This window comes from Lolium rigidum, chromosome 1 (assembly GCF_022539505.1).
Source record: "Lolium rigidum isolate FL_2022 chromosome 1, APGP_CSIRO_Lrig_0.1, whole genome shotgun sequence".
Taxonomy (NCBI): domain Eukaryota; kingdom Viridiplantae; phylum Streptophyta; class Magnoliopsida; order Poales; family Poaceae; genus Lolium; species Lolium rigidum.
Window position 1 is genome coordinate 160,062,958 of NC_061508.1, and position 72,089 is coordinate 160,135,046.

Below are 72,089 nucleotides of genomic sequence, written 5' to 3' on the forward strand. Positions count from 1 at the left end.
GCGAGGCATGAACCCACTATCGAGCATAAGTACTCCCTCTTGGAGTTAAAAGTAAAAACTTGGCCAGAGCCTCTACTAGAAACGGAGAGCATGCAAGATCATAAACAACACATGTATAATAACTTGATAATTAACATGACATAGTATTCTCTATCCATCGGATCCCGACAAACACAACATATAGAATTACGGATAGATGATCTTGATCATGTTAGGCAGCTCACAAGATCCAACAATGAAGCACAATGAGGAGAAGACAACCATCTAGCTACTGCTATGGACCCATAGTCCAGGGGTGAGACTACTCACTCATCACTCCGGAGGCGACCATGGCGGCGTAGAGTCCTCCGGGAGATGATTCCCCTCTCCGGCGAGGGTGCGGAGGCGATCTCCTGGATCCCCCGAGATGGGATCGGCGGCGGCGGCGTCTCGGTAAGGTTTTCCGTATCGTGGCTCTCGGTGCGGGGGTTTCGTCACGGAGGCTATTTGTAGGCGGAAGGGTAGGTCAAGAGGCGGCACGGGGGCCCCACACCACGGGGCCGCGCGGCCAGGGGGGGCCGCGCCGCCTATAGTGTGGCCCCTCCGTGGCCCCTCTTCGTCTCTCCTTCGGACTTCGGAAGCTTCGTGAGAAAATAGGCCCCTGGGCTTTGATTTCGTCCAATTCCGAGAATATTTCGTTACTAGGATTTCTGAAACCAAAAACAGCGGAAAACAGCAAGTGGCACTTCGGCATCTTGTTAATAGGTTAGTTCCAGAAAATGCACGAATATGACATAAAGTGTGCATAAAACATGTAGGTATCATCAATAATATGGCATAGAACATAAGAAATTATCGATACGTCGGAGACGTATCACGTGTATTTCACACGTTCGTTGGGCAACCCCAAGAGGAAGGTATGACGCGCACAGCAGGAAGTTTTCCCTCAGAAAGAAACCAAGGTTTATCGAACCAGGAGGAGCCAAGAAGCACGTTGAAGGTTGATGGCGGCGGGATGTAGTGCGGCGCAACACCAGAGATTCCGGCGCCAACGTGGAACCTGCACAACACAACCAAAGTACTTTGCCCCAACGAAACAGATGAGGTTGTCAATCTCACCGGCTTGTTGTAACAAAGGATTAACCGAATTGTGTGGAAGATGATTGTTTGCGGAGAAAACGAGTAAAAACAAGTATTACGAGCAGATTTGTATTTCGAGTATTAAAAGAATGGACCGGGGTCCACAGTTCACTAGAGGTGTCTCTCCCATAAGATAAAAGCATGTTGGGTGAACAAATTACAGTCGGGCAATTGACAAATAGAGAGGGCATAACAATGCACATACATGGCATGATAAGTATAGTGAGATTTAATTGGGCATTACGACAAAGTACATAGACCGCCATCCAATTGCATCTATGCCTAAAAAGTCCACCTTCGGGTTATCGTCGAACCCCTTCCGGTATTAAGTTGCAAAGCAACGGACAATTGCATTAAGTATGATGCGTAATGTAATCAACAACTACATCCTCGGACATAGCGCCAATGTTTTATCCCTAGTGGCAACAGACACAGCACAACCTTAGAACTTTCGTCACACTGTCCCGAGTGTCAATGCGGGCATGAACCCACTATCGAGCATAAATACTCCCTCTTGGAGTTAAAAGCAAAAACTTGGCCGAGCCTCTACTAGTAACGGAGAGCATGCAAGATCATAAACAACACATATGTAATAACTTGATAATTAACATAACATGGTATTCTCTATCCATCGGATCCCGACAAACACAACATAGAGTATTACGGATAGATGATCTTGATCATGTTAGGCAGCTCACAAGATCCAACAATGAAGCACAATGAGGAGAAGACAACCATCTAGCTACTTGCTATGGACCCATAGTCCAGGGGTGAACTACTCACTCATCACTCCGGAGGCGACCATGGCGGTGTAGAGTCCTCCGGGAGATGAATCCCCTCTCGGCGAGGGTGCCGGAGGAGATCTCCGAGAATCCCCCGAGATGGGATCGGCGGCGGCGTCTCGGTAAGGTTTTCCGTATCGTGGTTTTTCGCATCGGGGGTTTCGCGACGGAGGCTTTAAGTAGGCGGAAGGGCGAGTCGGGGGCGGACGAGGGGCCCACACCACAGGGCGGCGTGGGCCCCCTTGGCCGCGCCGCCTTGTGGTTTGGCCACCTCGTGGCCCCACTTCGTATGCTCTTCGGTCTTCGGAAGGTTCGTGGCGAAATAGGCCCTGGGTCTTCGTTTCGTCCAATTCCGAGAATATTTCGTTACTAGGATTTACGAAACCAAAAACAGCGAGAAAACGAGAGCTGGCACTTCGGCATCTTGTTAATAGGTTAGTTCCAGAAAATGCACGAATATGACATAAAGTGTGCATAAAACATGTAGGTATCATCAATAATATGACATAGAACATAAGAAATTATCGATACGTCGGAGACGTATCACCGATCATCGCGGCATCTGCATCCGTGATTACTGCCTTTGGCTTCTGTTGACACATCGCTTTGAGGAAAGTCTTTAGAAGCCAAACATATGTTTGTTCATTCTCGCTTGAAAGGATGGCACACCCAAAAACCGTTGTCCTACGGTGGCTGTTCAAGCCCACAAAAGGAACAAATGGCATCTTATATTTATTCATCTTGTATGTGCTATCAAAGACCAGCACATCTCCGTAGTCCTGGTAATCCCTACGTGACTGGGAATCACACCAGAACATGTGCTTCAGACGGCCTTCGTCATCAACGTTATATTAATAGAAAAATTCAAGGTCCCTCTTTTTCCTCTTTGCCATAATGCGGATGGCTGTGGTAGCGTCACCGTCGAAAAGCAGCCTCATCCTCTCCCTAGAGCACATGTTGTACAAATCCTTTCTTGTGAATCCAACACCGGCAAATGAACCGGAGCCCTGCAATGAATTTTCTCATAATGAGGTGCTTCCGACCCCCATGGATCCCGGTGATAATATCTCGGATCTCTGCGCGTCGTTGATCGTCCTATGGGACCGAAGAAACGGAGTCTGACATGGTTCAGCTGGGTCATGGTTATGTTTGTCTCGAAAATCTTCAACAACCCAGAAACCAGTTCTTCCATCAAACTTCACCACCAAACGTGCCTTGTAGCCGCAGCGAGACTCAGGTCTACGCCTATATACGCGGCCTTCCGTGGTCAGTTACTTTTTGGGACGTCTGCCTTCTCTAGAACACACAAAACGTCTTAGCCGAATTACTCCATCATCAAACCGCTTAACCTGGTCCAGCCGGACGCTGAACCCATAATCTTTAGCATATCTGTTGTAGAAAGAAAATGCTGCTGCTTCAGAAATAAAAGTCATCTCTTTTATCATCCAGTATAAATCCCGATTATTATCAGGATATTCATTGCCATTGCTACCTTTCTGTGTTTTCTTAGGCTGACTAGCGCTTGGTATCGCCTGCAAGTATAAAACGTAGGCATTAATTAAAACTATAAATTTATGTGTTCCAGCTATATGAGACTGATAAAAAAGAGATAGCAACCTGGCTCATGTCAACAGAATCCTCAGGAACTGATGCACCTTCCACATCATCAGTATGGCCCGTGTCCAAGTCAGATTCACCGTAATAGTCGTACTCAAGCTGCGTGTCAAATTGTGTCTGAAATTTATTAATGCATCGCGGAATTTAGTAACCGTAAATTTTACATTTGCCATCATTTCATGCATCATTTTATGTCATTTTATGAGTCACTACACATACCTCACTAGTATTTTCACTAGTATTTAGACTATCTGTGTGTTCACCATGGTTCTCATCATTTTGATCGTCTGTGTGTTCACCATGGTTGTCATCATTACCAAATTCATCGTACGCAATCTGCATAAATTATGACAGGAGGAACCATATATTATTTGATGATGCTGGACTACTGGTAATCGAAATTAAAAATAGTGCACCAAGAATATATAGTAATGTGGCTCACATCAAACTCGTCTTCGCTCCAGCCGGCTTCGTGCTGCAAATTTTCCTCCATTTCAGAGTCATCGGAATTATAGCCGACGTACTCGTTTTGTTCCTCAATCATACCATATATAGAGTTCTCCATATTCTGTAGTATTGGACCATAATTAGAATTGAAAAAACGGCAGAATTGCGTCCTGTTACTATGCTAGAAGATGAAGTCATGGGTACCTCTAATTTTAAACCCTAGCAGGGAAGACTCCGAGCCGGTGGCGCGCCTTTCCAAGGTCGTCGATCTGCGGGGGGCGGCGTCGAGATGCGAAACAACCACCGGCGGCGACGAACGTGCCGGCAACAACCGCCGACGGCCAGGCCGGCAACAACTGCTTGCGTTTTACCTAGCGACGGCGTGGAACAGCTCGATCAGATCTCCAGGGCCGATGAAAATGATGCATGCAGTGGAAGCTAATCACGGTGATTAGCTTAGCACGTGGGACCCACCCACGTGGGTCATCCGTATAGATACGCCTAGGCCCTGTATGCCCATACGAGTCTTGTACTGGGCTTGGATATGGGTTTCGGCGGGCAGCAAAAAAAACGGGATCACCGTAGCCCTTCGGCGATGAGTCGCGAGTTTGCACAGGATGCACACCGAAGCACACCTCTTTACTTTTCTCCTTGTGCTTTCCCATCTCCTCATTCTTTTCTCCTTTCTTTACTTGAGGATCATGCCTTCTCTGCAAGCACACAACCGAACCACAATTCAGCCTACACCGTAGCATCCGATCCTAGTTGGACCTGTGGGGAAGCAAGTTAAGGCATATGGTTGGCCATGCCCTTAGAGTAGAGGCGCAAGAGCTGTATTGAACACCGACATCTCCACATGCCAACACTGAAATGAACAAAGCCAGCGTATACAGCCCATCGTCTACCTCGCCGGCCCCGTACCATACATACCCCACCACCCCCGCAGAAACAACTCCATCGTTGCACACAGCGTGGCGGGAAAATATCTAGTGATACCACACCTTAAATGATACCATGATACCACACTTCAAAATTTGAATTGGAAGCGTCAAAAAAATCGAAAATAAATTTGTGCCTGTTCACAAGATGTGTGTTTACATTCTACAGAATTTTCAGATCCAAATTCAAAATACACAAACAGAAACAAAAAAGACAAATACTATGTGAATAATGCCATTTTGTGCTTTTGTCTTTATGTGACACTATTCATGTTGGATTTCTCTTTTTTGTTTCTCTAAGGGTGTTTCGAATTTGGTTATACAAATTACAGGACATGCAAACACACATCTTGTGAACATGTAAAATTTTATTTCCAAATTTTTTGACACTTAAAATTCAAATTTTGATGAATGGTATCATGGTATCAAATAAGGTGTGGTATCACTAGATACGTTCTCACAGCGTGGCATATCCGCGAGAGAAAGGCAAACCTGAAGAGTTTTACATTTCTCTGCTGAGAGCGAGCGGCAGAAAAGCATGAGGCGATGGCAAATCTCTCTTCGCATCGCCTTGCTCGGCCAAAAAGAGGCCGGAGAGGAAAACTGCGCGGGCTTTAGTCGACCTCGCGTCATGTGCGTTATCCGGTGAAAAGCCCGCCCCTGAGAGCCACTCCATCGTGACTTTGCAAACGAGCTTTTGCATCTGCATCCCATCGCCAAAGCAGACAGAAAAGAAGAGTATACATGAATGGCCTAACTCACCGTATTGCTTTTGGTAAAAGCTGGCGGAAAGAAAATGTGGCAAAAGAGATGCCGGCCGGCGAAGGTGAACCCATTTCTCCCCATTCTATTTAGCTGACACGCCAGCCATTGCGGACAGTTGGCCCCATTTTGTTATAAAGAGAAGACTAGGCAAGTTCAAGTGTTTTTTTGCGAATAGAACCCCGGCAGAGAAACATCAAACATTACAAAGCATCCTAACAAAAATGAAAATTACAAGGAAATCTTTGAGAGGCCCTCCATCTTTAACCTCCAGCGATGGCGTGCCGCCGCTGCCGCTCCTATCGTAGTCGGTTTGACGTTTTTGTTGCGGATGTGAAGTAGCTGAACTGGTGAAGAAAACCATCCGCCCCGGAGACAAAGAAGCCGGAATAACCGCCTACGAAGCTCCACGGAGATCCCCGAACCAGAAGAAGTTCTCGAGAACCACACCACTCCCACAAGCTTCCCGCCGTCGCCGTCGAGATGGGGTTGAAGCCGGGGATACTTTACTGGAGAAGACGCCACCGTCACCACCTGAGCGCGGCCACACCAAACCTTAACCCTAAGACCGAAAAAAGCTTAGCCCACCCGTCGACGGGGACCGAGATCCACCCTGCCTCCATGGTTCGAATGCCACATAAGTTGGGGTAGGTCGGCAGCACCGAGAGGAGGTTGCGGGAACCCTAATCGCCTCCTCGATCGCTTCTCTGGAGACGTGCCGGTTCATGTACGTTCCAATATGGTCATGATTGAGCAATTTCAATAACGTACAGACAGCTTAGCCGAGTTTAAGTCAGGAGCCATTTGTTATGCACTCCCTCTATTTAAAAATTACTAATCGACTCAGCTTTATCTACATATGTATCGTGTTTTAGCGTGTGGATACATCGGTATCTTGATGAAACTGAGCAAATTATTTAAACGGAGGGCGCACTCTGTGAAGTTTTGTGCTTGGGAATAACTTGGCGGTGAGAAAGAGCTCTTTTCAAAGAATCACATCGATGCAGAGATAGATTATAACTCTTTTTTCAGATGAAGAAATTGTTTATACTAGATGTCGTCCCGGTGGTTCCCGTCAGATTACCGGTAAAGGAAATCCTTCTCCCGCAAAGCAATTGAAAACAGCTCCGTGCCATGCCAATCAAACTACCCGAATTATTATTGTTAAACAAAGTACAGCCACACACGACGAAATAAAGGCAGCAGAAAGAAATGAAATCAAAGGCCGACGTGGCCGCTTGCCGCTTAACTGTGCATATATACACAGCGGGATCGCATCGTGGGCTCAGCCAGCCAGTCATCGACCGGCGTCGAAAACCAAGCCAAGTTGCTACCAAGCTAGCTAAGCAATGGAGGATCACTTCGGCCGGAAGATATCCAGGGAGGAGGAGGCGGCCGTGAAGCCGACCAAGAGCTTCCGGTACGAGGACTACAGCACCAGGCGGGTGTTCCTGCGCAGCTACCCGCTCCAGTGGGAGTCGCCGGCCCCCGGCGGCGACGGTAAGCCGGGGCAGGTCTACGCCACCGCCGATGAGGTGGGCGAGGACCGGTGCGATAGGAGGTGGGTGGTGGCGGTGGTGGAGTGGGGGAGGACAAGCTGCTGCTGCTCAGGAGGGCCAAGAAGAGGCTAGCGCTCTACCTGCTCGGCTGCCACTACGGCAGCGGCCGCCCTGCGCTCAAGTACAAGTCCGGCGGCTCCTGCACCACCGCCATGCTCAAATCCATGTGATCGCTCGCCGCCATGGCGGGCAGTTAGCCCCTCTCTCCATGCTGCTTGCTGCTCTGTTCCTCTGTTTTGTGAACGGATGATCGCTGATCGAACTGATGAAAGTACTCCTTGTATCTATGTGTGTTACTACTACGTACTAGGGGCCCTACTACGTACATCTAATAATGATTTGTATAGGTGATCAAAGTTTCATGTATATATCGTCTTGTGGAGTCTTTCTTATATGATACTTGACCAGATTTTGGACGAATTATTGATCCCACAAATTGTTGGTGAAAAAGACGCTTCCATTATACACCCTCGATTGCATTGAAAGGCTTACCAGATTTTGCACAAATTATTGTTGGCCCTAAAAATTATTGGAGAAAAACAATATATGCAGTATATATAGGACCTCTCTAAGAGCCAGTGGACCGGAGCCAGTGGACCACGAAACAAGATTGCACTCGGTTGATCTTCTTCTTTCGGTCTTTTTCTTCCCCTCCGAGACCCCCCATAGCCACCACCAGCTTGACCGCCATCTTCCCAGCTAGCGGCCAGCGTGCTTCTACGACGCCTCGCCCACACGTCTTCTCCGACGCCGATACCCGCACCCCTCAAGCTAAGTTATTCGCTCACCTCCACCTGCTCCACCACGTCAGTGTTCTAGCTCGCTCCATTTCTTGTCGACGTGGCCAGCCGTATCATCGATGTCACCGTCGCTGCAACTAGTCTCCTCTCGCTCCCCCTCACACAATTTGTCACAGGAGGGATCGACCGAGCACTAATTTGGTTTTCAGTTACACTCTGTCTATAAAAGGATGTCAGAGATTTGATGTATCTGCATACTAAAGAGCTAGATACATCTAAATTCAAATACATTTTTAATAGTTTTTTATAGACAGAGGTACTAGTATATATGTTTGGAGTATATCTTTTGGTAAGGAGGAAAAGAGTTTGTGTTACACCTTACACACTTACACACGACCGAAAGGTCAAACAAAGCCCAACAAAATCTACTCCCCCGATGCCTCGGTGTCTCTGTTGCTGCTCCCAGACCTGCTGCAGGCTCGCCGCCGGCGCCGGGCCATCGTCGCCGCCCCTCCCCCCCTCCTCGCCTTTTCTGTGTTGCTGCGCCCAGACCTGCAACCGCCCGCAGACGTGCTCGCCACCGGCCATAGTTGCCGCCCCCCTCCCCTGCGCCAGTCCATCGACCCGGCCTCTGATGTGCGAACCGCCGCGCCGTCCTCTCCTCCTCCGCTGATCCGCGTCGCCTCCCGCCGTGCATCCGTGCAGTCCGCCCCCTCTTCTGACTGCCAGCTGCGCGCATGCGCCACCACGCTTGTGCCCCGTCTCCGCGCCGGAACCTGAACGCAGCACGCCAGGTCGCCAGCAGCTGCTCTCCGCAGCTCCCCCATTCCAGTCCTGCTGCTTGCCAACGGCCGACCAAACCCCAAAGTAATTTCGAATCTACATCCATTTCATTTATCCTTCTGTAAATGAAATCTGCAATTAATCCTTTGTTATCAGTTTCATGGTATATTAGTAGAAGATGAAGGTATTTTATCCACCAGTGCTACCCAACCAATCAGCAACTCCACAATCTGAACGTTTTTTCACAAACTGAAACAGATGCTGGTAGGATCGTCGAAAGAGGAGCTTTAATCTGCAGAGTTTATTTAGGATGCAGACTAGGATCGCCTGATACAAAGTGTGAAGTTCACAAATTGCTAATAGGATCGCCAAAATAGTACTACCTGTTGATACCAAGCGGCAATTTAAGATACAAAGTGAATTTTACATTTTTATTTCATTGCCGGATAAGTGTGCCGTGACACACAAATGAAGAAAAATACATGCAGTTTTGTTAGCTTTACTGTGGCTCTCCTGGCAAAACCACCATCTAAAAACAGGTCGTGCTTGTTTTCGGGGGATATAATACTTTGGAAGGTAGTGCTATGTCCTTATCAAGCTTTGACTCAACCTTTCTCTCTCCCTCTCTCTATTGGCTGGTCCTACAGATTGAAGAAAGGACATTGGCCTTATTATCGGTACCAATAAGCCGCCATAATAGTTATCTTCTTATGATTGACCTACATAAAAGCTCTGAACTTCTAGCCAGTACAGTATTAGCATTGTCTTGTTATCTGGCTTTTGAAGGTGCACGATCGGAAGTTTGGCCTGCTTGAGCAAAATCCATGGCCTCCCAGCATGAGCAGTTGGTGCATATGAACCGAGGACAAGGGAACACAAGCTATGCTTGCAACTCTAGCCTGCAGGTATCTTTTCTCTCTCTTAATCGATTTACTATTGTTGTTTTTCTTTTGCCATGTTCCTCCGTAACTTACTCACCTAATTACTATGTTATTACTTTTTTTGGAAAATATAAACTATAAATAAGGGAAAAAACAAGAATCTGAAACCCGAGAAGGCATATACAATTTCCTGAAGCTAAGATTTAATGAATCTTCTGACGAATGATGAAACTCACTTGCAGAATGTTGAACAGAACAGGATGAGACTCATGATAGAAGAGACCATCTCTGATTTATGCAGCACCAGCAGCTTGTTTCCTAGAAACATGGTGGTTGCAGACCTGGGCTGTTCCTCTGGTCCAAATGCACTCGCTTTAGTGTCCGTAGCCGTTGATGCGATACACAATCAGTGTCTTCATTTCCAGCAGCCACAAGTAGAAGTTTGTGTTCTTCTTAATGATCTTCCTGACAATGACTTCAATGTGGTTGTGAAGAGCTTGGTCGCATTCCAGCAAAGCCACAAGTCAGTTGTTACTGGCGTTGTACCAGGATCATTTTATGGGAGGCTCTTCACCAGTGGATCCTTGCATCTTGTTTGTTCATCCAACAGCTTGCATTGGCTTTCGAAGGTATGAAATTTACACAGCTCGATGGCGCCATTGCATCACTTATCCATTTTTTAACAACAGATTATTTGCGTACGGGACTACAGGCTCCTGAAGAACTTAAGAGGAACCAAATCCCAGCGTATGATATAGATGAGAATGTTAGGAGAGAAAGACGGCCTTTGGTCATTGGAGCTTATGCACGGCAGTTCAGGAAAGATTTTACTCTTTTTCTTGAGATGAGAGCCAAAGAGTTGGCATCAGGAGGCCGGATGGTTGTTTCCCTCGCGGGGAGGCGTTCTGAAGAACTCGCCTCCAAATTCACTCATGCCTGGGAATCCGTGGCTCAGATTTTAAGTGAGATGGTCTCAAAGGTGAGTTTCTTTACTTTAACACTGACATATAGTCCTATATGACTGTGCACTTGACATCTGAAGCTTTTGATTCAATTAACAGGGAGTTATCAACAAAGAACAGTTTGATTCCTTTTACATACCAATATACGGACCTTCCGATGAAGAGTTGAGAGAGATCATTCAATTAGAAGGGTCATTTTCAATCAGAGAGATGCAGGTGCCTGAACCTTCAAGCAGTTCATACAACGTGCTGATCACCCCAAGCAGGATAGCCAATATGCTGAGAGCTGGATTCGAGCCTATAATTGTACAGCATTTTGGGTGGTCTGGAGAGATCATGGATGAATTCGTGAGGACTGCGGAACGGCGCTGGAGCGAAGAGGGCAGCTTGCAACAGGAGATGGCTAGAAACCCGCGAGTAATGTTGGTTGTGTCACTAAAAAAGGTGGTATGACATGGGTTGTTGCTGCATGCTTTTGGGAATGTTTATATGATGGTTATTTGCAGTTCGGTTATAATTTGTTGACAGTAGTGAGATATACTCCCCAACTCAGATCATTCAATGTGATATGCTGTTCAAAACGTTGTAACATGATATGCGGAAGTCAAGTCGCACTAACTTTGACTGAGTTTATTGAGAAAAATATTTATGTCTACAATACATTACGAATATATGCCATATGAAAATATACTTCATGATGAATCTACTAGTATTGATTTGATATTCTAAATGTTAATATATTTTTGTATAAACTTAGTCAAAGTTTACACCGTACTTGTTAAGTCTCTCAGAAACGATTCCTCCAGAAGTCCAGATCAAGCTTGGAGGTCTGCTGTAAGAGTCACCACTAATACAAGGTCCCGATATTCCCGCTCCCCCTCCTCTGGAAAAACCCTAGGCTCCCACCCCCCGCTCCCCCTCCTCCTCCGCCGCCAGAGGTCCCGCCGGGCAAAGCCCGGGCGGTGACGGCGGCGGTGGGGCCTCTCCCTCGCGCGGTGGCGGCTTCCTCTTCCGGCGGCGGCGGTGCGGGATGCGGCGGCGGCGCTCTGGCGGCGAGGTGCTGCAGGAGGCCGGCGACCGGCGCATCTCGGGTCGGCGGAGGTGCTGCTCTCCCCCGCGAGGGAGGCGTCCCCTGCGGCGGCGGCCGGGATCTCAGGGCCCGCCGTGGCTGCAGGCCGGCGCGTGGACGCCTGTAGGCGTCGGCTGCTGGGCACCATGGAGGTGTCGGCGGCCGGCCGGGCGGCGGCGGGCTGGAGCCTCACCCTCCAGTCCCCGTTCTTCGTGCGGTGAGACGGAGGTCAGCACCTCCCTCTCCGACGACGGCAGCGTCGCTTCTCGACGGTGGTGTGGCCAAAAGGCGGCTCCTTGCGGCGCTTCTTCGGCGGGCTTGGGTTTGGCGGCAGGACCGGGGAGAAATCCCTGCGTAAGCTGGCGACGGCGACGCCCGCGGGCGCCGTCACCTCGTTGGAGGCGTCGCCATGGTGTTGCTCGCTCTTACCCGCATCGAACATCGGGGGAAACCTTGATCCGGTCTTCGGATCGGGCGGCGGCGGCACGGCTGTGTCGTTTTCCTTCTTGGAGGCGTCGTCTAGATGGTTCGGGAGTCCTCGGTGCGCCATTTGGAGTCGGTGGTGGCCGCCGCTCAGAGCTTGGGCTTCCGGGGCGCTATGTACACCGTCGGCGGTTCTTCTTCGTGGTCGACGCCTCCCTCGATCTGGTTCAACCCCGCCGTTCACTCGCTGTTCCTGGGCACTTTTGGGTGGGCGGTGCGTTGGCTTGTGCCATCTTGAAGTTGGAGTTGGCTTCCCGGAGTTCCTTCTTCGGTCGTGACGCGGCCCAGTAGCTTAGTGTTTCGTCTCCTCTGGACGGTGCAAGGCGAGTTTGTCGTTCGGCTGGTGTGGGTTGTGGTGTAATCCGTGTGGCGTCGTGTTTGTATCGGGTTGCCTTTGTTGGCGTTGTCGGCCGTCTTGGCCTCTTCTTCTATGAAACTTGATGCACCTTCCAGGGTGTATCCTTGAAAAAAGAGTCACCACTAATTGTTGTGTTAAGCACGGTGGACATTGGTGGCTGCGTCTACTGACAAGCGTCAATTCTTTGTTCGAAATGGAGGCTATACCCTGCATCGATCGATGCTCAATAGAGAACTAAGAGAAGGTCATGGATTGGTCGTGTCTACCTGTCAGCGATGAACTGTAGTAAAACCATCCACTTTGTGTGAGAAAAAAAAAAGGTTCAAAGAGGCTTAGGGCATCTCCAGCGGAACGAAAGAGTCGACACGGACGCTGCACGGTCAGCTCGCGCGTCCGCCTGGCTGGTATCTGGGTCCACCGGGCAGTGACAAGCAAACAATTTTTTATTAATATTTGTTAGTTAAAAAGGACCATCTTTCGAGGGTAAAGATGGTTAGACGAGTTAACCTAAACTACGACAGTTGTACCTACTCGTTGTTGTGTGGCATACTATGGTCAGGTTACTCGTAGTCACATGGCCTACTAGCCGCCAACGCATGGCCTACTAGCCGCCAACGCATGGCCTACTAGCCGCCAGCATTCCCTAACGGCCCATGCAGGCGGCGAAGGTCTCCCAGCGGCTCATGGAGGTAGACGCGTCCTCCAGCCGGCGTGTGTGGGGCCCCGAACTAGCTGTGCGAAACGCCTGTTATGCATACACATTCATGATCCCATGATCAGTGTGTCGTGAAGGCATAACCGAACTGGTATCAAATACATTATCCATTACAGTACAGAATAAAAAGATTACAATGGTCACATGGCCAAGTACTTATATAAAGCCTCAATGGCAGGAGATCAACAACCACACAGCGGAAATTCTTCAGACGAAAACGTTTGCAAGGCCCAAGTCATGTCATAACCCTACAGGCAACTGACTTGAAAGATTTACCTAGCTCACATAAACGTCGTCAACTCCTTCTTCATCTGTCGAACTCCACCAAGTCTGGCCAAGTAAATAGCCAGTAACAAAGCCATGAGTATATTATGAATTGTACTCGCAAACCACATTAGAAAGAAGTAAATGATATGCATATTTGGTAGTAGCAAGGACATGCACTATTCTAGGGTTACAAGAAGTGAGAGATTGATTCTCTCGAGAGTATGGCATCTCTATATCTTTGTTGAAATCCTTTTTGAAAACAAGTTTTCATTTGAAGACTAATAGGTAAGGGTGACCCATTTTCCTTCCGGCCATCTTAGTATTACCAAAACAACACTGCCAACTTTCCTCCATACCCCCAGGTACAATTCCACCTGTCCCACTGGTTTCCATTTCCGACCCTATTTGGAAAACACTTTATAAAACAAAACTCTCTTTGATATTCAGCACTTCATTTTCCACGTCGATAACCGCGGACATGGCTATTCGAATAGATTTACACTCAGGTTGTACACTTTACCCACACGAATCCGATAAATCCACCGGGATCATCCCTGGTTCACCAAGCGTCCTCTAGCTCCTGGATCTCCCGGTCCACCCGCGGCTTCTCCCACCGCCTCGCCGCCACCGCCTCCTCGTTTGTTGTTTGGTGGACCTCCGCCGGGGCCGACATCTTGTATGACTGCCTCATGGCGAGTGCTTGGGAGCGCGCTTGCTCCTCCCCCGCCAGGGCCTGATGACAATCGGTGTCCCGCGGGAGGGTCTCGAACGATGCGACCAACGCCCGCTGCTCCTATGTCACGCCGACGGCCTCCTCTTCGCCGAAGTCGTCGAGGTCATCATCGTCATGGAGGTAGATGATGTCTATGGGCTAGGGCACACAGGGCGTCCTAAGACCCCACTACCCCCGAGTTGCGCCCTCGGCGAACATGGCATTGGACGCCTCGATTTTGGGAGTGGTCGCCGACAGAGGCTGGCTGTGGAGCGAGTCGAGGGAGGCCCGCTCGCCCTCCAAGGCGACGGCCACGCCCCCCCGCCGCCTCCCCCATGCTCCCCCGGTCGGGACCATAGAGCTCGTCCTCGCGGACGGACACGGCGGTCTCTTCTGCCTAGAAGCGTGTGGATATGCACTCTTTCTGGATCTTCTGGATTGCGAGCATGAGCCAAGACGGTTATGCGCCTCCAGGTGTTTTCATGGTCAGCCATGGCTTGTAGATAGGGATTACCATAGCCATCGCATCTGTGGCCATTATGTAGGCACGGTCGAGCGGGAACCGGCGTTTGGTTTCCGAGCGTGCCAAACGCTTGGTTCGAGCGGGAATCGACAACTCTCACATGTGAACCGGTAATCGCCAACGGAGAGACTCGACGGGATGAGCTTGACAGTCATTTTTTCTTGCGGCGAACCGTTGGGGACAGCCCAAACGCAAACGGCCACATGGACCTTTTCACACGTTTTCCGTGTCCATGGCCCGACCCAAACGGATGTAGGAATTCAATTTTAATGACTGAAATGCATCGAGCCCATTGGAGATACGTATGCATAGTAGAGCATGATGGGTCCTATATATAATAGAGCCATACAATAAGAAGCGAACCAAAACATTGGATCGGTTCAAAGCCTTGATAAAAGACACAAGGAAAGAAGCAGCCAATGATATGTAGGGCTCCTTTGATTTATAGTATAGAAAAAATATAAAAATAGAAAAAATATAGGATTAGGATGTCATGCTTATAGAGCGATGAAGTTTGTTTAATTGTAGCAAAATAAATTTTTCATAAGGTATGACTTAATGTTTTCTTTTTCTATAAGATTTGCACTATAAGATTTTTATAAGATCAATTCCTACAGGATATGTTCCTATGAATCAAACAATTTATGTAGAAAATTTTCCTATAAAATCCAAATCCTGCACTATTCCTGTATAATTTCTATGAATTAAAGGAGCCGGTATACTCTAGAAGAAACATAAAGGGAAATGTGTATTTTCCACCTCTACATTTACTGTGAGAAGTAGTTCAACACAACTATACATCTTTCTTGAAATAGGCATTCGCCCCACTTTATAAAATAAAAGCAACCACACCAGACAACCATTCGAAAAAATTAAAATGGTGGAGCAACAACATTGACATGACAGGAAGAGTAAAACGATACAAGGGAAGATCACAACGGAGAGACGACATGTAGAACCGCAACCGACACGCCCTCCGACGTTGTCCCACTGCGCTACAAGCGCCACAGGTCGTTGAGTATCAAGGCAACACCTTCAAGAAGGGGTGCGACCCCAACATGCCGCAGCTGCCCGGACCAGCGAACTGGCCACCTCGATGCCCTACAAGTAGGAATGGCGACACCCGCAGGTGCCACCGCGTCGGTGCCGGACACGCTGGTAAGGATTTCTCCCGAACCACATCAAACGACAACCCCAACCGACCGCGACACAAGAGCACTCTGAGGTCACACATGTAGATGGTGGCGGTACGGTCCCAGCAGGGCAACAGACCGGATGGGGGCCCAAAGGCTCGTAAAGCAGTCACCTGATCTAGCCCGCCTGGACAATATCTGGCCCGCAAGCCCACCGTGGCCGCCACCTCCACCGCGTCGGAGATCGGCCACCTTGCACCAACAACCACCACGCACGACCCCTCACCGCTGACCTTTGCCACCCACAAGCTTGCGCATCAACAGGCGTAGGAACCCCGCGCCTCCGCTCAGTTGCCGACACCGCGAGGATGTCGCAGACACGCCGCCGCCGGCAGATCCGGGCCCACCTGGCCTAGATCCGCACTGCAAGAGCCACTCCGCCGACCTCCAAGCAGCACCAGCCGCTAGCTCCACCCCTCCTTCTCGACCAGGAGCCGACGAACGACGCCGCCAGCACGCTGTCAGGAGCATCCACCACCACCGCGCCGCCACCTCTGCCAACCACACGCGGCCGACCGCGGCCCAAGCCGCCCACGCCCCATGCCGCCGAGAAGCAAGCGCACACCGCCACTGTGCAGCCCGTCGCGCCGCGTGAGGACGAGGAATCCCCGCCGCTGCCGCCTACCGGGCTTTGCCCGGCGGCGCCCTCTGGCAGCGGCGAGGGAGGGGGAGGGAGGGAAGGAAGATACACAATTGTACATCCAAGGTGTATGCTTTATATGTTGCCATGTGACAGAGCTCAATTGTAAATTTAATTTGGAACAAACAAAGGAAAACTCGTAGACTTTACAGTATGCAAGAGAGCATCGCAAAGGGGTAGGTGCGGCACACGGCCACACTAGGAGAGTTCGTCGCTCGACCGTCTCGCCGTGGCAACTTTAACGAACACATCTTCCATGGTGGTGTCAGCGAGGCCCCATGCTTGGACTTCCGCTTTCTTCTTCAAATTTTCCATGGCCCTGAACACGTCTGCAATCCTCACCTCTTGCTTCGGCAGCTCGTGTTTCTGCGTTCCAGACAAATGGTACACCTTCCTTGCGCGTGGCGAGAGTTCTAGCACCAATTTCTGAACCACTCGTTCGAACTCCGACGATGTCGTGATTGTTAGCACATAGTACCCTCCGTATCTGGCGATGAGCTGCCATAGAAAATTTCCAGTACGTCAACAAACAACGCTGTCACGAATCACAACTTATTTTGAATTGCCAACCGCTTATATCGTAAGATGAGTGTACCTCTTTCGGGCTTCCTATGCACTGGAGCCTGCCGTCTACCATGATACATAACCGATCGCAAAGGACTTCGGCTTCTTCCATGGAATGGGCTGCAAAGATGCCAAAACGAAGCAGTTGATTAATACTACCATGGAAGAGGAAACTAAGACCAAGGACAAGTGACCGAACGGTTGGATATATGTTGAAGATTACTAGTAAGAATGATTGCTCTATCTTGCTTTGCTTGCTTCACAGCACACCAGAGACTCTTCCTTGAAGCAGGATCTAGTCCAGTACTAGGTTCATCCATGTAGACGACCTGGGAAGCATTTACGAGAACGTAAGCAGTGTATAATTTCGTAGAGAAACGGAAAAGTATTGCCGTATGCTATACTTTAGCATCTCCAATCAGCGAGATGGCGACACTAAGACGCCTCTGCATGCCGCCACTGTACGTCCTCACTTGTTTATCAGGAGCACCACCATGCAGTAAATTTACACTCCTCAATGATTCTTCAACAGCCTACAAATCATCACCATTTCAGTATATTAATTTCCATCCTTCTTCAACTCTATAGGACAGTTCAATGAAACGAGAATACTCCAGGTTCAGAATCTCGGCGGTTCCATGAATTAGACGATACTACCTCGTTTCAAAGAATAAGGCGCACGCGTATTCCAAGATGAACTTTGACCGTATAAATTAAGCAACAAAATATTGATTATATTATATAGAATTAGTATCGTTCAGTTCATATTGAAGAGAATTGTTTAATGATACTAATTTCATACAAACAATTTTTATCTATTTGAAGTAATTCTTGATCAAACAAAAAGCTCGTAAAACGATGACGCCTTATTCCTTAAAACGGAGGTAGTACTACGAGATGGTATCCAACCCCCATGATATCGTGTGCCATACTACGAGACAGTATCTAACCTCCATGGGGGAAATTTGTGAAGAAAATTACACGATCGAAAGGAAACAAGAGATATAACTTTGCAATGAAACTTGATAATAGGTTGGCTTCGAGTCCCAAGGTGAATTAAGTACTTAAATACTAGGCCTTCCATTTTTTTGGCGAGGTGGGAATAAGAAATTGAGTTCATAGGGTGAAACAATGTAAACAAATTAGTCATTCATGTACAATGGCTTTGAAGTATACGGGCCTCAATAAATTTTTATGGTTTCATAATTAGTTATGCACATATCATGCATCTAATGTCAGCATATATTCAACGTAGTATATATGCTTCATTTACATGATCAGCCTTTATGAAGGACGTATAATATACTAGAAATTCAAATTAATAAATGAATTTGAGGTACTTATTCAAAGCTTATATCTTAAAATCACATTATCATGATACGACGATACAATTCTGCGATTGTGATACTAAAACCCAATAATAGGAGTAGCGATCAAATATATCAGACAATAGATCCTAATGGACACGAGGGTGGGGGTATAATAAAGTGTCAACACTAGAGGGGGTGATCTATAAATTCAAATCATATCCTAGCAAGTGAGTTTGATGATACTAAACGTAATTTTAAACCCATGTACTTGATCTAGAACATATGCTGATTTATCCTTCAAATTTTGTTATTGCATCATGAAATTAGAGAACCTATATAGTTTTTTTTATATGAGAAATGATATAGTTGATGCAACTTACAAGGTCCAAACTAGAACCATTGAGGTTCTTTAGTCGGCCATAAAACTGGAGATGTTCTCTGCCAGTCAGCATTTCCCAGAGCATACTACATTCCAACATAGACAAAGAAAAGAGGAAATCAGGTGGCCTATGAATGATTATTATTCCAAATCAAATACATTAATATAAATATTTTTCGCAAACAGGTCCATCTTACTCATTTTGTGGACAAACACCCATGTTATTATATATGTTCTCCATGTCAGTCTGTATGTTGAAATCTTCGACAAATGCATTTCCCGACGTTGGCTTTGTAAGCCCAATCATCTGTCAAATACCAGTAGGAAGAATGAATATAAAAAGAAGAACACTTTTTTTGGAACATTGAAAATAATTCCATTGGTGATTTGTTAACTATCATTGAACATGGTTGTATTGTCCTGGAATATATATCCATTGGCAACTAACAAATAATGTTATGATAAATAAAGGATTAACAAAATTATCATTAATTTCTTTGAGAAAAAATAAAAAAGAGTTCGGATATTAAGGATATTAGAATATTATGTATACACATTTAACTTAATTTGGACACAATGTATTATTTAAGTGGACCCAATATCAAACCATGCTAATGAAAGAGCTCTTGCCAGCTCCGTTGGGACCAAGAATGCCCAAACATTCTCCATAAGGCAAAGCAAGTGATACGCCTCGTACTGCAAACTTGTCTGGGTTACCATCCTTTCCATGATATAATTTCTTGAGATCATCACACACAATAGCGTATCCACTACTCCGTTGTTGTAGTATTTGATCAACAACCTCTCTCTGTAATTCAACAATATCATAGTATTGGTCAGCACAAAACAAGTACCGATGACATTGGATATATATGCATACTTATGTTTTTACATAAAAAATAATATGGTCACCAAGACATTATTATGATTTTTTTGGATGGACAACAAAGGTAATTATTTATAGTAATTTCGTAGAGAAACCTCATTTTTCTAGGCATGGGGTGAGTATCGATGAACATACAACAATGTTTGGTGGTAAAAATTCAATATGTGCTGGAGTGATGAAATATACTATAAGGAACTTACTTCTTTTATGATGTCTATCATTTCCAATTCAACGTGAATATCCTCATTGACTATTGCGTTAGCATTTATTCTTCTTGAGGTGGCTTTCTTATTTAGGACACACTTGATCATGGAAAGGGGACTAGACTTGTGTCCAGCTGAAGAAGCATGGTCAAAATAATATGCAATAGGAAGCAAAACCAACCACTCTAGGACAATAATAATAAGCACATCTTTCATTCCATTGTTTCTATCATTTAGATCACCCCATCTCATGCCAGGATATCCTGTTGCTGAAGCCCTAATGGCATATTGACCAAGCTCATATAGTCCCCGATATAATGAAAATGCAGGAATTATTTCGAGAACAGTAATCCAATGTCCTGCAGAAGGACAAGAGGGAAATATCATGAAGCAGGTCGTGCAGATTTTCAAAAATAAATCCTAAAACTGTAAGAAATTATTAGAAGCAGGAAAGGAAATATTCCAATATTATGCATTACTTTTGTAATTAGAAATAATGCTACTTCCATTCTCACATTGTTTCATCTATAATTAAATTATGAAAACAAATGATACTAATGTTATTTAAACATTGAAAAAATAGAAATGGAAGTATTTGTTTGAAATTAATAATCAACTTACTTGGAAATTCTCCTTCAATAAAATTGTGTATAAGAGCTCCTGCCATGAACCCTGACCCAAAGATGTACACGTAGGCAATTGCTGTATAAATAAGACAACAATCAAGAAATACCACATATCTTGCACTACTGAGCGAAGTTAAAAATGACACAATTTGGAATACCTTGAGCAGTGTTAACTTTTGTAAATAATGTTGCAGCTAGGAAGGATAGTACGATCTGAAGATTAATGAAGCTAAAGAAGAAAACAAATTGGATACTATAATCATTCATCTTGAAAAAGTTTAAACCTGCAAAGTAATAACTTAACTAAATTAACGACTTGAATTTATATATAATTTGAAGATAAACATTGTTGGATAGCTTGCTACCTATAAGGGATCCAAAAAGGACAAACATAACAAGATACAATGTAGACAAAATAAGGAAGTATGAATAGTTGATAATCCAGTAAGGGCCATCCCCGAGCCCATGCATTTTCATCATTGTTCGCAACTTGTGTTGCTTTTCGTAGACAAGATATGTCAGCATAACCTGCATTACAATGTAAGAGGTTTAAACATGGTAATCATGCATCCTCCATAGAAATATGGTCATCACTTGATACCAAATAGAACCATCAACATTAATGAATCCCCTTTTATGGTGATGGAGGTTTGTGTTGGGAGGGGGGAATGGATATTTAAAGTACCATTGAACACGTCCCAGGTATTCAATAAATAATTTGCTTATTCCTATTACTACACAACCATCAAAATGCCAAGTGATACAGTATTTATTAGCATTTGTATTTTTATATTTAAAACTAACAATTATGAAGTGTTAGCACAAACATGCATAACTTACCGGGAACAACAATGCAACAACCCATTCAAAAAAGAGAGGGCCAACAGCAGTAGAAAATTCAAAACCTTGGCGAGTCGAATGCTTAGGCATTTCTTTTATGAACTTGAGCAACATTTCTGCACCTGGGCCTAGTAGAAATTGCAGATAGGCATTGGAGACCTACACATATGCCAATTGATATGTGATTGGGAAAATGAGTAGTATAACTTCCTAATGTGTTGGAGTTAGAGCAATATTTTTGTAGAAGTAGAAGTACCGTAATAATTTTATGATGATTTTTTAATTAAAAATGTATTAAATTTAGAAAATTATTATACATAAAATAGTACATCAAAACTGATTTGGTCTTGGAAGAGAAAAAATTATTGAATAGAGTTATGTGACGGTTTTAACCCAGTTTTTTGCTAACTAACCGGGCAATTGCATTCCTTTTTATTAAGCGGGTGAGGTGAAACTTTTGGCCTCCACTTAAAAAATCTATTTCATTAGAATAATAAATAGTGTACATTTGATACGCTTATGTCGAGCTGTTAGAGATAATGTTATTGAAAGGACTAGTGCTGGTTAGCCATCTAGCTTGACAATTTGTCCTAGTTAAAACAAATTGGGTCAACTAATCCAGTATCGTGTTTTGCATGACCATCAGTATGCAGCAATCATCTTAGGTTACAATTACGAATTATTGAGAGCATTATGGTTCATATGTCATGGTACGATAATGACCATGCGAGCTCACTCGCTATCTGTGATGTTCAGTTGCACTCACTATATTCACCATCATAAATAGTTTCCACTTTTTGCTCTTCCCTCACAACATAATAATCAGCTGTATACTCTGCAGGTCAAAGAACATTAGTACTGTACAATGTGCATAATAGTTTTTAAAATTTATTGCACGATAACTATCTAAAATGATAGATCTTAATATAGTCCATGCATGGATCCTAACGCAGTCTGGAGGGCCCCAGATAGAGGGTGCACCCTTTTGGGAGTTCAGAGACTTCTTTTGCTATGATGTTTGGTGTGAATTTGTTTTTGTAGATCAAAGAGTTTACGATCTTAAAATATTTGTATTACTCAATCTTTTTAGCAGGTTCATAGATAAGAGGATCAATAATAGAACTTAATTTCATATGAACGAAGTTAGTGGCACCCACCACGTTCAATGAGCGTGAAACTCGCCGAAGTCCAAATGGCAATGTTGGAATGAAGGAGTTATTCTGATAGGAAGAATTATATAGAGCTAGCACATTCAGAAACTTCTCGTTTGATTCCTGAAAATCATAGCCTACAATAACAGAGGTCGTAAGAGTTTGTCATGTATACAAATACAATACCATCATGTAATGTAATGAAAGAAAATATTGTAGGCATAGAGAAGGAAAGGTGGCATACCCATTGTAATTTCATATATCCCTTCTCCTTTTTTTCCCTTTCGGTAACCCTGAAAGGTTTCTTCATTTATTGTTGTTGAACTATTCCGCCACAATGGCAAACCTTGAACACATTTTATCTCTGTAACAATTAAATAAGCATCATAACTAACCTAGCAGTTCAACAAGAGATGGTGTATAAATGGTAAGGCACGGAGTATTGTTAGACTGATGGTTCATTAATAAAATAGCTTGGCTGCCAGGATATATCTCATCTGCGTAGCTATATATGATACTCCTTCTGTCCCGAATTAGATGTCAAATATTTATCTAGATTGGCATGTATCCATATATTAAAACACGTCTAGATACATGCACATCTAGACAAATATGCGACAAATAATTCGGGATAGAGGCAGTACGAATTGTACCTTTCTGATCATCGGTAGCATCAACAGTAATGAGGATATCTGAATCACTGGATTTACACTGAGGTCTAATGACATATATGGGTTGATCAGAGACAAAAGCAGGTTCAATAAAGCCAGTAGAAGCACCCCGCACATCTGTTCCCTGGATTTTGCATGATCACAAAACAAGCTTCTTCTGAGTTCTATCATGTAAGAAGCATGCGTAGGAATAGTGGTTAGTCTCACTTACAAGGAGAAGATTAGATACGCTCGCAAGATGAGAAAGATTTGAAAGTGTTGAGCTTGTGAACAAGTTCTTCATGATAGCTGCCAAAGAAACATGCAAAGTATATGGATTAAAGAATATACATATGGTGAATGCAGAGTTTTCTATATCAGTATATGACCCTTAACTAGAAACAATGAATATTTGGTATAAGTAGCACACATATTTTCTTATTATACAAAACACCTTACGTGAATTTATAGGGGACTAAAAGAATGTATGATTCCGATAGCTTACCATTAGATACGGTTTCGTTTGCTCCCGTGAAGGGTACAATAGCTGGGCAGGACTCTGATTTTCTGCATGATGCATCTGGTAAGCCTGTGAACACACTGGAGGGATCGTGAACAGCACGATACTCGGGGCGCGGTAATTGCAATAGAGCAGGCCATTCAGTAGGATTTTGTATGGGGCAACTTCTAGCCTGATCCACTGTGGAGTACTGGATTCCGCATACATTTTGGCAAGCACCAGTGCCGTTGGCATCAACACACTTACAACCACACCTGAACCTTGGCTGATCTAGCAAATTGTTGATGACACGTTGAAGGACACTAAGTAGCAGGCATAGAAATATTGGGATTAAGATTAGCCGAATGGTCGCCTTCCCGTTACGTTTCTGCAAGATGATAAAACATGGGTTTGACACCTTCTCAGCTTCACACAGACAAGTAGGCAACAGTATACAACTACAGAAACTGATGGAAATCAACAAATTTAAATCCTTGGGTGCCGTAAGGGAACATAAAAATAGTAACACCAGATACATAAGCCCCTTTTCGAAAAAAGGGGGCTGCGCAGCAGGGACGCCACCTGGGTAACCCAATGCAGAACAGGGTACCCCTCGCCCTACTCCCTCCACCTTCGGACATGCAGCGCCGCCATAGAGCTCCAGATGAATTTTTGGTTCAAGAGCCATGGAAACATGCCGCAGAAATTACAGGAAGAAAACCACGTAGTGTATCTTGAACTGGACAAAGATTTTAAGCCCATCGAAACATGAACGCCCGGTTACACGGCAGCATCTCAATACGCGAACCTGACCTTCTGAACGGCGTTTCATGCTATGTGCTCACAGCCCACAAGCATTATTGGCACTTCGTCACGTACGAAAGAACGCTGTCTGCTGCCGACAGAGGCCCTTTCGCATGCTTACTGCAACTGCTGAAACTTGACAACGATCTAGCGCAATTCTTTCGCATGATTCCGGGCTGAACCTAAGTTCTTGGATGAATGCCTGATTACAGAGTCGCTATTCATGACCCGATAACAGAGGAATGCAGAAGATACTGCGGCCTGTTGTTGATTGCGTGAGTTCGGGCTAGCCGGCTAGGTACAAGCTAGAGAAGTCAATGAAGGAAAAACACGCCCGGTGTTGATGATCAACCTTGTCAGAACAAAATAGAATGAGGTGGTTTGGCGTTTCGTGGTTCCGACTTGTACTGAGCGCTTGATTGCTCGCGGTTCTAACAGATTTTCTGGGTGATCAATAAAGTTTTCTTCGGCCCAGAAGAAAAATCAAATACAGCTGAAATTCTAAATTGTTACTACCAGACCAGCAAATAAAACCAAATTTATGTACTATATCCACCTTGCCGCAGTATAGCAAATGATCCCTCCCACCGTTAGGTCCATCTTTATCTTACGAAATCAGATAATGAGATAACCAGACACGCGGACAAAATCCCAGTTAATTTCTACCCCCAAACGGAAGAATGGGAGTGGATCATACCTGGAAGATGAGATTTTTTCGCAGGAGAGCATTGGTCTGCGTCGCGAAGCTCGGTGGCCTTGACGCCGCAGCTGCCGCCGAGGCCTCCATTAGGCAAGGCGAATCTTCTCCGTCTCTATCTCTGACCCACGTTTCGAATTGGTGGAGTTGGAGTCTTGCAACTGCAAGGAAAAACCTTATTAATTAGCCGTTGAGATCTCGAGATCGGAACTTATGAAGGCAACCGCAGAAGAGATGCTTCCCGCCACATGTCTCGGTGACTTTCAACTCAGTCTGCCTTTTTTTTTTCTTCTTCGAAAGACACTACATATTTAGGCACATCTACACCCTACCTTATGAGTACCTTCTAGACACTGAGTGTAAAAAATTAATCTGATGGGTACCTAGCCGCCGCCTCCTCCTCTCCCGCCCCCCTCCCGGGCGGCGGCGGAGGATCTACCCGCCCCGCTCCGAGCAGCCGCCCCCGGACCGCCGCACCTCAGCCGCCGCTGCTACCGGCCTCGGCCCGGCCCCGGCTCCGGCCCCGGCCTCGGCCGCGGCGGCGGTGGCGGCGCCCCTTCCGTCGAACGACGAAGGGGAGGAGAGGGTTTCCACGGTGGCGTTCCATGGGAGGTGATGAAGCGTCGGTGGAGGAAGCCGGGCGGCACGGCTACTTGGCCGGGGCCTGATGCTCTCCGTCGGTAGCCATGGAGGATTCGGTGGAGTGGTGGCGGCCTCCGCCCCCGGTGACGGTTCAGCGGTGGTACGCATGATCCGCGCCGCCGTCTTCTTCCCTGGTGATCCGACATGAGGGACTGGCGGCGTGGGGGCTGCTGGTCTTACTTTGTTTTTGGTGATGGTCCTCGGGTTTCTCGCAAGAGAAGATGAAGATCTACCGGAGGTCAGTTTGCTTTGATCTAGCTGGAGAGATGAGTTCCGGAAAGCTCCGCTAGCGAATGGAACAGTGCATATTTTGCCTGCAGTTTGCTGGATCGGGTGGTATTCGGTCGCGCACACCCATATTTTTATTCCGACCTTTTGGTTCCGGAGGGAGCGCCGCGAAGCTATATTCTGTGTTGACATCAGGTGACTTTTTGGTCCATGGTGAAGTCAGAAGAAGGAATATCATGAAGGCTGGATTGGTGGACTGGCTAAAGGAGGTTCGAGTCAACGTGATGCTGAGGGATCTGCTTGGCGTTCTGGGCTTGCAGCAGTGGTATGCATGTGGGGGCGGCAGCACAGGGGAAGTTCGGAGTCTTACCTCTCAGGGTGAAAACCCAAGGTCTGGCCTTAACTGGTTGTGCCTGGCAATGTTCTTGTTGGAGGCATTGTTTTGAGAGTGGGGACTATCTTCAGGGTGAAATCCTAAGACCTTTGGTCGGGCGACGACGGCGCTGGTGCACTGTTTCCTTCTTGGAGGCGTCGCTTTTGGAGAGTCTTCAGGTATTGTCATGGTGGTGGTTGTATTGTTGTTGTTAGGTCTAGAAGGCTGTGGCGGGACTTTTATTTCTTAGTTGTCTTTACTCTTTTTCGGCTGTGTGCATCCGTACTGCCATTAGGGTGGGGCGTTGTTGCAGAGACTGGGTGTAATTGGTATCTTTTGATATTAATATATTCCCTTTATCGAAAAAAGAATAACAAAGTCACGACATGCGTCTTACGAGACACCAAAGTGTTAAACCTGGGATTTGATTTGGTGGACATTTTTTAAATGGACCGAACTGCTAATGTTCGTGTCGTTTACATCCTCGCCTATAAAATGTCCCGCTCAATCTTCCCGTCTACTGCATCCCACATCGGCACCAGGCCTCCCTATAAATCTATTCTCGGTTAGATCGACCCCATGCCAACTAATGAGGAGCATTCCACACCGCCCGGAGGGGGGGGGGGGGATGTCATCGTCCTTGTGGCATCTAATTTGGAGGACGGGCACGCTCCAGTGACTCTTGACACTCAGTTGTCGACGTCGGAGGAGTTGTTGGTTGTTAGCTCGGACGATGAGCCGAACGGCATGGAGGAGGAGGATGTGCAGGAGCATATATGGTGGTGGAGGCGTCCATCGCGTCGGCGCGGCATGAAGTAAATGTGGTGCATCACGTGGTGGAGGAGTCCTTCGAGTCTCTCCGCGAGGACTGGATGCGTGCATGGCTATACGCCAAAAGTAAATGTAAGAAGGATGGATGCATGGAAAAGCTGCAAGGCTGCCCAAGAAGGCTAGTGAATTTGCTTGTTGTCGTGCTTCGGGAACATTTTCGACGACAATATGCCAAGGCATCAGGCTCATGAGGACGTAGCTGCCTATGAGGCAGATGAATCATTGCCCGACAATGGAATCTACGGAGACGATGAGTTTATTATCATATATGAATGTAATGTGTAGTCCTTATCGATCTTTGTAACATGAAGTGCTACCATATTTTGCTTGGAGCCCTTCTGGCCTACTACCAAAATATTGTTAACTTATCATGATGTAGTATATGATGTTGCAAAAATTGTCTGCGATGTAATAAAGGTCTTCATTATGAAGGAAGTACAATGACACACATAATATCCAAACAAATTAGACCGTAATTTAAGGGTTATATAATTTTCTACGATGTTTAAGTAATTTTTGGTAATAAATAAATAATTATTCACACGTACGTTTGTAGGGTAGTCGTGGGTGAATTGTACAAGCGCACACCGTATCACATTGAAGTCATTTGTGAGTGCGCGACTTCCCTACAAAGTGCAGAATGGATCTAAGAAATCCCACTCACCTGTATCTCCTACTTTCACTCTTCTCGTCCTCTCTTCTCTTGTTGGCGGGCGACTAAGTGAAGAAGGTGGATCCCCACCTGCACATCAGATCGCCTACGCAACCACATATCTCGGAAGCGCACAAGTTTAATTACTATTGCTCCCTTTTCTGAAAGTAGTAGATCGCTTTTCGCACAAAATAGCCTTTAATGTATTTATGGGGGAATTGAGAAAAATTGTCTCCAAGTGTAGATGAAGCTAGATTTTTTACAAGTCTGCGGTACATGTACCTATATTTGATGGATATTAATCTCCTCCTACCAAAGCCTAGCCAGTTAATTATTAGATTATTCTTGTTTTCAGTCGCCCGCTCTCTTAGTAGTTAGGGTTTTCCTTGTTCAGATGTAGTAGGATTTTTATTGTGCGCTTAATTTGATAATGTAGGTAGTAAATGGTGGCTAAGGTTGTTCACATCGGTATTACCAGTGGTAGCAATGTCGATGACGAGCATCATGTTCGTGCAAAGTGCGACAACCAAAACGAATCAACCTTGATCTCCGAGGTTACATCAATCATCCTTAGGACTTATTTATAGTTATGTTGCAGTAAACATAAAGTTTTCATCCTTGTGTATATATAGGCCCCTACCTGATAAGGGGCGGTCCGATCTTCTCAGTAAGCAATGGTGGTGATGATGATCACGGAGTGATCGCAGCGGAGGTAACTTGATGAAGTGGATGATAACTTGTATGACGCAACGAGATCTCTCGATTGGTCTCTGTCGCCAATGCAACAACTCTCAACCCTGCAAGATATTCGCAAATTCACACACTTGCGCACGTAGCCGCCGACCACGAAGCGGTAAGTTGCAACCGTCTAATTCCCAATGAAACAACAGATCACACAAGACTTTTCAGATCTACACAATATCAAGCAATATGGTGTAGGGAATTCAATAGTTTTGCAAAGCAAACAACTAAGAACTAGGGTTTATCTTAAACGTGGTCTAAAGCAGCTAGGGGGCGTCCTGGGCACTTATATAGGCGTCCGGGACGACTTCTGGTCGAAAAGATACAAGAATAACCGACCCAGAATAGATCTGGTCGAGACAGACTCGGACACGGCCGGTCTGGGGGCCGGTCGACCGGGCCTGGGACCGGCCGGTCCGGTCTGGACCGGGCCAGGGACCGGATGGCGACCGGGTGGCGGGGCGTGTGGCTCAGTACCCCGCCCGGTTGGCACCGGGCCGGATCCGGCGTGCCGCTGATACGTCTCCAACGTATCTATAATTTCTGATGTTCCATGCTAGTTTTATGACAATACCTACATGTTTTGCTCACACTTTATAATGATTTCATGCATTTTTCGGGACTAACCTATTAACAAGATGCCGAGGTGCCAGTTCCTGTTTTCTGCTGTTTTTGGTTCTAGGAAAGCTGTTCGGGCAATATTCTCGAAATTGGACGAAACAAAAGCCAAACCTCCTATTTTACCGAGACGGACCCAGAACACCGAAGGAGAGACGGGGAGGGGCCAAGGGGGCCCCACACCACCTGGCGGCGCGGCCAAGAAGGGGGGGGGCGCCCAGCTATGGGGTGGGCCCCTCGGGACCCCTCCGACGCCTCCATTTCGCCTATATAATCCTCCAGATGCGAAAACCCTACAACACCCGACGATATTCCAGAAAGACTCCAGGGGCGCAGCCGCCATCGCGAAACCAAGTTTCGGGGGTCAGAAGTTCCTGTTTCGTGCACCCTGTCGGGACGGGGATCGACCCCCGGAAGTTTTCTCCATCGACACCACCGCCTCCATCATGCTCCGTGAGTAGTTCCCCCATGGACTATGGGTTATAGAAGTAGCTAGTTGGTACTCTCTCTCCCATGTACCTCAATACAATGATCTCATGAGCTGCCTTACATGATTGAGATCCATCTGATGTAATCGGTGTTGTGTTTGTTGGGATCCGATGAATTGTTACATTATGATCAGTCTATCTATAAAGTTTGTGAAGTTATTGTTGCTGATATCTTGTTGTGTTTAATGCTTGTCACTAGTGCACGAGTGGCATGATCTTAGATTTAAGCTCTATAATTATTGCTTAGATTGTATCTACAAGTTGTTTGCACATGTCTATGTCCGGAACCCGAGGCCCCAGAGTGACAACAACTGGGATAACTGGAGGGGATTACTTAGATACGAGGATCACATGTTTTCACCAAGTGTTAATGCTTTGCTCCGGTGCTCTATTAAAAGGAGTACCTTAATTACCAGTAGATTCCCTAGAGGCCCGGCTGCCACCGGCTGGTAGGACAAAAGATGTTATGCAAGTTTCTCATTGCGAGCACGTATGACTATATATGGAAAACATGCCTACATGATTAATAAACTTGATGTTCTGTCTTAATGCTATTTCAATCATATCAATTGCCCAACTGTAATTTGTTCACCCAACACCTGTCACTTGTTATTGGAGAGTTACCACTAGTGTAGATAGCTGGGAACCCCGGTCCATCTTTCATCATCAAATACTCACTCGGTCCTATATGCCATTAGAAGTAGTATCAACTATTTTCTGGTGCCATTGACTCTGTGTTACTGCTACTATTGCTCTCATATTACTGCTGCTTTCACATCACCCCTGTTACTAGTGCTTTTCCAGGTGCAGCTGAATTGACAACTCAGTTGTTAAGGCTTATAAGTATTCTTTGTCTCCCCTTGTGTCGAATCAATAAATTTGGGTTTTACTTCCCTCGAAGACTGTTGCGATCCCCTATACTTGTGGGTTATCAGCCGCCCGGTCGGACCGGGCCACGAACCGGGCGCGCCGGCGTGGCGGCCGGTCTGACCGGGTGCTGGGCCGGCCTGGACTTCGTCTTCTCCTCTCGCGCATGCCTCCCGCTCCTCCCTCGCGCGTCCATGAGATATCTTCATGCCCAGCTCCTTGTCCAGCTCCATGTCCATCTTCACGTCCAGCTGCTCTTCTCCTCCTCGTGCGATGTTTGTCTCCTCTTCATACCTAATGATACATAAGTAATAGGACTTAGGTAGTATAAAGTTCTGATCAATAAAAGTATCGTTTAGGAACAAGTTCACCTGTTGTTTAAGTAGCTAATTCGCACGAGCCCTTGTAATAGGTCCAATCCGAACTTCATTGGACTTGAGCTTCACAGCAGATTCATCTTCAGTTGGTAATGACGGGGGTGGTAGTGTGGTAGGGATGTCCTCATCATCTCCCCCCCTTCAAAAGGCGTCGACCTCGACGCTCCAAGGTCTTCTCCGTCATATGGTGTCAAATCAGAAACATTGAAAGAATTACTCACACCAAACTCTTCAAGTGGAAGATCTATCGAGTATGCATTATCATTGATCTTGGCAAGCACTTTGTAAGGACCAACACCACGAGGAAGCAACTTGGACTTCCGTAGCTTCGGGAACCTATCCTTGCGAAAATGTACCCAGAGCATATCACCAGGCTTGAACAACATCTCCTTGCGCTTCTTGTTCATCCTTGCAGCATTTCTCTTGCCTTTCTTCTCTATTAACTCTTTAGTCTTCACATGGATCTTTCGCACAAAATCTACCCTCTTGGATGCCTCCATATTAACTCTCTCGTGTATGGGCAAAGGCAACAAGTCAAATGGAGTAATGGGTTTGAAACCATATACCACCTCAAAAGGACACATCTCCATGGTAGAATGTACCGCCCTGTTGTAAGCAAACTCCACATGCGGCAAACAATCTTCCCACTCCTTCAGGTTCTTCTTGATCATGGATCTCAACAGTTGTGACAATGTTCTATTCACCACTTCAGTTTGTCCATCAGTTTGGGGATGACAAGTAGTAATGAAAAGTAGCTTCGTCCCCAGCTTTCTCCACAGCGTCTTCCAGAAGTAGCTCATAAACTTCACGTCACGATCAGAAACAATAGTCTTCGGGACTCCATGTAGTCGTACAATCTCCCTGAAAAACAAGTTAGCAATATGCGACGCATCGTCGCTTTTGTGGCAGGCAATAAAGTGTGACATCTTAGAAAATCTGTCCACTACCACAAATATAGAATCATGGTCTCTTTTAGTACGCGGCAAACTCAACACAAAATCCATACTAATATCTTCCCAAAGTGTAGTAGGTGCCGGTAAAGGAGTATATAAACCATGAGGCTTCAGCTTGGACTTGGACTTGTTGCAAGTAATGCACCTCTTTACATACCTGTCCACATCCCGCCTCATCTTTGGCCAATAAAAGTGGTCAGCTAGCATGAGTAGCGTCTTCTCACGCCCAAAGTGACCCATCAAACCTCCAGCATGTGATTCCTGTAATAAGAGCAAACGCACGGACGATTTTGGAACACATAGTTTGTTAGCTCTAAAAAAGAACCCATCATGTATGTGATATTTTTCCCATGCTTTACCAAGAGCACATAAGCGATATGGTTCAAAAAAAATCATGATCAGTAGCATACAAATCACATAGCACTTCTAATCCAGGAATTTTAACATCAAGTTGAGTTAATAGCATATTCTTCCTAGATAGAGCATCAGCAACAATATTATCTTTTCCCTTCTTATGCTTAATAATGTATGGAAAAGACTCAATGAACTCAACCCACTTAACAAGATGTTTATGCAAAGTAGACTGAGCTTTCAAGTATTTTAAAGCTTCATGATCAGAATGTATGATAAATTCTTTTGGCCACAAGTAATGTTGCCAAACCTCAAGAACTCTAATTAAAGCATACAATTCTTTATCATATATATGATAGTTCAACTTAGCACCAGACAGTTTCTCAGAAAAATATGCAATTGGGAGACCCTCTTGCATCAACACACCACCAATTCCAATACCACTAGCATCACATTCAATCTCAAATTGCTTATTGAAATCAGGAAGTGCAAGCAACGGTGCAGAAGTTAACAATCTCTTAAGTTCATCAAAAGCATGATCTTGGGCTGCGCCCCACTTAAATATTACACCCTTTTTAGTTAAGTCATTCAAAGGTGCAGCAATAGTACTAAAGTTGGGCACAAATCTTCTATAAAACCCAGCTAGATCATGAAAACTTCTTACTTGACTCACATTCATGGGAGTAGGCCAATTTTGAATAGCTTCAATTTTAGACACATCTACTTCTACTCCATGCTGAGAGACAACATAACCCAGAAATATGACCTTATCTTTGCAGAATGTGCACTTCTCAAGATTACCATAGAGTTTATTATCACGCAACACTTGCAAAACATGTCGAATATGTATAGTATGATCAGATTCATTGCGGCTGTAGATTAATATGTCATCAAAGTACACAACCACAAACTTGCCAATAAATTCACGCAAAACATGGTTCATCAGTCTCATGAAAGTGCTAGGTGCATTGGTCAAACCAAAAGGCATTACTAACCACTCATATAAACCAAATTTTGTCTTAAAGGCTGTTTTTCATTCATCCCCTTCTTTCATCCTAATTTGATGATAACCACTACGCAAATCAATTTTAGAGAAAACAACAGCACCACTCAATTCATCTAGCATATCCTCTAAACGGGGAATAGGGTGACGATATCGAATAGTAATGTTGTTTATAGCTCTACAATCTACGCACATACGCCATGTACCATCTTTCTTAGGAACTAAAATAACAGGAACATCACAAGGACTAAGGGTTATGCGGATATAACCTTTGTCGAGTAGCGCTTGTACTTGCTTCTGTATCTCCTTCATTTCTTCGGGATTCGTTCTATATGGTGCCCGATTGGGTAGCGAAGCTCCGGGAATCAAGTCGATTTGATGTTCAATACCTCGCAATGGTGGAAGTCCTGCGGGTACCTCATCCGGAAACACGTCGCCAAATTCCTGCAAAACATTAGAAACACCAAGAGGAAGAGAGGTCATGTCGTTAGAAACCAAAACCGTACCCCTGTACAAGAGCACAAGAGGCATGGCCGAAGGATCCTCACTAAATTCTCTCATGTCTTCTTTGGTGGCTAATGAGACTAAGGAATTCACTCTCTCACTTTTCGTTATGTCACTCACGACATTACAATTCTCTCGCTTATCTAAAGAAGCATCCTCCAAGTTTACTTCAACTTTTTGACGAGATTCATTGATAATTTGTTGCGGTGACATAGGCTGTAGATTGATTTTCTTGCCCTTGAACTCCAAGTGATATGTATTCGCACGGCCATTGTGTTGCACAGAACGGTCATAGAGCCAAGGCCGACCCAATAGTAGGTGACACACCGTCATAGGAACCACATCAAAATCAATGCAATCCTTATACAGTCCAATAGAAAATTCAACACGCACCATGTGGTTTACCTTCATCTCACCATTGTCGCTCAACCACTGAATATAGTATGGATGCGGGTGCGGTAGATACTTCAACTTCAGCTTGGTACACAACTCCTTGCTTGCTAAATTGCGGCAACTCCCGCCATCAATAATGACCTTGCAAGCCTTGTCTGGACCAACTAAAGCCTTTGTTTGGAACAAATTGCAGCGCTGAGTAGATGCACTAGGCAACACATTAAGAGCACGCTGCGACACCACAATGGTGCGAGCATCAGACGGATATGCATCTTCACCATCAGTGTCATAGTCATCATCTTCTGGAGCATTTGGATCAACATCTTCTCCAGTCTCATACTCATTCTCCTCATTGATAATCATGACTTTGCGGTTAGGACAATCTCTTTTGAAGTGACCTTTTCCACCAAATGTATGACAAGCCATATCACGATTGCGCGCAGTAGACATGTTAGAGCCACTCGTACTTGCAGCAGACTCGGACTTCTTTGCGTTAGACACATTGGAGACCGGCTTACTAGACGGAGTAGAGTAAGGGGCAGAGCGCGTCGATGGCGCCGGCGCCGTAGGTGGGGGCGCACGAGTCGTGAAGCGCCCAGCTCCTGAAGCTCGACCTTGAACCTTTGCTTCGTCAGCCAATTGTGATTCAGCTTCTCTTGCATGATGTAACAATTGATTCATATTGGTGTAACTGTAGTGACGAACAATGCCTTTGATATCATACTTCAAGCCGTTGAGAAAACACTGCATTGTCATCTCGAGAGACTTACGGACACGGCCATGCTGCATAAGCATCTCCATCTCCATGTAGTATTCATCCACAGTCTTCACACCTTGTCTCAATAGGGTCAACTTATCAAAGATATTCCGCAAGTAATTTGTAGGCACAAAGCGAGAAGTCATCGCCTCCTTCATAGCACGCCATGTGCGTATAGGTTGCTCACCATCCTCATCGCGGTTACGAACAAATGCATCCCACCAACGCAATGCATAGCCATCAAATTCGGAAGAAGCAAGCTTGATCTTCCTATCTTCAGTGTAGTGAGGATGTAAATTCCACAACTTCTCAATCTTGAGCTCCCAAGTGAGGTATTCTTCAACATCAGCACCTCCTTCAAACTTGGGTATAGAGAACTTAGGCTTACCCAATCCATCTTCTTCCTCAAACCCACGACCTGGACGTCGGAGTTCAGCAAACCCACGAGGACGATTACCACGTGGTGCACCACGAGCATTGTGTGCGTCATCCTGAAGCTCAGGATCTTCGTCATCTTCTTGTTGTTGTTGTGCGGTCAAATTCTCAACAGCTAAGCGCAAATCAACAAGACTGCGTTGTATATCCGTCATTTGATCTTTCATCGTAGTGACGGTCTCACATGTAGTATCCAGCTTCTGGGAGATCCCTTGGACCGTTCCCCTAAGCTCATCATCCTGAGTGCGGAATTCACGTCGCATCTCATTACGAAGAGCTTCATACTCCCTCCATGTGATGAGATCTGCAGAACTCTTGTTTTCCTGGTTAACAAGTTTTTGATCACTAGCAGACATCGTTAGTAGATTAGTGCACTAAATCAAAAATATATGGTGGTACTCTCACAACTCACTCAAAACTGATAAGAAAAGGAAATCTTACCGCTCCAAAGTGAATTAGTATTGCTTACCACTTGTAGTAACAACTAGTGCACGGATGTAGCGAAGCGAATATCAAGGGTATAAGAACAAATCACACGGCAAAGCGGGATATATGTGGGGTTGTAGGTAGGCTACCTATTTGCACCAATAACAAGCTCTAGCGCTGACCGTAGACAATCAATGATACTCACACAAGGCGATAAATGGGGAAATGCAACTATATGGTTGAAAGGTTGCAATGCACTAGAGAGACGCTAGCAAAGCTTAATGAGACATGCACAAGATTGCTCAACTACGGGTGCAGTAAAGTAAACGTAGGCTGATACGTCTCCAACGTATCGATAATTTCTTGTGTTCCATGCCACATTATTGATGTTATCTACATGTTTTATGCACACTTTATGTCATATTTGTGCATTTTCTGGAACTAACCTATTAACAAGATGCCGAAGTGCCGCTTCGTTGTTTTCGCTGTTTTTGGTTTCAGAAATCCTAGTAAAGAAATATTCTCGGAATTGGACGAAATAAAAGCCCAGAGGCCTATTTTCTCACGAAGCTTCCAGAAGACCGAAGACGAGACGAAGAGGGGCCACGGGGTGGCAAAACCCTAGGGCGGCGCGGCCCCACCCCTGGCCGCGCCGGCCTATGGTGTGGGCCCCCCGTGCCGCCTCTCGACTTGCCCTTCCGCCTACTTAAATCCTCCGTGACGAAACCCCCGCACCGAGAGCCACGATACGGAAAACATTACCGAGACGCCGTCGCCGCCGATCCCATCTCGGGGGATCCCGGAGATCGCCTCCGGCACCCCGCCGGAGAGGGGAATCATCTCCCGGAGGACTCTACACCGCCATGGTCGCCTCCGGAGTGATGAGTGAGTAGTCTACCCCTGGACTATGGGTCCATAGCAGTAGCTAGATGGTTGTCTTCTCCCCATTGTGCTATCATTGTCGGATCTTGTGAGCTGCCTATCATGATCAAGATCATCTATCCGTAATTCTATATGTTGCGTTTGTTGGGATCCGATGAATAGAGAATACTTGTTATGTTGATTATCAAAGTTATGCTTATGTGTTGTTTATGATCTTGCATGCTCTCCGTTTCTAGTAGAGGCTCTGGCCAAGTTTTTACTTTTAACTCCAAGAGGGAGTACTTATGCTCGATAGTGGGTTCATGCCCGCATTGACACTCAGGACGATGTGACGAAAGTTCTAAGGTTGTGTTGTGCTTGTTGCCACTAGGGATAAAACATTGATGCTATGTCTAAGGATGTAGTTGTTGATTACATTACGCACCATACTTAATGCAATTGTCTGTTGCTTTGCAACTTAATACTGGAGGGGGTTCGGATGATAACCTGAAGATGGACTTTTTAGGCATAGATGCAGTTGGATGGCGGTCTATGTACTTTGTCGTAATGCCCAATTAAATCTCACTATACTCATCATGATATGTATGCGCATGGTCATGCTCTCTTTATTTGTCAATTGCCCAACTGTAATTTGTTCACCCAACATGCTGTTCGTCTTATGGGAGAGACACCTCTAGTGAACTCGTGGACCCCGGTCCAATTCTCTTTACTTGAAATACAATCTACTGCAATACTTGTTTTTACTGTTTTCTCTCGCAAACAATCATCTTCCACACAATACGGTTAATCCTTTGTTACAGCAAGCCGGTGAGATTGACAACCTCACTGTTTCGTTGGGGCAAAGTACTTTGGTTGTGTTGTGCAGGTTCCACGTTGGCGCCGGAATCTCCGGTGTTGCGCCGCACTACATCCCGCCGCCATCAACCTTCAACGTGCTTCTTGGCTCCTCCTGGTTCGATAAACCTTGGTTTCTTTCTGAGGGAAAACTTGCTGCTGTGCGCATCATACCTTCCTCTTGGGGTTGCCCAACGAACGTGTGAAATACACGCCATCATAGGCCTCCACTTGATTCTTCTAGCACTTCACTTTTCTTTTTGGATTTTTCTATTTTGTATAACACGCAGCTATGTAGCTCTTTTTGCTTCTTTTCAATTTTCTGTTTTTTTTTTTTGACTCAACTCCTTGATAACACGGCCAACTGATACGTCTCCGACGTATCGATAATTTCTTATGTTCTATGCCATATTATTGATGATACCTACATGTTTTATGCACACTTTATGTCATATTCGTGCATTTTCTGGAACTAACCTATTAACAAGATGCCGAAGTGCCGCTTGTCGTTTCTCGCTGTTTTTGGTTTCAGAAATCCTAGTAACGAAATATTCTCGGAATTGGACGAAATCAAGACCCAGGGGCCTATTTCGCCACGAACCTTCCGGAAGACCGAAGAGCATACGAAGTGGGGCCACGAGGTGGCCAAACCACAAGGCGGCGCGGCCAAGGGGGGCCGCGCCGCCTGTGGTGTGGGCCCCTCGTCAGCCCTCCGACTCGCCCTTCCGCCTACTTAAAGCCTCCGTCGCGAAACCCCTGAGGCGAAAAACCACGATACGGAAAACCTTCCAGAGACGCCGCCGCCGCCAATCCCATCTCGGGGGATTCTGGAGATCTCCTCCGGCGCCCGGCCGGAGAGGGGATTCATCTCCCGGAGGACTCTACACCGCCATGGTCGCCTCCGGAGTGATGAGTGAGTAGTTCACCCCTGGACTATGGGTCCATAGCAGTAGCTAGATGGTTGTCTTCTCCTCATTGTGCTTCATTGTTGGATCTTGTGAGCTGCCTAACATGATCAAGATCATCTATCCGTAATACTCTATGTTGTGTTTGTCGGGATCCGATGGATAGAGAATACCATGTTATGTTAATTATCAAGTTATTGCATATGTGTTGTTTATGATCTTGCATGCTCTCCGTTATTAGTAGAGGCTCTGGCCAAGTTGATGCTAGTAACTCCAAGAGGGAGTATTTATGCTCGATAGTGGGTTCATGCCCGCATTGACACCCGGGACAAGTGACGAAAAGTTCTAAGGTTGTGTTGTGCTCGTTGCCACTAGGGATAAAACATTGATGCTATGTCCGAGGATGTAGTTATTGATTACATTACGCACCATACTTAATGCAATTGTCCGTTGTTAGCAACTTAATACTGGAGGGGTTCGGACGATAACCTGAAGGTGGACTTTTTAGGCATAGATGCGGTTGGATGGCGGTCTATGTACTTTGTCGTAATGCCCAATTAAATCTCACTATACTTATCATGACATGTATGTGCATTGTTATGCTCTCTCTATTTGTCAATTGCCCGACTGTAATTTGTTCACCCAACATGCTTTTATTTTATGGGAGAGACACCTCTAGTGAACTGTGGACCCCGGTCCATTCTTTTAATACTGAAATACAAATCTGCTTGCAATACTTGTTTTTACTCGTTTTCTCTGCAAACAATCATCTTCCACACAATTCGGTTAATCCTTTGTTACAGCAAGCCGGTGAGATTGACAACCTCACTGTTTCGTTGGGGCAAAGTACTTTGGTTGTGTTGTGCAGGTTCCACGTTGGCGCCGGAATCCCTGGTGTTGCGCCGCACTACATCCCGCCGCCATCAACCTTCAACGTGCTTCTTGGCTCCTCCTGGTCCGATAAACCTTGGTTTCTTTCTGAGGGAAAACTTGCTGCTGTGCGCATCATACCTTCCTCTTGGGGTTGCCCAACGAACGTGTGAAATACACGCCATCAAGCATATTTTCTGGCGCCATTGCCGGGGAACTGAAGAAAAGCTACACCACAAAGATTTCTAACTCCCACGTCAACTACACGCCAGAAGCATATTTTCTGGCGCCGTTGCCGGGGAGATCAAGACACGCTGCAAGGGGAGTCTCCACTTCTCAATCTCTTTACTTTGTTTTTGTCTTGCTTTATTTTATTTACTACTTTGTTTGCTGCATTATATCAAAACACAAAAAAAATTAGTTGCTAGCTTTACTTTATTTACTTGTCTTGTTTGCTATATCAAAAACACAAAAAAATTAGTTACTTGCATTTACTTTACTTGATTCATCATGTTTCCTTTTAATTTTACCACAAAAAACATACCGGTAGGACGCGGGTCTATCATTGGGAGAAACAATATAGAAGAATTCTTCAGTCATGTTAGTACCGTTGAAGATTTTGAAGATAGACACTTGGTAGAACTTGCTCCTACTTATGAAATTGCTGCTGCTGCTTTAGTTCGCATGTTGGAAACTAAATTTGTTAATCTCAATCCTATAATCCAACACATGTTTCTTACACTTGCTGATTTGGAAGAGGGGTAAAAGAAAGATTTTGTTTTAGAAACCCTTCTTAGAGAATTTGGTGGTCTAGCAAGAGAGGCTAGAAAGGTCTTTGCTAAATTTAATATGCTTGGTTCTCATACTAATTTTGTTGGTCTCCTTGAAAAAATGGACATGGATAGAATAAGGTACACTAATAATATTAATGATGGTGGGGAGATCAAAGCACTAATACCATGTAAACTCCTAGCTATGAATGATGCACTAGAACATAACTATGCTTGGCTTGTTCCTGAAAATTTGTTCGATGAGAGTAGCAAGCCCAAGACTAATGAAAAGGGAGACGCTGAAACTTATGTATCCAATATACTATGCATGGTTGAGAAAACTCCAAACCCCGCTGTAGATGCACCACCCTTTGATAACACTTGAGATACACTTTCGCGCCTAGCTGAAAGGCGTTAAAGAAAAGCGCTTATGGGAGACAACCCATGTTTTTACTACAGTATTTTTGTTTTATATTTGATTCTTGGAAGTTGTTTACTACTGTAGCAACCTCTCCTTATCTTAGTTTTGAGTTTTGTTGTGCCAAGTAAAGTCTTTGATAGTAAAGTAAGTACTAGATTTGGATTACTGCGCAGTTCCAGATTTCTTTGCTGTCACGAATCTGGGTCTACCTCCCTGTAGGTAGCTCAGAAAATTAAGACAATTTACGTGCATGATCCTCAGATATGTACGCAACTTTCATTCAATTTGAGCATTTTCATTTGAGCAAGTCTGGTGGCCTAATAAAATCCATCTTTACGGACTGTTCTGTTTTGACAGATTCTGTCTTTTATTTCGCATTGCCTCTTTTGCTATGTTGGATGAATTTCTTTGATCCATTAATGTCCAGTAGCTTTATGCAATGTCCAGAAGTGTTAAGAATGATTGTGTCACCTCTGAACATGTTAATTTTTATTATGCACTAACCCTCTAATGAGTTGTTTCGAGTTTGGTGTGGAGGAAGTTTTCAAGGATCAAGAGAGGAGTATGATGCAATATGATCAAGGAGAGTGAAAGATCTAAGCTTGGAGATGCCCCGGTGGTTCACCCCTGCATATTCTAAGAAGACTCAAGCGTCTAAGCTTGGGGATGCCCAAGGCATCCCCTTCTTCATCGACAACATTATCAGGTTCCTCCCCTGAAACTATATTTTTATTCCGTCACATCTTATGCACTTTGCTTGGAGCGTCGGTTTGTTTTTGTTTTTTGTTTTGTTTGAATAAAATGGATCCTAGCATTCACTTTATGGGAGAGAGACACGCTCCGCTGTAGCATATGGACAAGTATGTCCTTAGGCTTTACTCATAGTATTCATGGCGAAGTTTCTTCTTCGTTAAATTGTTATATGGTTGGAATTGGAAAATGCTACATGTAGTAATTCTAAAATGTCTTGGATAATTTGATACTTGGCAATTGTTGTGCTCATGTTTAAGCTCTTGCATCATATCCTTTGTTACAGCAAGCCGGTGAGATTGACAACCTCACTGTTTCGTTGGGGCAAAGTACTTTGGTTGTGTTGTGCAGGTTCCACGTTGGCGCCGGAATCCCTGGTGTTGCGCCGCACTACATCCCGCCGCCATCAACCTTCAACGTGCTTCTTGGCTCCTCCTGGTTCGATAAACCTTGGTTTCTTTCTGAGGGAAAACTTGTTGCTGTGCGCATCATACCTTCCTCTTGGGGTTGCCCAACGAACGTGTGAAATACACTCCATCACCAACAAGATATGCAAAGCACCAAACCCTAATGAGCAACCTGTCGAGCGGTAAAACTAGTCTCTTCTGGGGAAGTTCCTAGTCACTTATATCGAAAGACTGTGGCTATGGTTGGGACAACACACTGTATGCTATGTGGACTCGGAGTAACAATAATTGAAACTAGATGATTATAGAGACTCAAACCCTAACAATACTAGATGCAAGAAAAAGATACGCGAAAATAACTACGAAAAGCAACTAAAACTTGAAATTAGTGCAATCTAAGGCTATGGCAAACCCTAACCCTAATTTTTTTTGCTTTTTCTGGATAGGAAACACTCACAACTCAACTATGGGGTGGATTGTGGATGGCTTACCGAGGAAACCCGAGAATCTGATACCAAGATGATAAGGGGCGGCCCGATCTTCTCAGTAAGCAATGGTGGTGATGATGATCACGGGGTGATTGCAGCGGAGGTAACTTGATGAAGTGGATGATAACTTGTATGACGCAACGAGATCTCTCGATTGGTCCCTGTCGCCAATGCAACAACTCTCAACCCTGCAAGATATTCGGAACTCCACACACTTGCGCACGTAGCCGCCGATCACGAAGCGGTAAGATGCAACCGTCTAATTCCCAATGGAACAGCAGATCACACAAGACTTTTCAGATCTACACAATATCAAGCAATATGGTGTAGGGAATTCAATAGTTTTGCAAAGCAAACAACTAAGAACTAGGGTTTATCTTAAACGTGGTCTAAAGTAGCTAGGGGGCGTCCTGGGCACTTATATATATAGGCGTCCGGGACGACTTCTGGTCGAAAAGATACAAGAATAACCGACCCAGAATAGATTTGGTTGAGACAGACTCGGACACGGCCGGTCTGGGGGCCGGTCGACCGGGCCTGGGACCGGCCGGTCCGGTCTGGACCGGGCCAGGGACCGGATGGCGACCGGGTGGCGGGGCGTGTGGCTCAGTACTCCGCCCGGTTGGCGTCAGCGTAGCGCCCGGTTGGCGCCGGGCCGGATCCGGCGTGCCGCCCGGTCTGACCGGGCCAGGGACCGGGCGTGCCGGCGTGGCGGCCGGTCTGACCGGGTGCTGGGCCGGCCTGGACTTCGTCTTCTCCTCTCGCGCATGCCTCCCGCTCCTCCCTCGCGCGTCCATGAGATATCTTCATGTCCAGCTCCTTGTCCAGCTCCACGTCCATCTTCACGTCCAGCTGCTCTTCTCCTCCTCGTGCGATGCTTGTCTCCTCTTCATACCTAATGATACATAAGTAATATGACTTAGGTAGTATAAAGTTCCGATCAATCAAAGTATCGTTTAGGAACAAGTTCACCTGTTGTTTAAGTAGCTTCGCACCAGCCCTTGTAATAGGTCCAATCCAAACTTCATTGGACTTGAGCTTCACATCAGATTCATCTTCAGTTGGTAATGACGGAGGTGGTAGTGTGGTAGGGATGTCCTCATCACTATCAGAGAGGGAAAAAATGTTTCAGCATCACTGCTTTTATGGCAATGATTTAGAGATGGTTAGGTCACATTTCAAGCAGCTTAGGAAGCGCGTGCGTGAGGATGTTCCTTACATTCCTTTGTATGTATGCCGATGACAAAGTCAAATGTCATCGTTAGCAAAACAAAGATGGTAAGTAATAAGCTAGTCATGGTTAATGATACTTGAAATTTCCCATTGATATTGCAAATAGAAACTAGATAGTAATTAACATATATATTGATGATTTTGTTTTTGTTTAAGTACTTTTCAGTCAGCGAGGTACTATTAATTACTTTTTCAGTCAGCTACAGAAGGAGGTACCTCACGGACTGTGAAATTGAAGAAGGATTGCCTATGAACATATGGTGCCATCACTTCATCAGGACCAACCGTTTGTCTGCAGGTGGACAAGACTGGGGATATGGGCATCTTAACTGCCAGCTAGGCTGATGTTGTGAAGGTCTTTGAACTGTGAGAGAAAACAATCTACGTCTTCAAATTCATCGTTGAAAGTAATATTGTCTGCCTAGTTATAGTTGCATGAGTTAATGTGTTAAGATGATACTCTTGTTTGTGTTGAACTTAAGTTGTGAACTGTGATGTGATATATATATAGAAGTTGTACGCATGCTTATATTTTCAAACTATCATCAAATATATGGCTAGCAAAAATAAATTTCTGATGATTGGTTATATATGTGTGAATGTAGATATATATGATGGCGTTTTTTGGCTGTTTATTTCACATGGTTGGTACACTTATATGTTGATGCATGGTATCATATCACACACGGTTAGTTCTGGCGGAATTGTGTGCTACCATATCAGCACATGCTTCCTTTCGGGATAACCGTATGTAAATATCCCACACAAACTTTCCATGCATAACCGTGTGCTTTGTACATGGCCGATCAAGGCCCATTAGGTGGAAACCTACCTTATAAAAGGGGACCAAGCTCAAAACGAAACTACACAAAAAAAGTCCATCACAGTAGACGACACAATCATCGTGTCATTGACACAGTGTCCATAGCAAAAAAGATACAACACAAGAAAATAAACAAGTTTATAAATAGTGAAATAAGATAAGGTATTATTTTATAAACCAAAAAATAAACATTTGAAAATAAAATAAGCAAGCTCAAAAATCGTGTCACTAACGCAGTGTCCATCATGTGCTCATCTGTTTTTCAGCCGAAGCTAGATGGAGAAGTGCACCAACTATCACGGGCTTGATCTATCGTCGGGTCTTTTCTAACACACGTCATTTCTTATTAGGCATGTCCTATTCTAACACTCCTCGTCGTGTCAAGGGCCAACAACACCTTTTTTTACCGAACACTAAACTATGCAATGCACTATGTTTTAACTGGCGAACCGAAGAAATGAAACAAAACAGAGAATATTTGGCCGAATTCGTGTTGCCTTTTATTCAGGGCTAAGCCAGACAGCAAATCATCCATGTCATTAGGGCTACAAATCTTGGCGAAGCAAATTAAAACACTGCTACGATGTCTAACGACTAATGAGCATCGAACACATAAACCCGAGAGAAATTACACAAACATAAAATAATGCAGCCATCACATTTGCATGCTCAGGTCAGTAATTTTTCTTAAGTTCTTGTTCAACTTCTTCAATTCTCCCTCCGCTTCCCACCCCCAACGAAGCAACAATGTCAGGCCCCAATTTATCCACCGTCGATGGTAAGTTGAGCTCCCCGGATGCACCTCCCTTCAAATAAATTGAGCACTCCATTTGAATCCTCTCCATTTAATCGTTCATCCACTCAAAATTCCAACATTGCGGCAGAGTCTCGAATCGGAAAGATGAACCCTAAATCCCAAATTTGAAGAAAAAAACAAGAAATTGGCATAAATCAGAGAAAAATGATGATGGAGAAAGTAGATATAACTCCCCTCCTCTGGCTTGCTCTTGCATTTCTCATTGTTGCCATTCTTCTCCATCATAGTGACCAACCGCTTCAGGGGTGCGATACGTGGGCAGTCAGGACATCTGGTCATCGGCATTGTGTCGTACCTCGGCCATGAGGAGCGGGAGGCTGAACTGGAGCACGACATCTCTGTCCAGCCGGCTTTGCGGCACTTCGTCGCCGGAGAAGAAATAGAATAAGGGGAGGCAATGGGGGTGGCGGGTGGTAACGGGTGCGGGGAGGGCTCATGCTCCCCTATTGTACTCATCTGGATAAGTGGTGGGTCTCCCTATAAGGTGGAAATGAGGCGAGTCCCACTATCAGTGGACTAGTTGTGGGTGTTGCGCTGAGGTGTAAGTTTTGGGTCTCAATCGACTCACATAATACAAATGTCACTTGTGTTTAAGGCCCCTGCGGTGATTCGGCTATTTGGGCCATTACATACGACGCGTGAGAGCCATTGTTGAGAGCGACGTAGTATTTCGTCTAGTACCGCTGAATTACGTTGCATAGGAACTATTCTTCCAATCCGTAGACGGAGGCACTTTTAATGTAGGTCACTAAATGCATTATCTAGTTTGCTTTAGTTTTCCGTTATCCAAATACAAGAAAATTTCTAGATGAAATAATTGGATTGGATAATGTGGTTTTTCAATGTCATAACACACTGTTTAATGCAAGTTAGTACGTAGTAACAAGAGATCGTGTCGGTGGAGTTGCAAACTTTATGGAGTTGCACTGTCATAAGGTAGTACCGGAGTTGCACTGTCATAGCCTGGAGTTGCAGCTGAAGAGCTTACAAGGAGAAAGTGGATTTTGAACCACACCACGGTGGCAAGTTGCTGGAGATACTAGAAAATCTTTACAGTTAGAGGCTGCGACATGCCGACATGTCCGCGGGGAGTTACGGTCGCACCATAATTGGCGTCCACAAACAATTAATGATTTGCCATAATCTTACCACTTAGTTCTTTCGGTATATTTATATGTAGACTAGCATACATGAGATCAATCTACAGAATACAATCCAATCATAATCCGATTCTGTACACAATGAATGGCCCTATGGTCGTTTTCATATATACTCGCCAGCCGTGTACTTAGATTAGAAGTTTACAACGTATAGTTGGCAAGCAGAAAAAAAAACAAGTTGCAGATTAAAAAATAAATAGCAGTACATAAAATAAGCAAGGATCTTCAACCATTTATTCGATCACTAGTAAATGTGCACGTGCATGCACGTGTAATCTTTTGAATTGATTCGCACATCCTAATTAACATGTCATCTCGTACAACTTACAGCTGATACAATATTATAAAATACATAAGAAATGGGCCAATCTAGATCAGATATTGAATGGCATCTTCTATATCCTCATATAAGGTCGGACCACCTTGCCTCAAACCGATCTATACCACTTAAAAAGAGAGGAAACAAGTACAGGTGAACAAATTGCATACAGAAAGCCTAGCAACTCTGTTATGTGCCGCTTTTGTATCATTTGGCTGTAGTTGAATCAACAACTTACTTTTGTTTTACTAACTATGTTGTATAAATTCACCGGTCAACACAGTAAAATATGAACTTCTCTTACCTTCCATAGCCAGAAAATAACCTCTTCCCAAGTTCTCATTTCAGCTGCTATCCAGGTTTGATGGGCATGCTTAGCGGCTTAAGGTGTAGTGTACTACTATATTCTTTGAGTCAGATTTGTGGTCACCTTTAATATTCTAGCTTCGAAAAAATCATCTCACTGGTAACAAGACATGAAATTATATAGGCAGAACCAGTAGTTCTTAGTTATGGAGAGAGGCTGGGTGTAATGCTTAAACCTTTTGAGTAATGAAGCACCCTTTATCAAAAAAAAGGTAGCACCAGTAAAATAAACATTGCAGATCTGTTTTAGAAAAAAAAAATCCTTTCACATGAAAACACCTTATACACAGCAAAAAATAGTTTAACAAAGCAAACAGCTGGGCCAAAAATTTATTGAGTCATGGAGATCTGCATTGTAGTATCCTTCGAAGATGACCCTAGCGACTGCTCTATTCCATGCAAGCATTCTGCAGCTTGCTAAACAACGATTAGCGTTAATAGCACACCAAAAGGTACATAAGAAAGAAGAATGTTTTTAAGCAAATATGGCACTAACATTATATCATGTAAAAAGTAAGCAGTTAAATCAAGCCAGTATAGTAATAATGTCATTCACCAATCCTCATAATGAACAGTTAGCTCTTAGCTGGGTGAAAGATATGAAGGAAAAAAAACACAGCATAAGACAGGATACTATCACCTATGTCCTATGATCATACCATCAAAACTAAAAGTCTAAAACGGCAAGCTTCAACGATAGCTAGATATGAGATTAGAATATGATACTGTACCATTGAGGATGTGAAAGCTGTTGGTTATGAAATTAAGGTGTGTGAAAGTTTGTCTTTACCTTTGAGGATGTTTAGAAACTTACACCTGCCTTCTATCTTCTCCTAGAATAATATTACACCATTAATGGGATCATACCAACCCTTTCTTTGAACCACAATGTATCTTTTGGGCATGTACAACAGTACAAGCAACAACCCACGAGCATGCATAACCTTTCAGATAGCCTGGTACATATACTACATGAATCATAGACTCTTAGGTGAATCAGAGGCATGGAGATCATATGTAGTACTGAACAGAAACAAATATTGTAGATTTTTTTTTCACTTTTTAAGGTGCCACAAAAGAAAATGACAATCAGCAAATACAGTTATCTGAAGCAAGTAAAATTTGACCTAATAGGCAATTGGAAGCATACAACCCAAATTACGACATGAATTTTTATTATAGGAAAACACATGACCATAGCTGATCCTTTGTGCGCAATAGCAATGCTGGCAATTTTCTCACACAAGAATGTAGCACCCATAACCTAATAGGCCATAGTAGGGTAGTAGCCATTCATCTTGAATCACCTACAAAATTACAACAGTATTTGCAATAGGGAAGTTCAGTTTTGGTTGCCAAATTTTGGAGCACTAACTGTCGGATGCAAGCTAATGCAAATATAGTTGTATAGAAAAGGCAATCATAAATATGTTTTTCTTTTTAATCACCACTGAAAAGGGTGGTATGAAAGATTGAAAAATAGAAGAACCTCCATTCGACACTCTGCAAAATCCTTACATGCAATTTGTCAGCTATCAGAGGAAAAAAGTTATCTTACTTTGCCATCAGAGCTCCTTTGACATATAATAGTAATCTTGCACTTGCTTTGCAATATATCCCAATTTGAATATACAGTTTTGTTGCACGTGCAATATATCAATTCACGTTATAATGAAACATAGGCATGATTATTATATATACCAACCCTTTTTTTCACTTTTTTCATCACTTGTAGCACGATAAAAATGGCAATCTATTATAGCTAATGTTTGCTTTATATACATGTAAATATAAGGCAAGAAAATACATCTGAATACAATATTAACATGAAATATTACGGTTGCAGATGAACACTATAGGCAAAACAACTTGCAGTACTCGTGAGAAAGATTATCTAACCAAAGATGCTTATTCTCCCCAAGTTTAATTTGCTGCAGGTTTTGACAGCTGCAGACTGATTCCTCACATTCTTATTACCGCACTGCAGATGAGAAAATGGACCCTGCAAGATTGTCTAACCAAAGGACTTGAAATAAAACAACTTGCAGACTTTCCTAACGATCTGCAACTACAAATCTAATATGATGGTAGTCAGGAGAGGCACACCAATAAAACAAATGTAAGGTTAAGAAGAAAAAAAACATAAATACGGAGTATCAAAATGCAAGGCCTAAGCCCAGTTTGGGCTTAGGCCTTATATTTAAAAAAAAATGCGAGACAACAAGCCAGCGTAGTCTAGTAACGCGTAGCCACTCACTGGAAGAGAGAACCCCAGATGATGGCAATGGGCAGGGTATGGGCAGGGTAGAGCAATACCATACCCATACCCGTATAGTCGATGGGTACAAACTTCTACCCATACCCGTGCCCATGGGTATAAAAGTTTACCCATACCCATACCCGGCGGGTACCCGTACCCATTGGGTATCCGGTGGGTAGGTTAAATTGTACACAAGTCACTCGCAATTTTACATTTATCAATAACAAACTCGATTAAAAAATGAATTATCTCAACTCGATAACAAGTAGTTTAGTACATAACAATTAAAAAAATGAAAATTCCATTCTCATATAGTAACTCATAAGTAAACAAAAGTAGACGTGTCACGTAAGAAATTGACAATAAACGGGCAGGGTATAGGTATACCCGTGGGTACAAAGCTATACCCGTGCCCTACCCATGACTTAACGGGTAGGGTATGGGTACTACCCATGGGCATGAAAGTGTACCCATACCCTGCCCATACGGGTACGGTACCCGCGGGTACCTGTGCCCGTGGGTAAAATTGCCATCCTTAATCCGATGAAACTTCTCACCTCACAACCCGATCCGAGATCTACAAAATACAATCCGATATTCTATACACAATGAATGGCCCTATGGTCGTTTTCATATATACTCGCCAGCCGTGTACTTGGATTAGAAGTTTAATAGTGGTACACAAAATAAGCAAGGATCTTCAACCATTTATTCGATCATCCATTGACTTTGAAATTGAGATAGTATATGCGTAGGGGAGCATCCATTGACTTTGTGTGGATTGTAAATTAACATGTGAGGAAGCTCCAGCCAAAGCTGGCCATGCATGCCGACCTTGCCAGTCATTATACATTCGTTCTCCTCGAAACACGATGTCGCTCTGATTTATTATAAATAAAGGGATAAATAAAACCAAACAGCTAAATCTACACATTCGTTCTAACCTTCCACAAGAGAGACTCGGGACATTACAGGTGAAAGAGCTATGGAAAGTGGAATGGTCCTGGTGGTTCTCCTCCTCGGTCTTCTCCTTGCCGTTGCTAGATCGAGCTCGTCGCCTGAGCCGGTGGCCTGCGCACATGGCACGTCCAACTGCACCGTGACCAATGCGTACGGCTCCTTCCCGGACCGCACCATCTGCCGTGCGGCCAACGCCACCTTCCCAAGCACAGAGCAGGAGCTCGTCGCAGCTGTGGCAGCCGCTGCCGCGGCCAAGCGTAAGGTCAAGGCGGCCACCAAGCACTCCCACAGCTTCCCCAAGCTAGCCTGCCCTGGCGGCAGCGACGGCACGATCATCAGCACGGAGCGCCTCAACCGGACGGTGAGCGTCGACACCTCCAGCGGCTTGATGACGGTGGAGAGCGGCATGCTGCTCAAGGATCTGATCCAGGACGCTGCCGCGGCCGGGCTAGCGCTGCCTCACTCCCCCTACTGGACCGGCCTGACCATCGGTGGACTCCTGGCGACGGGTGCCCACGGTAGCTCATTGTGGGGCAAGGGAAGCGCCGTGCACGAGTACGTGGTAGGAATGAGGATCGTCACGCCGGCGCCGGCTAGCCAGGGTTTCGCCGTTGTGAGGGAGCTCGGCATTGGCGACCCCGACCTCGACGCGGTCAAGGTGTCCCTCGGTGTTCTTGGCGTCGTATCCCAGGTACGTACTACCAAGTGTACCTGTACTTGGCTTTCTACGCATTCAAATGCTTCGGATGCATTCACGCACACGCCTATATACAGTATACGATCTGCTGTTCAACCATGAATGAATCTTAAAGAACTTAACTACTCACTCTAGTCGCAGTTGCCTTGGGGTAATAAAATGATACTACTCTCCTCTTTGTTATGTTGTTCTCTTGTTTGTCGGGTGGTGTTGCATGGTTTTCAGCCCTGGTTTTCTTCATAAACCGAGCCAACTTTCTATAATTAATTAAAATATAAAGTTGTCTTCTTTTCCTCAAAAAGATTTGCTCGGCAATCGCTAACATATATGGGCAATGTGCAGGTTACACTGAAGTTGCAGCCGATGTTCAAGCGATCGGTGACGCTCGAGAAGCGCGACGACACTGATTTCGCGGTGCAGGCGGCAGTGTGGGGTGATCTGCACGAGTTCGGCGACATGACGTGGCTGCCGTGGCTGCGAAAGGTCATCTACCGCTCGGACGACCGTGTCACTACCTCTACACCGGGCAACAGCCTCAACGACTACATCGGCTTCCGTGCCAACCCAACACTCATGCTCACCGCCGCTAGAGCAGTGCATGACTTCCTAGAGAAGTATGATAGTAACATCGCCCGGTGGCTGGCGGCGAGGGTCCCATCCACGTTGTTTGAGTTGCATGGGAACGGGTTCACCACCAACGGCTCCTTCAAAGGGTTTCCGGTGGTGGGGTTCCAGAACCGCATCCAGGCGTCTGGCACGTGCATTAGTAGCCCAGATAACTACGCTTGTCCATGGGACCCGCGCATCCCGGGCCCCTTCTTCTACAGCTCCGGCTTCAGCATCGCCGTCTCCAAGGCACCTGCGTACATCGTTGAGGTGCAGAAGCTCCGCGACCACAACCCGCGCGCCTTTTGTGACCTGGACGCCATGCTCGGCGTGCTGCTCCGCTACGTGAGGTCATCCTCCGCGTACCTCGGCAACTCTGAGGACTCCATCATCTTCGACTTTACATACTACCGGAGCTTCACGGAGGGTGAGCCGCGGGCGCATGCGAACGTGATGGACGAGCTCGAGCAGCTGGCATTGAACAAGTACGGCGCCATTCCGCACTGGGGCAAGAACCGCAACTATGCCTTCGACGGCGTCATCGCCAAGTACCCCAAGGCCCAAGAATTTCTCAAAGTGAAGGCCAGGTACGATCCAGACGGTATCTTCTCCAGCGAGTGGAGCGACCAGGTGCTCGGCATCAACGGGAGCCCCAACGTCGTTGGAAGGGGTTGCGCCATCGAAGGGCTTTGTGTCTGCTCTGACGACTCGCACTGTGCGCCAATGCCAGGGAAGGGAAAGGGGAAGGACTACTCCTGCGTGTCGGGGAAGGTGTTCGTGGAAGCGAGGGTTTGCTCGCGCAGACCATGCGGGAGCATGCAAGAGCTATGATTGAAAAACTATGCATGCAACGCAATCTAACTGTGAGAGAGGGGGAGTCTATTTGGTACTCAACTATTTTTTAATTGACCATAAATCGATTATTCTTCCAATCATAAGATGAGACATGGACATTTGACTGTTATCTATTCTTAAAAAAGTTCAATTTTTACATGTAACAGGAAAATTTCATTTTAAATATGTTTAAAAAATCAAAAAAATATTGTGATGTAGATAATAATATTGTAATCTTCAAGTGTGTAAATTTTAACTCATAATTTAGTCAATTAAATATAAATTATAAGTCAACCAAAATTATATCAGCAAAAGCATTCATTAACGAGGGATATATATACATGTAAATTTTTGGCTATTATTTGAATTGGAGCAGTTGAACGACATGTTACTAATCTAAAGACACGACAAAATTTCTCTTACTAAAGGTTACATATTGTAAATATTCCACAACAAAGCAGGAAGTCCATGAATTCGAAACTTTGAAGACCTAAAAGTTGGAGATCCTCGGATTAGGAAGATAGAGTTATTATAGGAAACTTGTATCAATATAGTGAAAAGCTCAACGAGGCCCGATAAATTGTAACATGTACGCAACGGAAAAGCCTCGGCTTCACCTCCTCTATAAATGGGAAGCCGAGGGTGAAAAAATGACCGAATCATGTTAACCTTAGCCAATATTGAGTTGAGTACTTTTGTTCGACTGATACTTTCGAGATCTACTTGCCATCTACTTCTTACGAAACCCTAAGTCTACAATACATAAGCATTGACGAGTTAATCCCTCGTCAAGCTCGTTACTCGATCAAAACGATTTTCAAACTGCTAAGGCTGATCATAGTGGGATTAACTTAGATTAATAATATATGACATATTACTAATCTAAATTACTACCTTCAAAGTAGGTAGTAATGTATATGTGCTTTTAAGCATTGTGTCATTTATTATATTATGGACTCATCTTGTCTTGGGGTGTGCTGTTATAGTAACATAGCTAGTTTCAACCTTATTCTTTTTATTCATTTATTATCGTGTCATGTCACCAAAATATCTTGAAATGTGTGATGTTACTATCCATGTTATTCTCGGACTAGTCATAGTGGGGAGTAACATGGAGTAGTAGTGCATGTTACTACTTTACGCTACTACCTTCATAGTGGGTAATAACATATATGTGGTATCATGCAAGGTCATATTTATTAGTTAGTAAACTCATCTTTTCTTGGAAAGTTTGATGTTATGTTAACATAGCTTGTTATCATCTCGGTCTCTTTTTTCATTTATTTTTATACCATGTCATCAAAAAAAATTGAAATGTGTTATATTACTACCTATGTTATTCCTATTATGAGTAGTCTCACTATGAATAGTCTAACATTCCAACAAAAAAATGATTGACAATAAGCAGGAATCACTGCAACTCGAAGCAAAGGAGAGCGGTAGTTAAGTTTGTATATACTGCCAGCTACTCCCTCCGGTACATGTGGAGGGGGCGTGCTTGGTAAGTTGGTAGTACTTCCTCCGTCCGAGATCTTTTATTGTATGCTTTCGTAAATGTAGGCATTTGGTTTTTTTTTTTTACATAGATTCGCTAGTTTTGGTTCGTATCTTTTTTACTTTAAAATATATAAAAAGAATCATACATCAATGGGAGTAGTACAGTGTACTACAAACACTAACACTCTAACTGGTATGAATTAATTATAATACACGCTGGTCATGCATACATACACATGCTCAAATCATCAGAGCCTCAGAGTCAGAGGATCGATGGGATCGGATCATATCGTATCAGAGTACGCCAGACCAATAGCTAGATGAACTAGTGCACAGCTAACCTCCGCTGTCACTACGGGAAAAACTTTCTTTGCCGTGCAACTATTTGCACGGCAAAGGGCCTTATATGCACGGCAAAGACCGCACGGTAAAGCAATCGACGGCAAAGGTTTCTTTGCCGTGCGTCTCGTCAATATTGCACGGCAAAGGTCTTTGCCGTGCGACGCCGCACGGCAAAGGTTGTTTCTTTGCCGTGTGCTAAATATGGTTTATCTAAAAAAAAGCTCCAAACTAATCGGTCTGGGATTTGAACCTAGGACGCAGAGTAGAGAAAGCGTGCAACCTTGCCACTGAGCTAAGTGTTCGTTTGTTGATAACTATACCACGCCACACCTTTTGAGCTGAGAAGAAATCCAGTTTTTACATCTTTGCCGTGCGCTTACACTAGGCAAAGGCTTGCTTTGCCGTGTGTTTGTTAAAAACACTAGGCAAAGACTTGCTTTGCCGTGCGTTTGTTAAAAACACTAGGCAAAGGCGTGCACGGTGATGCCTTTTGTGCTTTGCCGTGTGCCAGCGTCTTTGCCGTGTAGCCTATCTTTGCCGTGCGCTATGTTGGTCCTTTGCCATGCAACTTTCTTTGCCGTGCGCTCTCTTCCGTCGTTGTCGTGAATCAAATCTTTGCCGTGCGCTCGTGTCTGTGTTTGCCGTGGCCAAAATCTTTGCCGTTCATTTTTCTACGTGCGCACGGCAAAGAAATCTTTGCCGTGCGGAAACACACGGCAAAGATGCAATGCACGGCAACTGCAGTTTTTCCCGTAGTGTGTGCACACATGTTCTACAATTATTTTATCTATTTATTTGGACATGAAAAATGTTCTAGTTACTAGTAATACAAGTTGACTATCTGCCGGGCGTTCGGCCTCACGGCCATTTCTGAGCGCTACATCACGCCGTCAAATGTATTCCCACTACACAAACAGTTCGAGCTGGATTTGCTATAGGCTATGCTCATATTAAATTCGGCTCGAAACATTGCCAGGCGGAGCTCAATCTCGCTGCAAAAGGCTCGCATGCTCATTCTGGCCATTTCAGGCTATAAATGGAAAATTTGGATGAGCCTGTAACATGGGGCCACATCACTGGTGCTCCCGCCTACCCCTCTGGTGGGGCGCGCCTCCTCTGCAGTTCTTCTATTACCAGGTACACTAGCGAAGAGATCGACCCTCCATTCCAAACGAATGGTTCACCGTTTCCTGGTGAAAAGAAAATACAAAAAAGTAAATCGAGTCAACCAGTCACCCCATCACCGGCTGCGCGTTCGGTTAATTTGGTTAATTTGGTTCGGTTTATACGGTTTGTCGGTAAATACGATTTTAATATTTCGGTAAATACGGTTTTGTAAAAAATACAGTTCGGTTTCGGTAATAACCATTCAACTTCGGTTAGGTTTCGTAATAACCAAATTAACCAAAGTTGACGCGAATTTTGTAATAACACGTAATTTTTATGTTCAAATATTTTCAGTTTTACATATAGTATAACTGAACTAATCTTCTGCAACAAGAAAAAAACAAAGAAGTGGTTCAGTTTGGGAAAAATAGAAAAAAAGCAGCAAAGCTAGTTTGGAACTACTTGCAACCTGTACGTTAAAATACTTAATATGCATGTCGAACGAGTGTGATAGAACGATTTTTATTTAAGCATTACACTTGGTGTACTATATAATAGCTATATGCATAGTTTGGCTGGGTGGGACATGCAATTCTGTGTATGGATGGCCAATATTCCGTTTCATTCGGTTAACTGTTTTAATTCGGTTTTTAACTGAAATAACTGAATTTCTAATGGTTAGCTCTTTTGCTAACTGTAACCTAACTGAAAACTGAAAAAACCACAATTTTAGTTACGGTTAGGTTTTCTTCGATTCTGTTTTCGGTTTCAGTTCGGTTTGGCACAGCCGGACCCCTGTCCTCGCTCATCTTCCTCACTCATCTAGTATCTTCTACAGGCGACAACAATGGCGGAGCTGAAAAATTGCTGCGATGCCCCCCGCCGCTCCCTCGTCCCTCCCAGCACTCTTTAGATCTTGCACCTAGATCGGCAGTTCTCCCCCGTTGTCCGCCATACCGGCTCGAGCACGGCAGCGCGTACTTGGAGGCGGTGGATCCTGCGGTGGTGTAGCCACTTCTTCCAGCTCGAGCGCGGCAGACCCTACTCGAGCGTGGCAGACCCCGATGTTGCAGGCGCGCGCCGCCTCCGTCCATACGCAAGGGCGCTCGCCGACGGACTACAACTTGTTGAATCAGGTGAATTTATATCTTCCTTTGCTGCTCTCGTGATCTTTTCAATTTTTTCCAAGCCGATGCTAGAAGAGACTGACTGGATTTATAATGGTACGTTACAAGCTAGGAATGCATATAGATCTTTGGTTTACATACGAGCAGTCTGGATGGTTTGTGCACTTTGCTGTGGGGTTTTCTGAATAATATTACAGTGTACCACATATGTGTGTTTCAGTGATAGCATGACACAAACCGATTTTGGCATTGGTAGAGAAGTTTAGGGTAAAGGAAGAATAGATACACCACAGGAGTAGTGCTAGTAACCTCTGCTGAATCAACCGAATAGAAATTTGAGAAGCTCCAGCCACAAACCAACTCACACAGAGCACATTCAGTAACCGCTTCCTCTCTATCTTCGTACCAGCATCACATGTAGAGCTTACCGGACTTTACACCAAGGGATGAAAAATTGCACAAACCATATTGTGATCTTCTCCTTTATCTAAGGAAGAGATGAATTTGTCACGAACTAACCTGCTTAACGAACACGAACAAACGAGAGAGCATCATGGCAAAGCAACTGTTAGTTTCGATGCTGCTAAGAGCAATGGCGTTGGAAACGTTTTGCTCTCTCGGGTCGCCGAAACCCTAGCCCGCCGCCGCCGCCCTCCCCCCTCCAGGTTCTCCTCGTCGCCCCCAAGGCGCCGCCGGGCAAAGCCCGAGACGCCGGTGAAGGGGGCAGCGGGGATCTGGGCGCCCGCCTCCCCGCGCGTTCGCTAGCTGGAGGATCTCGCGCCGGGATTGCTTTGGTCAACGTCGCCATTCCGGGGCACCCTCTGCTCCGTCGGCAGGTCTCTGGCCTGGCCGAAGGCTCGGGAGGCGTTCTACGGCGGTGGCCTCGGTGGGGCTCTGGATTTTGAGGCGGTGGCCTCGTGTTGGGTGAGGGCGGCGTGGGCCTGCCGGCGGGCTCCGTCTGCTGATGCTGGTTGCCGTGCGCCTTGGCTACGCGGGTGGCGAGGCGCCGGTGGAAGGGATACGGTGGGGAGATCGCCCCGGTGGTCTCCCGCGCCGGATCTGGAGCTGTGGCCTATCTGCGTCAAGCTCGACCCTGCCCAACCCTGGACTTGCTCTGGTGGGTTGCTGCAGTTGGAGGTGGAGCGCTGGACCGGGGGAAACTCTTGGCCGACGGGGCGGCCACGAAGTCGTCGACGCTATTGGTGCCGATCTCCTTCTTGAAGGCGATTTCGAGGTACTCTATCCCCTCCCTGTCTAGCCTATCTCGGGTGAAAACCCAAAAGCCTCGGCTTGGGCGGCGGTGGCGCTCCGGCATCGTCCCCTTCCTGAAGGCGCCGCCTTGGGATGGCTAGGTCAGTGGTCGTTTCTTCGACGATGGTTTGGCTGCTGGGAGCGGGCGTCTTCTGTGTTGCAGGGCTAGTGCTGGCGTGGCGTTCTGCTCTCCTCGGTGCTCTCTGCCTTGGTGAGTGAGAGGGGAAGGGTCCCCTCTCCGGTAGCCGCAGTGATTCGGTGGTTGAGCTGTGGTGCCAACCATGGGCACTGGCACAATCTTTCCCGCAGCTTCGGTGTGTTCTTTTCTGACAGTTTGGGTCGCGGCGTGGTGATGGGTGCTGTGGCGGCGGTGGCGGTCTCCGGTAGCGACGCGGTGAGGCGGTGTTCAGCGTCTTCCAATTCTCATATCATTGCCCAGGCGTTCTCAGGGTGAGCAGATCCCCCTCTTGACAGGTGCGGCGCCCCCCGATCCGGGGCGAGAAAACAGGGTGTTTTCTTCGGAGGTGGAGCGACTGTCATTGTGTTTTTCCTATGGTATTCGCCGATGGTACGAGTCCTCCGTGACGTGCTTCCAGAACCTCGCTTCCTCTTTAGTTTGATCCCAGCGCGGGACAATGGCATCGATGATCAAGCTTCGCTTCAATGTCTTTTTTCTTTTTGAGTGCTTGTTTTTCGTCGCTTGTACGATGTGGGCTTTATTAATTTAAAGTCGGGCTTGTGGAGTCTTGAATCTAAAAAAACAAAAAGCAATGGCGTTCTGTGACTTATTTTCACTGTTTGAATATGTAGCTTAGTAGGACTGTAGGTCGATCCCCCTTTCCCCCCTCTCTCTCCCTCGCGTCGCTCCTCCAGGCGTACGGGGGGGGGGGAAACCCTAAATTGAGCACCGCCGCCACCTCCCCTCAACCTCCCTCCCCTTCTTGTCACCCCTGGAGGCGGCCGCCGGGGATGGGGGCGGCGGGGAGCTGTTCTCAGGCCCCCACGCGCGGCTGAAGGGAGGAAGGCGGCCGGGTGGTGGGGGATGGCCTTCGCCCGGGGACTCGGTGCTGGTCCTCCTCCTGTCTCTCCCCTCTCCGGCGCGGCCTCGCCGGCGCCTGGGAGTGGTGGCTGGTGGCCGGGCTGTGCACCACGAACCGGGCGGAAGATGCAGGGCGGCGGCCTTGGGCGCGGGGTGGGGTGTCGCCGACCTGGCGGCGGGTGGCGGCGCCGGTGCTGCGATCTGCATTCTTCGGCCGTGTGGACGGTGAAGGGGCGGCGGCGCAGGCCTGGTACGGAGGTCGCCCCGTCGGTCCTCCGGCATCAGATCTGGACATGAGTTCTTCCTCCCTGTGGTGCTCCTCCCATCTCCCTGGCCCCAGATCCTCCAGCGGTTTGGTGAGGTTGGTCGGTGGTGGGATCTGAACCGGGGGAAACCCTTGGCTGACGGTGGCGGTCACGAGGTCGATGACGCTGGCGACGGCGCCATGCTCCTTCTTGAAGGAGACATCGAGGTTGTAGCCCCTCCCTCCCCTGCTCTGCTTATCTCAGGTGAAAGCCCAAAACTTCGGTTTGGACGGCGGCGGCGCTCTGGCGTCGTTCCCTCGATGGAGGCGCTGGTCGAAGATAGCGGATATGGGTGGACGAGGCTCGGCGGCGGTTGGTAGGCTTTGTCTGTGCCTGCTCCTGGCAGCTTGGTCTAGTGTGTTGTGGTGTGGGTTGCGGGTGGCGGTGATGTGCGTGGGTGGTGGCGCGGCGAGGCGAGTGCTTGGAGTCCTCCTCCCCGGCAGTGACCTCCGATATCCATGCGTGCTCAGGGAGAGCGGTCTACCTCTGACAGGTCCGGTGCCTTCGATCCGGGGCGAGAAAGCAGGGAGCTTTCTGCGGAGGTAGAAGCGGATGGTGCTTGGGTGTGTGCTTGGCCTCTGGAGGTTGACTAGGGCGCGAGCTCTCAATGGCGGTCCTCTTCACCAGCTTCGGCGCCTCTTCAGACGGATCGCAAGGCCGGACAACGGACACGAAGCTCAAGATGTGTTTCTTTTTATTCTTGTATGCTTGTTGTTTTTTCGTCTCCTGTTAGCTGTTCTTCAGCACCATGTAACAACTTGCCGGCAACGGTCTTATTAATTTAAGGTAGGGCTACGGCCTTCTGTTTAAAAAATATGTAGTTTAGTAAAGCAAGGGCATTAACTGGATCAAGTGAAGGTAGTCTAACAAAAACGCCAATGGAGGTTAGTTAGCACCGACGTGCTGGTCAAGCTGGGACCGCTGATGAACCTGGCATACAACAACTGCATGCGAGTGATCGAGCATAACATTTGCCACTTTGGCAGTTGATGTATTAGGTGAATCTGCATAAACATTGAGAATTTGGTAGCCTGTACATGCTGAACAGGAAGTCCGACACAGATAAAAGTTCAACAAATTCGGCAATACAATGAAACCTACTGCCGAGCTACTTTTTTTCGAGAGAAGGGCCTTCGATCCTGCCCCAATTTCGTTTCTGAAATTAAGATAGTCAAGTTCAGCTCCTGCTTACAACTACTCCCATCACAGTAAAGCTGACTAACTTCCAGACTTTACTACCCTTACACCAAAAAAAACTTTCTGTTCAAAGACCAAAAACGACCAGACTTTTAGACAGTAGCATCTAACATACCAAGCTAACATTTTTCGGGGATAATCGGACTTACACTAGACATCTAATGTTATATTATGATCCAAATTTATATACTAAATGGAGACTAATTTCTGACGAGTGGAGCGAGGCCCCTCGCCGGTAGGTTTGGGCCGAAGCGTAGCAGAATCTGAAGTTAGCTCATACGTCGTGCCCTGCAGAGACACATGCGGAAAGGGTCCTGACAGATAATCTGTTCCGAATGATGTTAACGGACACGCACCCATGTGGAAGAAGAAATTTATATTTTGAGACAATCTTTTTGATTGACTCGAGGGATCGACAAATAGTTTTCACATTTACATAATTTGACAGTAGTTACACCGGTACTGTGTAGGAGTATAACAGTGTGTTAGCAAACTCTATGAGATATATACAAATAACTACTATATTAAACCGTAACAAACATCTTTTTTCTCAAATTTTCGAATTTTTTTTGGGATTAACCTTGGGTTAACACGTATAGGTTTAGATACACAAGCATTTGCTATGTGCACTTTCGGTGCTCTCTACCATTTTTAGGGAGGCTGAAAACACATGTACAGTTTCTTTTCTTTTCCTTCTGCGTGTGGCTGTAGCACCGTTGTGGATGGTCAAAGCGGCGGCCACGCCGCTTAACACTGCGTTATGGCGGGCCCTGGCTAGATACGTGGCATGTCTTCACCGTTTGGGTTTTACTCGGTCAAAGCGGCAGCACGAGCAATCCCGCATCATCTTCCCTCCCCTGCGTCAGAGTCCTCCTCTCCCGTTTCCTTCCCAGGCGCCGGTGTGACTCGGAGCGGTGTCCCTGCCGCCGAAAATAAGCTTGCGCGGAACCGGCCGCGGCGGGACCTTTCCCCAGGCCCCGTCGCGACTCGGAGCGGCAGCCGGCGTCGCGGCCGTCGAGCTCAGGTGGCGGCGGTTGTTGGTGGTGGAGACGGTGGTTGTGGGGGAGGTCGGTTGTGCATCAGTGGAGGTCTTCTGCTATGGGCCCCAAGCCTCATCTGCTCGAGCTCGATTTCCTCGCTCCGGCTGCGATTCGGCGGTGTGGTCCGCTTTGCATCTGTCGGGCGTGGCGACATGTTGTTGTGGCTGGGATGCACAGTGGCGAGCGGTGGTGGCGACGTCCTGGCCCTCTCTGTTTTTCTCTACGTCTGGTCGCGTGAGAAAGCTAGCAACTGGTTGAGGATTTGATGCGCTGCTATGACATCCTCCACATGTGTTCCCTCATTTCCATGAACGCACTTAGTTGGTTCATCTCAATCCCTTCCTCTATGTTGTATCTCACCTCCTTTTCCTCTCTTTCTCAGGCAGCAACGGACGCGGTGAGGATGGGACGGCAACATCGACCACGCGACCGACGGCGACACCGGCGGTTGTGCTTGCCTAGGTACGCTCGCCAGACCACTCCCTCCTCCATCCCCACAACCCAGAGCATCAACACAAGGAGTTGCACACACAGATAGCAGTTATGACGGTGGTGTTACATGCCTGACATGAAATAGATGATTCCCCTTCCATTCGTTTGCAATGGCTTCTTGCACACCATGTGTTTGATGAAATGAATACAAGATTTTCTTTTTGTTGATGACAATCATTTGATAATGGAAGAATTAGTAGGCTTGCACCGAATATAATGGTAGATTTTTTATGTCCACCACTCTCTTTGAAGGTTTACTGCATGCCAAATTAAGTTTGTGGAAAATTGGCAACTTGCTTATGCTCTTAATGGCTTCTTGCACACCATGTGTTTGATGAAACGAATACAAGAATTTTTTGTTCATGAAAATCATTTGATAATGTATGAATTAGTAGGCTTGCACCGAATATAATGGTAGATTATTGATGCCCACTACTCTCTTTGAAGGTTTACTGCATGCTAAATTAAGTTTGTGGGAAACTGACAACTTGCTTATGCTGCGAACATTGGATAATTATATATGCGGTTTTTGTGTCTTACCACTAGGGAGCCCTGCAGTTTCTTCAATAGATAAATATGTGATGATTTTTTTTTCTTTCGCAGCACGAGGCAGACCGGGTCCGGCACAGTCACCACCATCATCAGTAGCACCTTCAAAGCAGTGAAAGAAGAGAGCACTTTATCGTTCCGACGATCATGGCTTCGCCACCCATCCCGGCTTTTTGTCAGTGGATCGTCCAACTAGGTTTACCGCTGCTCTGGCTTACCTTGTTTCATGATATGATCCTTCTCTGTCATTTTTTAAATATTGACTGGTTGATAACAGCTACATCATGATATGATCTTCTTTGCCCATATTTTACATACTCATTTAATTTATTTTGTATGAACTGCTATAGAAAATTGAATCAGACCTGGGGTCTTCCATGTAGATTATTCATTGTTAGAGACCATTGGACATATCCGAGTAGATTAGAGTTTCATGGTGTATTGGGAACCTTATAGGACCTTTTGTATATGTTCCAGTTATGCTGTAAGGACCATGCTCATGAATTAACAAGAAATGAGTATGGAAAATTATTCTTATTGCGTACGTGAAGCACTACAAGTAGTTTGCTATAATGGGGAAAAACTCAGTTATGAGCTAGGTAAATTAAAAAATAAATATTGCAAGCGAAACTGCAAACAACCATACTGTACATCCTCGCTAGCACATTACTTAGTGGAACACTCGGATTAGATGGGCTACCTTATTCTTAATAAAGAGCACATATTTTTCTTGCTATCGTCGATTAGAAATAATAATCTCGCATGCTCCTAATTAATATACAAAATAGTTGGATCCTCAGAAGATTTATTCACATAGGTGTAATTAATCTGACGGTGAATCCATTTCATCTCCTTTATTTATTCGTCCACATATTAGATGGTAAATGAGTAACATTACTATATATCTGCACAAATCTATATTCTGCAGCTGCCGCTGACAGGACTAAGATGACGACCTCCACCGTGAGCCCTCGATCTCTGGAATGGCGGCACGGCACTCCCAACCCGCCGCCCCAGTGTGCTCTCGCCAGCTACCCGCGGATTATAGTGTACCAAGAATTGGTCGGTCATATCTAGGCGTTGCATTTAATATGTGTTTATTTTTTGCATTCTTGTATTCTCTTTGTATATATTTCGTGTGTCTAATTGACTGATGTTTCCATTCACTGTTATTTTTTTCAGAGATCACTTTATGATAAAGCTGTGAGCTCTTCCATCCTTTTTTGTGCTAAAGTTCTTGCTGACTCTCTTGCTGAGAGGAAATGTGTAGTCTATTCATATGCATTTTTATGTGAGTATTTCTCGGCCTTCTACATTATTTAATTGGCCTACCCTCTACAGTGTTAAACATGCATCTGCACTTCTACAAGATGGAATTAAATGCATGGATAGTCTAATTTTGGTCAACTAATTATGTCTAAAGATATTAAGCCCAGTGAATGTGAAACATCCATGCTCTTGAGTACTTAAAAACATGATTGCCCTATTTCTTCGATATCAGATTTGTTTAAAATAAATAATTAATGAGTTCTCATATTAGTTTCCCATGACCTACATAGCAAGGAAAGATCATTTTCACAGAATTGCTCGAAATTTTTATTTAGTTATTCGTATCTGTTTATTAATTTTGGTTCCACGATCATAGATCATTCATAGTGTGAATCAGATGTATGATCAAATCGCAGGTTATCTAGATTACATGAAAAACGAATGCATCTATATAAGATAGTTTGGAGTTCAATACAAAACTTCACCGTTTCCTACTACTATCTAGGGTCATATAAGCACACTACAATTATAGGCTTATTTACAACCTGTCTCCATTATCACCTGGTCATTGTGCAAAACTAATTCAATACAATCTTCATTCTCTATTTTCAACTGTAATTATATACTGTCAATACTTCTGCAGATTTGCAGATGCATTGATTTAATTACCTTTCTTTGCATGACACACAGACGGTCTATATACTCGGGCAAGGGATCATCCACCAGATTATTGATCCCCTCCAGCTAACAATACAAATTGTCACCACCGCGGGAATTAACCATGGAAGTACCGTGAGTGGGTTGACTTCAATGTGCTGCTAGATAGCTTCAGTGTACTACGTATCTCCAATTTAAGAAACAATAAATGCTAATAAATGCAATTGTCCAGATATTATAGAGGTTACTTATCTATCCTTCACCTTGGTATGAACTAACCTATCTGTAGCAAGCCTATATTGGGTTGCTGTTTAGCATGTTTGCATTGCATGTCGAAGATCACTATTTGCATAGGTAGAAGTTCTCATTCTTATAACCACGGTTAGTTAGTTCCTCTAGAATACCGTGGTATCTACATTTTTCTTCAATTGGAGGCTTATGAAACTTTTTTATGAGTCTGGTTCTGATTGGTCCTTTGCCAAATTGATTGACATTCTGAATTTTAGTCAGATGAAAATGCCATATAGCTTTAATCATGTGTTTTCTTAAGAAACTCACAAATTTGCCTTTTTTGTATATGCCACGCCTCTTCTACGATGCCACTGCTCAGGGACACGACACTCTTTTCTATAGTCAGTACTAGAATCAAGGGCAACGATAGAGTATCGTCATGACTCCTGCTTCAGGAGCAAAATCGCTCTATCGTCGGTTGATGTTGATCAATGTCCAACATTTTCTCTAGGTTGATGAATATTTTCAATATGTGATAATCATGTGCTAATTTTTGGGTACTGCCCATAAGGAGCATGGGGAAAAAACATGGATTTGACATTCAAGCCAAGCAAACTGATATTCCATTTCTTCACAAGCTAATTAATATTCAGGTTAGTTGGAGATCATTGTAACCTTTTCACTACCTAAGTTCCTGTTCTGATTTTTTCTTTGTCCACATTGAATTTGTTATACTAGAGGTCGTAGTAAGAAGGATGATGGTCTATTAAAAGTTGCACAACTTCAGTATTTTCTTATAATACAAAATTTTGATGCCGTTTGTAATCACCTGTTGGTGTATCTTGTGCAGTATGTATAGAGATGTACCAGTACCTGCACGATTACTCGGTACATATTCGCTAAATATATACATTATTACTGCACTTTGACATGTGAAAAGCATGGTTATAGGATTTATAACTACTAAAAAGGAGACTACAAGCCTCAGCATTAGCTAAGAAATATCAGCACTAATAGTGACCTCATTTTTCAGTTTGCCAATGAAGGATGTATATGCCTACGTTGCAACTTTAGAAGGGAAACAGGAGACATCAGAGCAGCAGAAATTAGAAGGCATGATAGCCGACACCAAGGTACTATTGTATGGACTGTCATAATCGCATCAGAACACAAAATAAATTAGATATCAGTCCTCTTTAGGGCAGACGGTTCTCTAAGGATAGCCCTTTGAGCATTGCACAATCTTCTTCTATACTATATGTGCTTTTTTTTTAATGCATACTCTCCTTCAAGAGCCAAAGAATTTTCTATGTCACTTTACGGTAATCTATTCAGTTAATCGTGATGATGATAAACTTCTGCAGGTTTGGGACACACAATCTGTAGAGACGAAGAAACAACTAATTGAATGTAAATTGGTGTTACTCCCCTTTGTGATTGGAGTGTTCAATATAAATTTCAATCAGTACAGGTGTGATGGTCCAATAACATGAGCTGAATTGTTGTCCTTGCTATCGGGAGTCCTTGGTGTCGGCTTTCAATGCATACTCTCCTTCAAGAGCCAAAGAAATTTCTGTGTCACTTTACGGTAATCTATTCAGTTAATCGTGATGATGATAAACTTCTGCAGGTTTGGGACACACAATCTGTAGAGATGAACAAACAACTAATTGAATGTAAATTGTAGATACTCCCCTTTGTGATTGGAGTGTTTAATATAAATTCCAATCAGTACATGTGTGATGGTCCAATAACATGAGCTGAATTGTTTTCCTTGCTATTGGGAGTCCTTGGTGTCGGCTATCATACTGTGTAGCTCCTGAGCGACATAATCATCCAATATGTTCTCAGGTTACCAACTGTGTGTCGAGTTCTTGAATTCAGTATTTAATTGTTTCGTTTCTGTTCAAATGATGTAATGAAATTTGGGACAGATATAGACTTGACAGCTATTCTACACGTCACTGTACCCATACATGCAGCACATCCACATGTATCTAAATTTCTGCTTGGTAGATGATTTCACTGATAATAACGTCCTAATAATACTTAGGACGGTGGATTAACATTCACACAAATTAGCAACACAATCGAGAAAATAAACACATCTTTCATTCTTTAACTTTCAACTACAATCGGTGCGGCGTGCCGCTGCGCCATTTCTTGCTAGTTTATCTAATAGTCCAGCACCTACTAAGGTTGAACCAAGCAGTATCCAAGGAGTATCTTCTTCCTCATCAGGATGGTTACGTGTGCATTTAGTTCAAGCTCGTGTTGTAATCTTTCAGCTAAAATTACGAGGAAGTGCTGCTTTCAAATACAAGTAGAATGATTAATGCGAGCAACCCCGCTAATGATGTTGATCTTCTCGCGCCTGTTGTATACAAGGGAAACAAGTTCAGACCGCGAACATATCCCATCTTGATATAGCCAGAAAAACCAGTGCCTTTAGGACAATCGCTAGAACACCTTGGCTGCGATGATGGCGACAACAATGATCTTCAGCTTGCTTGCTTGCGTGCCTCTCGTCTCAGTTGAGGTGCTGTGCAAGGGAGTCGATGAGGATGTTAGCACTAATCTTGACGTTAGTTCGCTAGCTAGCTGCGTACCTCTTAGCCGCATGTGTGTGTGGCCAGGCCGTGTCCTGCCTAGAAGGGAAAAGTTGAATGGAGCAGGTGCACGTGCACATTTTTACACTTTGTTTTTTTTATCTTCCAACTTATGTAATATTTCGATTTGATTTTTTTCAGGTCACTCAAAAATAACAAATAGAATGGAGGAAAAATAGTTCGGAAATTTTTTGTGCAAATTTAAATTTTAAATTATTTAAAATTCAATTAAATTGTTGAAATACATATATAGATAATGGCATAGAAAATTCAAAATATTTTTCCCACATTCCAATTTTAATGTTTAAGTGATATGTAATTTTTCGAGTTCAAACAATGTGTGGTGTGAGAGATACAACAATAAGAAATTGGTTGAGAGGGGAACAAAAAAATTACACGGATCTTGATGCAGTATAGACGGTCTAGATACGGGTGCTCACCAAGCACTTGCTCTGAAAGTCCACTCTCTTGAAGGGAAAAGTTGAATGGATCTGTGCACCTCCACATTTTTACACTTTGTCTTTTTTGTATCTTCCAAGTTATGTAATATTTCGATTTTTTTTCAGGTCACTCAAAAATAACAAATAGAATGGAGGAAAAATAGTTCAGAAATTTTTTGTGCAAATTTAAATTTTAAATTATTTAAAATTTAAATAAATTCTTGAAATACATATATAGATAATAACATAGAAAATCCAAAATATTTTTTCCAGATTTCAATTGTTATGTTTAAGTGATCTGCAAATTTTCGAGTTCAAACAATGTGTGGTGTGAGAGATATAAAATTGAGAAATTGTTTGAGAGGGGAACAAAAAAATTACACGGATCTTGATGCAGTATAGACGGTCTAGATATGGGTGCTCACCAAGCACCTGCTCTAAAAGTCCACTCTCCTCGCTCACGGATGAAGGTAGAAGAAGGTACAATAGTTTTTTGGCGACGAACACATGTATCTTGGTCTTTTATTCAATGGACTTGGCTTATACCGAATGAACTAGATGGCCATGCTGTAGATTAGAGCGTAGAGCACGGTCACCACGATGTGCCGGCGATGGATTAGAGCCTATGGCGGCCAGAAAATTTCAGAAAAAATGACTCCATTGAGAGCATCCGACGGGGAAGAATGAAGCCAAGGAAAGGTTGTCTTGGGGAGGGCAAGGGGGAAGTTCCGTTGAAAACACTGAGCCCGCCGCCCCGCTGTTCACCCTCCGGCCGCCGCCGTTCACCCTCCTGTGGCCGTCTGGTCATGCCCCTGATTTATAGTTGGTACATGGCGAGGAGGGGCATGGCCAGGGGGAATAGGGCGGGGATGATGCGCCGTGGAGGAGGGAGGCCATGGAGTGGGAGGCCAGGGAAGGGAGACATGCAGCGAGGGGGAACCTGTGCGACGCCGCAAGGTCTCTGCTCGCTGACGTCGGGAGTGAGGCATCGCTCGCGTCGAGGAGAGCGTCGCTCTTTTTCTCCAGCGAATTGGTATGTGCGAGGGCGCGTTTCCAGGCAATTCCGAGGCGGAGAGCTCCGAATCGAGGGCAGGCTCTTTGCACGCGAGGCAGCACCCGCTTAGAATTTCATCCGGTTCCCACACACCAATTCTGAGCGCAATCGGGAGGAACACATTGAGAGCATACGGGCGTCTCCCGATGACTCTCAACCCTGCCCCCACCCCCGCCGTGTCCATCGCCATCTCCGATGATCATCTCCCTATATCCTCTGATCTGCCTCTCCCCATCACCGCGAGGAAATCGTCCATAGTATATGCTGCAATGGGTTGTTCTCAAAAGATTTGGGGTTCGTGCGAGTCGAGAATTCTAGGGTTAGGGTTTTCGATTCGAAGCTTCACCAAATTGGTCCGGCAATCAGTGCGGATTCAATTTGGTTTGGAGCCACAAGGAAGATCAATGGTTTTCTTGTCGAATTTGGGCCGGAGACTGACGATATGGTTCAAATTGGTGGTGATCTTCGTCGTCGGCCGCCCTCTGCGTGCGCTTGCGACGTGGTCCGATTGGGTCAGAAGTTTGACACTGTTCGATCCATGGCGGCATGTGCCCCGTTCAGAATTGGGCTGTAGCCCAACACTGTGCAGCCCCCAACCTTATCTACGCCCACGCCACCCCGCATCAACCCTTGATCCAGATCGACCGGTGCGGTAGTCTTTGTTCTGCGAGTCTCTCCTCCCAGACCACGATCCCCCAACCCTAGTTCGCCGCCGATCTGGCCGGGAAATCTCTCCGGCGATCGAATTAAGATCCTTTGTTCAAGTACTACTATCTCCTCCGCTGATGGAGCGATGGTTCGGTGGTTCAAGGCAAACCCCGCCAAGAAGATCCCTACCGCACAACTACTTCGACAATCATCCTCGACCTGGATCCGAGGTAGATCGGCGCGAAGAACAACGTCGTTGGGAGGATGAAAGGCGTCGTGAAGCTGATTAGAGGTTTGAGGAAGAACGACGCAGAGAAGAAGAGCGCCAAGCCGTAGATCAAGAGCGGCTTCGGGTGGAAGAAAGGCACCATGCTGAGGAGCGCCGCCGCCTTGATGAGGAGCGTCGCCGTGAGGCGACTCACATCTCCGAACGGGTGGCTCGCGAGAGGGTGCTCACGGAGAAGAAGCGCAAGGAAAAAAGAAGAGCGCACCCATGATCACTGGGCTCATCGTGTTGAGATGATGTCTAGCATTTCGTGGCATCTGGAGGATCCGGCAATCTGCTGATGTAAGTCTAAACACCTCTTCCTCGATACATCCCCACGTTACAGTTGCATGATCAGATGTAGCAGAAACTAGTTAGAGTATTCCTCGTACAAACCCTAGCATGAACATCTCTCCTAATATGGTTGCTGCGCAAGAACCGGTGGGGTTCTCTGTACCTCCACATGTTCTTATTCTGAATGTGATGAGTGGGAAGGCTCAGGATAATCGGTTTGTTAAGTTCAAAGGATCATGTAGTAACTATGGAGGTGAACATCACATAGAAGTGTGCCAGACTCGCGATCCTTGGGAATACAATTCTCCTTTCTTTGGTAGTGAGGAGTTTGGTTCTGGGTTCTATTTAATCCCGGTTCCTGTCGCATCACAGTTGAGAAAGGAGAAGTGAATTGTTGAAATATAGAGCATGAATTCAATATCTAGGCTGAATCGATGAAGATCAGCTTGACATTTTTTGCAAAGGAAGTCTCACCCACTAAGTTTAGAACAAGGTTCCCCTCTGCTAAATCAATTGAAGAGTGATAACCCACAAGTATAGGGGATCGCAATAGTCTTCGAGGGAAGTAAAACCCAAATTTATTGATTCGACACAAGGGGAGACAAAGAATACTTATAAGCCTTAACAACTGAGTTGTCAATTTAGCTGCACCTGGAAAAGCACTAGTAACGAGGGTGATGTGAAAGCAGCAGTAATATGAGAGCAATAGTAACAGTAACACAGCAGCAGTAGCAGTAACATAGAGGCAATGGCACCAGAAAATAGTTGATACTACTTCTAATGACATATAGGACCGAGTGAGTATTTGATGATGAAAGATGGACCGGGGTTCCGAGCTATCTACACTAGTGGTAACTCTCCAACAACAAGTGACAGGTGTTGGGTGAACAAATTATAGTTGGGCAATTGATAGGATTGAAATAGCATTAAGACAGAACATCAAGTTTATTAATCATGTAGGCATGTTTTCCATATATAGTCATACGTGCTCGCAATGAGAAACTTGCATAACATCTTTTGTCCTACCAGCTCGGTGGCAGCCGGGCCTCAAGGGAATCTATCGGTAATTAAGGTACTCCTTTTAATAGAGCACCGGAGCAAAACATTAACACTTGGTGAAAATATGTGATCCTCATATCTAAGCCACCCCCTCCAGTTATCCCAGTTTCTGTCACTCTGGGGCCTCGGGTTCCGGACATAGACACGTGCAAACAACTTGTAGATACAATCTAAGCAATAATTATAGAGCTTAAATCTAAGATCATGCCACTCGTGCATTAGTGACAAGCATTAAACACAACAAGATTGCAGCAACAATAACTTCACAAACTTTATAGATAGACTGGTCATAATGTAACAATTCATCGGATCCCAACAAACACAACACCGATTACATCAGATGGATCTCAATCATGTAAGGCAGCTCATGAGATCATTGTATTGAAGTACATGAGAGAGAGAGTACCAACTAGCTACTGCTAGAACCCGTAGTCTATGGGGGAACTACTCACGGAGCATGATGGAGGCGGTGGCGTCGATGGAGAAGGCTCCCGGGGGTCAATCCCCATCCCGGCAGTGTGCCGAAACATGAACTTCTGACCCCCGAAACTTGGTTTCGCGATGGCGGCGGCGCCCCTGGAGTCTTTCTGGAATATCGTCGGGTGTTGTAGGGTTTTCACGTCGCGAGGAATATATAGGCGAAAGGGCAGCGCGAGGGGGTGCCTGGGGGGCCCACCCCATAGCTGGGCGCGCCCCCCCTCTTGGCCGTGCCGCCAGGTGGTGTGGGGCCCCCTTGGCCCCTCTCCGTCTCTCCTTCGGTGTTCTGGGTCCGTCTCGGTAAAATAGGAGGTTTGGCTTTTGTTTCGTCCAATTCCGAGAATATTGCCCGAACAGCTTTTCCGGAACCAAAAACAGCGAGAAAACAGAACCGGCACCTCGGCATATTGTTAATAGGTTAGTCCCGGAAAATGCATGAAATCATTATAAAGTGTGAGCAAAACATGTAGGTATTGCCATAAAACTAGCATGGAACATCGGAAATTATAGATACGTTGGAGACGTATCAAGCATCCCCAAGCTTAGTTCCTACTCGCCCTCGAGTAGGTAAACGATAAAAAAGAATAATTTCTGAAGTGACATGCTACTAACATAATCTTGATCATACTATTGTAAAGCATATGAGATGAATGAAGTGACTCAAGGCAATGATCTATAGTTTGCTAACAAATAGATAACATATAGCAAAAACTTTTCATGAATAGTACTTTCAAGACAAGCATCAAAATGTCTTGCATAAGAGTTAACTCATAAAGCAATAAATTCTTAATAAGAGGTTTTGAAGCAACACAAAGGAAGATTTAAGTTTCAGCAATTGCTTTCAACTTCAACATGCATATCTCATGGATAATTGTCAACACAAAGTATATAATAAGTGCAATAAGCAAGCATGTAAGAATCAATGCACAGTTAACACAAG

General features: G+C 45.2%; 3 protein-coding genes and 1 pseudogene across 3 annotated transcripts; 3 read left to right on the plus strand and 1 right to left on the minus strand.

The window, feature by feature from the left end:
- Positions 1–6,939: 6,939 nt before the first annotated feature.
- LOC124682652 lies at positions 6,940–7,644 on the plus strand (annotated as a pseudogene).
- A 1,066-nt stretch (positions 7,645–8,710) lies between these two features.
- Positions 8,711–11,243, plus strand: LOC124683697 (jasmonate O-methyltransferase-like). Its single transcript, XM_047218166.1, has 5 exons — positions 8,711–8,831; positions 9,534–9,652; positions 9,871–10,257; positions 10,341–10,607; positions 10,690–11,243. The coding sequence occupies exons 2-5, from the start codon at positions 9,572–9,574 to the stop codon at positions 11,041–11,043; spliced, it is 1,089 nt and encodes a 362-aa protein (XP_047074122.1). The 5' UTR covers positions 8,711–8,831; positions 9,534–9,571; the 3' UTR covers positions 11,044–11,243.
- A 5,505-nt stretch (positions 11,244–16,748) lies between these two features.
- On the minus strand, positions 16,749–25,249 carry LOC124682653 (ABC transporter A family member 8-like). Its single transcript, XM_047217297.1, has 18 exons — positions 25,160–25,249; positions 23,665–24,046; positions 23,392–23,468; positions 23,163–23,304; positions 22,754–22,873; positions 22,516–22,646; positions 21,359–21,517; positions 20,884–21,046; positions 20,677–20,802; positions 20,514–20,594; positions 19,890–20,251; positions 19,411–19,611; positions 19,001–19,110; positions 18,805–18,889; positions 17,519–17,647; positions 17,338–17,443; positions 17,146–17,234; positions 16,749–17,048 (listed from the first exon to the last, which is right to left on the minus strand). The coding sequence occupies exons 1-18, from the start codon at positions 25,247–25,249 to the stop codon at positions 16,749–16,751; spliced, it is 2,853 nt and encodes a 950-aa protein (XP_047073253.1).
- A 24,839-nt stretch (positions 25,250–50,088) lies between these two features.
- On the plus strand, positions 50,089–52,197 carry LOC124653052 (probable L-gulonolactone oxidase 6). Its single transcript, XM_047192110.1, has 2 exons — positions 50,089–50,754; positions 51,103–52,197. Exons 1-2 carry the CDS (start codon positions 50,089–50,091, stop codon positions 52,195–52,197), a joined length of 1,761 nt encoding a protein of 586 aa, XP_047048066.1.
- The last annotated feature ends 19,892 nt before the right edge of the window (positions 52,198–72,089 follow it).

Bases quoted from the DNA above. Each gene is read 5' to 3' on its own strand.
- LOC124683697 (XM_047218166.1), top strand. From the start codon at position 9,572: ATGGCCTCCCAGCATGAGCAGTTGGTGCATATGAACCGAGGACAAGGG. The intron at 10,258-10,340 runs GTATGAAATTTA...ACGGGACTACAG, and splicing joins GCTTGCATTGGCTTTCGAAG to GCTCCTGAAGAACTTAAGAG. The intron at 10,608-10,689 runs GTGAGTTTCTTT...TTCAATTAACAG, and splicing joins TAAGTGAGATGGTCTCAAAG to GGAGTTATCAACAAAGAACA.
- LOC124682653 (XM_047217297.1), bottom strand. From the start codon at position 25,249: ATGGAGGCCTCGGCGGCAGCTGCGGCGTCAAGGCCACCGAGCTTCGCG. The intron at 24,047-25,159 runs GTATGATCCACT...ATCATCTTGCAG, and splicing joins GAAAAAATCTCATCTTCCAG to AAACGTAACGGGAAGGCGAC. The intron at 20,595-20,676 runs GTATTCCAAATT...TTATTTATACAG, and splicing joins AAAAGTTAACACTGCTCAAG to CAATTGCCTACGTGTACATC.
- LOC124653052 (XM_047192110.1), top strand. From the start codon at position 50,089: ATGGAAAGTGGAATGGTCCTGGTGGTTCTCCTCCTCGGTCTTCTCCTT. The intron at 50,755-51,102 runs GTACGTACTACC...GGCAATGTGCAG, and splicing joins TTCTTGGCGTCGTATCCCAG to GTTACACTGAAGTTGCAGCC.